General features: G+C 35.4%; 2 protein-coding genes and 1 pseudogene across 3 annotated transcripts; 2 read left to right on the forward strand and 1 right to left on the reverse strand.

Annotated features, from left to right (window-relative positions):
- The first annotated feature begins 914 nt into the window (after positions 1-914).
- Positions 915-1,748, forward strand: LOC105162219 (uncharacterized). Its single transcript, XM_011080211.1, has one exon. The coding sequence runs from the start codon at positions 915-917 to the stop codon at positions 1,746-1,748; it is 834 nt and encodes a 277-aa protein (XP_011078513.1).
- A 15,367-nt stretch (positions 1,749-17,115) lies between these two features.
- Positions 17,116-23,592, forward strand: LOC148787479 (transcription factor bHLH93-like; annotated as a pseudogene). Its single transcript, XR_016066335.1, has 5 exons — positions 17,116-17,275; positions 17,376-19,928; positions 20,501-20,668; positions 22,599-22,766; positions 23,363-23,592. The product of XR_016066335.1 is annotated as a transcription factor bHLH93-like (transcript).
- A 31,272-nt stretch (positions 23,593-54,864) lies between these two features.
- On the reverse strand, positions 54,865-57,243 carry LOC105162216 (1-aminocyclopropane-1-carboxylate synthase 3-like). Its single transcript, XM_011080209.2, has 4 exons — positions 57,103-57,243; positions 56,653-56,784; positions 56,403-56,563; positions 54,865-55,804 (listed from the first exon to the last, which is right to left on the reverse strand). Exons 1-4 carry the CDS (start codon positions 57,241-57,243, stop codon positions 54,934-54,936), a joined length of 1,305 nt encoding a protein of 434 aa, XP_011078511.1. The 3' UTR covers positions 54,865-54,933.
- Between the last annotated feature and the right edge of the window lie 14,846 nt (positions 57,244-72,089).

Genomic DNA, 72,089 nt, shown 5'->3' on the forward strand with positions numbered 1-72,089 from the left:
CGAGAGCATGCACGAGACTGGATTTCGCTCGTGTATGCGTGATGCTTGATATCAGCTCCAAATTGCCGAAACACATTATTATCATGGCTCCTGATGAGGATGGTGGGGAGTCGCCCAGCAGAGTTGATGTGGAGTATGAATGGTTACCACTTAAATGTACTGGGTGCAGGACATTGGGCCATAGTGTTAAGGATTGTACGGTGAATAAAAGTGCCAAGTCGGCTAAGCCTCCTGTATCGGTTTACGTACCAAAGGTGGGACCATCCCAAACGGTCGACCCAGGGGTGATGGCGAGTACTTCAGGCTGTAGGGATAGCCAAACAGAGGATCATGCCATTGTCGCTAATGTGGCGGGGCCAAGCCGTAAGGATAGGGGTAAGGCCATCATTACTTATAATGCTTTTGATGCCTTACAATTGATTGATGATGCAGATAAAGCTCCAGGGGGTCCTAAAGAATGCAGCCCCACGTATCCACACTCATGATGAATGTGGGCATATGGAATGTCCGTGGCCTGAATAAGACGGGCGACCAGCTAGCTGTCAAAGATCTAGTTACGGAATTCAGGTTACAATTTCTTGATTTCCTAGAAATGCGTGTTCAATTGAATAATGTTCCCCGAATCCAATCCTTTCTTTTGCCCCATTGGAATTGGTTTGTTGACTATACTACTGTTGAAAATCGTATATGGATAGCGTGGGATGAGAATTTTATTGATGTGAAGGTACTTGATCTGGGTCCTCAATTTATTCATGCTCGTGTTACCACTAGACCATCACATGAACCTATTCTCATGACTATCATCTATGGTGCTAATGAGTTGGCTGAAAGGAGGAATCTATGGGGTTCCTTGGAATCACTTGCCCCCCTTTGTGTGGACACTTCATGGATCGTGTGGGGGTTTCAATGCGGTCATGGATCTCAGTGAAGTATGCGGCACATCGGGAGATATAAGAATGGCGATGGAAGAGTATAATACATGTATACAGAACACTGGCTTATTACCATTGCCTATGCAAGGTGAATGGTACACGTGGCACAACTATAACACTAGTCCTCGTAACCTTTGGAAGAGGTTGGATCGAATTCTTACTAATGATACGTGGGTGTTGAGATTCCCTACCTTATTTTACTCGTGCCTCACCCCTCGCACGTCTGACCACTCGCCCATGGTGATTGCGGGAGATTCGTATAGACAATGTGGAGGTATGTTTTGGTTTGACAATTATCTTACTCTCTCACCCGCCTTTATTCCTAGTGTGCAGAGAATTTGGCAGCACAAAATTGTTGTTACTCGAAAATTAAAAGCATTGAAGTCGGTATTCAGTGAACAAAGGCGAATGAAGGGAAACCTTTCTCATAACGTTCAGCTTGCGAAGGGCTTCCTCGAGATGGCGCAACTTATGGTTAGCGTGAATAGGAAGGATGAGCTGCTACTATTCTTGGAGCACTATTGTCGGCTAGTGTATGCAAAGGCTGCAAAATTGGAACAAAATATGCTGAAACAAAGGGCTAAATTGCAATGGATGAAGGGAGGGGACCAATGTACACGTGTCTTCTTTCGAAGGATTGCTCAAAGAAGGACTGCGAAGAGGATTCTGCAAATTAATGATGCCCACGGTACTACCCACATGGAACCGGATGCGGTGATAAATGAGTTTGTCACGTTCTTTCAGTCCCTATTAGGTGGTGACCGACGCCGGGAGTTTCTTGACCTTCAGTATTTACAGCCGTGGGCAAGGCAATAGTGGATGATGAGGAGGCGATGCAGCTTATTAGGCCATTCACTGCTGAGGATGTGAAACTCGCCATGTTTGATATTAATGAGGATAAAGCTCCGGGGCCAGACGATTATTCGTCTGGTTTCTTTAAAGCGGCATGGTCAGTGGTGGGTCCTGAGATCACGAGAGCCGTTCTGGACTTCTTTGCCATAGGGCGACTGCTGAAGCAAGTTAATAGCACTATCTTGGCTCCTACCCCCAACGTACATACCCCTATTACTGTCGTTGATTTCCGTCCTATCTCTTGTTGCAATGTACTTTACAAAGTTATTGCTAAACTCCTTGTCCAACGACTGAGTTAGGTACTGGATAAGATGATTAGTCCCTGCCAGGCGGCTTTCATTCATGGTAAAAGTATTGGAAATAACATCATGATGGCACAAGAATTATTTACTGGATACAAACAACGACGTTTACCTCCACGATGCGCGTTAAAAATAGACATTTGCAAGGCATATGACACAGTGGAGTGGGATTTTCTCCTTGCCACCTTGCAGCTTTATGGGTTTCCGGTGACTTTCAGGCGATGGATTGAGGAATGTGTTACCACCTCATCCTTCTTAGTAGGTATTAATGGGAAACCTCATGGTTTCTTTGTGGGTTCCAGAGGACTACGACAAGGTGATCCTCTTTCACCTTATATGTTTGTATTTGTGATGGAAGTGCTGCACTTGGTGTATTTACAAATGATCGACCAGGATGGACGCTTTACGTTCCATTGGAAGTGTGAAGCTTCGCATATATTCCAGCTGGGTTTTGCTGATGATGTTATACTATTTTGTCGAGCTGATGCCCAGTCCATACGTGTGTTCAAGGAAGGGCTGGACCGTTTTGGAGATTGGTTGGGTCTTCGACGGAACGGTCAGAAGAGTCACCTCATTCTCTCCAAATCGGCACAAGACATCAAAGAGGAACTATTGATGATCCTTGGGTTCCAAGAAGGGCAACTCCCGATGAGGTATTTAGGTCTCCCTCTGATTTCTTCAAGACTTACTATATCTGATTGTCGGCCTTTGCTTCAAAAGATTGAGAAACGTATTGCGGGTTGGGAGGGGATATCTTTTTCGTAAGCGGGTGCAAATTATCAAGTCTGTGCTCACCTCACTTAGTGTCTATTGGGCTTCGGCTTTCATCCTTCCTAAATGTGTCATCAAGGAGATTGAGAAGCGACTACGAAGATTCCTATGGAAGGGCACGGGGAGTAGTGGGTATGCAAAGGTGGCATGGACGGAGGTGTGTAAACCAGTAATTGAAGGCGGACAGGGATTGAAGGACATAGGAGTATTAAACCGTGCGCTTATGTGTAAGAAATTGTGTGATGTTATTCATTGTGACAGAACGTCTATTTGGGTACAATGGCTTTACCATGGACGTTTACGCAACTCCTCTATCTGGACTGTTGCCGAAACCAGAGGCGCTTGGGGTTGGAACAAGCTCATACGACTCAGGGCTTGGTTAAGAATGTTGGTGGAATATCGTATAGAGATGGGCGTGATTTTTATTTGTGGAGGGACCCATGGCATCACCTTGGCCCTCTTATTGAGAGATTTCCACGGGGGCCTAATATCACCGGATTACAAGAACACATCTTGCTACATTCGGTCATTCGTGAGGGGCAGTGGCACTGGCCTCATAGCACTGATATGGAATGTTTAGAAATCGTGCACACACTACCCATGATCTATGGGGGTAGCGATCAGATCATTTGGAGATGCTCGGGTGGAACCCCTACGACTCAAGCCTTATATAAACTGCTTGATCCTCCTGGTCCAAAGGTAGGCTGGTCTTCACTACTTTCAAGACCACTCAAAATCGCTCGACACATGTTTATCCTATGGCTTGCTATCTTGAAAAAACTGCCCACGACAGACAAACATTGGTTATCACATCTTGGGGGATGTGTCCTATGCTGTCAGGACAACATGGAGACACACTCACACTTATTTTTTCGTTGCCAATATAGTCGTTGATGCTTAACAGCTATACGGCGTGTTGTACGTTTTCTTTGGCCTAACAGAGAGTGGCACACCGATATTGAATGCCACCAGGAGATGGAGGGGAAAACACGTCATTAATGTGGTTTATCGTACATTACTTGGAGCTTGTGTTTATCATATTTGGAGGGAGCGCAACTTGAGACGATTCGAGAACATTGAGAGATCTCCGACTATAGTCGCAAGTGTTATTATAGAGGATGTCAGACTACGTATTCTTAGTACTAACTTGTCGAACTCTGTTAGTACAAGTGCACTTCATAGATTGTGGCGTATCCCTTGGCATGTAGAGGGAGATGCTAGCACCTGAGCGCTGTTGTATTATACCTCTATTCTCTTTTATGAAATTTACCTTTTTCAAAAAAAAAAAAAAAGACAACAAAAAGCCCCAATAACTCGGTTGAATTCCTTAGCTAAGCCGAAATCAACAAGGGGTTGATTATATACACTTATCGTACTTAAAGAATATCACCTGGCGCAGCACCTCCTTGTTGGCAAATTATAAGAAGGTGCACATCAAATAGTTTGATGTGACATTGAAATACATTATAAGAAAATAGTTTAATAGCGACAACAATTTTTATGATCGCAAACTGTCGTAGTTATTGATGGATTTTTTTGATTGATACGGGTGAATTTTCGGTGGACATCAATTGCTAAACCAACATCCTTGACAAGTCCATCGAAAATTAAAAATTTGACTGAAAATTCCATCGAATTTGACACAAAATTTTATCCATTGAAATTCGCCAAATTTTAATGTGTCCAAAATTTTTGACACCATATTGGACGATTGTGCTTTGTTGGAAATTTCTAACGGCATTTTCAACAGTTGTACTTGCTTTTGTGATGGGTAGTCCTAGCACCATTGACTATTAGGAATGTGTCATAAAATCAGTCGAATTGTGATGATTTTTAACTTTATTTTCTTGGTCATCAGTTCGTAAGGTTTTGGGTTGTTTTTCCTATGGTATCAGTCATTAGAACCTTCAACAACTATATTTTTTTTCATCCAAAATCCATCGATAATTGCATCAGAAATTCCAATATATTATGTTCCAAATTCATAGGTAACTCCGAATTTTGAATGTATTCCCTTATTTGTGTTCCCACTCTCTTGCATTCTAACTACTGAAAAATAATGGATAGCAATAATATCGCATAAACAAATAAATTTGTGTTTGCAAAAAATTAATTAATCATATTGACACATAAATATGCAGTGATTGAACCTGTGGCAACTAAGTATGTCCACTTACATAGATCAAGCCCATCGACAAGCCATTGGCTTGATTAAGTCATGTGAGTGTCTTTCTCATTATCTTGAAGATCACCACAAGAATATTTTCAAGATCATCCATGTTAAATCTTGCTCTAACTGTTGTGAAAACCTAAAATATGCTTTGCTCGTCTTGGTGAATTACTACAAGAGCAACCCACTCTTTTACACACCTCAAATTCATGGAATATTTAGTGATGCTCCAAAAAAAAACCTAGAGAGAAGTATCTTGATAGGATGTTTGGAGAAAGCATTTGGAGGGTAATCGTGTTATGATCACCTCACTTTGCTTGTACTTGTGTTATTTAATTACAGCCATGTACTCTATTTATAGGTGTACTCAATAACCATAAGAGGAGTCATTATTCCGACATGCATTTTGGAGACTACAAACTCTATCAGATATAATTTATCGAAGAAGAGTCATATCCCAACATTAAGTTGGGGACTTCAAACTCTATATGAAAATGAATGCATATTGTGTCATGGGTCCACAAACCGAGCCCAATGTCCAACACTCCGTTCATAAATATTTGACTCAATCTCCATGGTATCCATCATCTTGATTTATGAATCTCACGTTCTAACTTCCTATGGGAAATGGGGCACGCGACCAAGCGAAAAAGAAATGCTGATGAGAGCTATATTAGTTCATCATCGAACTAACTTAACCGTACATCTTAATAGTTTGTTGTGTACCCCAAACTATGTAGTTGCACTTAATCAAACTGAAGGGAGTGGATCGGCGTGAAAACACAGCTACAACATGAAAAGCATGAAAATTAAAATAATAAATTCGGATCAAGAGGTGTATCTTTGATATTCCCAGGCGTTTGGTGTATTAAAATGCAGAGATAACAATAAGAAAGATTATGCATAAGGCTTATGGAATACAAAACGGAAAGGGAGCACGGAAACATTAATAAAAAAACCATGACCTCTTTCACTTTTTTAATTGGCTACTGCGTTGCTCCACTCTCGGATCTCGTTCACTGAAATCCAAGTATAGAATCACTCTAACGAGGTACACCCCATACCAAGAAAAGATCTACGTCCTCTTGCTAGAAAGTACGAGATCTGGGAAGAAGAAATAAAAGAAAAAAAAAAACACTACTGATTAGTGTATTTTGATTCATTCTTGTTCTTGACTTGATTCAAAATCAAGAAAAACCAAGAGTAAGAGAACGGATTTTCAGCTAACTTAAGAGAGAGGGAGAAAGCTGAGTGTGTGAGGGTGAGAGGCGTGTGTTATGCATTGTTGGGAGAAAAACAACTTAGTCAATCAACACCTAGAAACTATTCTAGGTAAACCCCAACAATCTTGTAACCTTCCATCAAGAATGAAGGCAATCATACCATAATGCCAACTTACCATTATAGTCGAGCGAGACTTCCAAAAGCCCGACTCAACCACCTCACTTTCCTTTCAAGGAGGAGTCCAACTCCTCTTACCATGTAGGAGGTTAATTCGGTCTGGTCCCCTATTTTAGGGGACTGGACTTGTTTAGATAAACTAAAGCAAGAACAAGATTCAATGGACTCTAATTTAAATCTAATATTATTAAAGCCCAACTAAAATGTCTAACGTTTTATTATACAATTAAAAGACACAAGTTTAATCTACTTCAATTAATAAATCCAATTCCTTAATCAAACCTAGCCCTTTAAAATTAGTCCAATTAATTTAAAATGCTAAGCCCAAATTTAATTAATTCAATTAATTAAATTTTGGTCTATCCATCCAATGGATTATCCCACATATTAATAATCTAATTATATATATATATATATATTCTTTGGAAATGAATTTAATCTAATTACAAGAATTCACTTTTTTCAAAATGAATTAAAAGTTAATTTCATCACTTCCACAGTGATTTGTGTGTGATGCACATGTAGTAGATTGTCTAGTGGAGCGCAAGTCAGGTACTCGGAGAGCGATTGGACTTAGGTTAATATGGTGTTAAGACCAGTGATATGCCTAAGTGGAAACTCCATCATAATACCCTTATTATCTTGACATATTTGGCGGTCATTCTCAATCATCAAGTCTATCAAATGATAGGTCAATAAAATCGATAGTATCACTGGAACAATAATTCAAGTAGTAAATGGAGCTTTCCAACAACAAATTTGTGCTTGCCTACTGCTTGAATTCACTAGAAGATCCATATTTATCTCCATGTTTCTTCTCATTTAGATACATTATTTATCATCAACACAACACACCTAAACGAAAACGGCTATAGTGGCTATGGCGAATACTAATAAATCTCACCATTTATGAAGAATGTCTCAAAACTACATCCTTCAAGCAGGCGTAAATATTTCATCCTCAATTCACCTTTACACATATAAAACAAATTATCTACTTTTGCACTTGACCTCTAGAAATCACATGATTCTAGTGATCTTGCATGATATAAGATCAACTTGGTCTGTTAGGATGGATGACTAGAAAAGGTGTAATCTATTCCGACAATACTCAATATTATGTAATATTATTCAGTTAATAAAATGAGTATTCACTATTAGTCTTATCTTCGTTGTGCTCATTCTATATGTTCACATTTGCTTAAACGTCACAACAAAGCCCATAGACCATTTAGATAACTGTGAAGTTGGACCGCGTATTAAATGGTGGTTACGAAATCAAATGCTAAGGGTTTAGGTTTGAAAAGTTCCAAATAGAGGACCTCGAGATTGGGCATCGAGTGTCCTATAGAGACTTGCACTAAGAGTCACATTCATTGACGAGTGCCACATTTCATCAGGACAAACGTGGGACGTTTCTGGAATCTTAATGGTTGATTGACTAGGTGTGGAATCGCCTAAACTAATATGTGAGGATCGTCATACGGAGCCTTGGAAGTTTTATTGGAATGACTTGAGTCCCAACTCCGATAATACGGAAACAGTCCTCAAACTTGAAGAACCACGACAGTCATGTGAATACGATGACTGTATCTTGAATCTAGCGAGAAGTGATTGTGTCACAAACATGATCATTATAAGTCTTGTCCAGTGTAGTCAGCGTATGAAGCAAGGATGGTGAGTTTCAAGAAGAGGATCCATCCCCTGTCAATATATGACAGAGGTATCTCCTATGCACTTGGAGATGCGTTTACGCCTTATGAACCTGTGGTTGTAGTAGTTGATCGAATAGATCCCTAGTCCAAGATGAGAACTGATACCAAGGAGGTTCTTATCTCGAGCATCTTAACGTAACGCAGTCTCAAATATTAAAGCATAGATGCCTAGTTCAGGATGAGAAATGACACCATATTCTATGTCCTAGAGTAAGGCTAGGAGACAGTAGATTGAAGGACTGTACCCATATGGAATCGGAAGCCTAAATGTTCACACATGTATTCACTTAGTCTCTAGTACTATGGATCATTGCTAGACGGTAACCCATAGTAGCAGGCTTTTTTGATCAATGGTTGATCAAGGATGATTTATTAAATTGAATTTAATTAATCATTTGTATTAGATATTAGCCAAGTCTAGTTGAAGGTGATCTAAAGAGACAAAAATTCATCGGGAAAGAAAAAGGAATTAATTTAGAATTAATTTTGTGAGGTATAAATAATTGTATTACTTGCACGTGGGGTTATCCATTGTATGAGTAGTCCAAGATTAAATTAATTATATTAATTTAAATTGAGGTTGGCTTAATTAATTAATAAATTTAATTTTATTAATTAAAAGACATTTTGGGCTTATTAAATTGGATTTAATTAAATATTTATTGGGCCTTAAATTTATTTTATAAATTCGATCCACTAATTGAGGCACGCTAGCTAATTGATGCAAGGAGGGTTGACCAAAAATTGCACTTCTAAAAAGTGCAAGTTTGGATATAATTCGAACCCTCTCTATGTGGCATGATTGGATCATACCATACAGGTGGAGGGTCTATATTATACATAAGTGGATTGTATCTGGACACATTTCCACCTTTCCATATAAGTTATATATATGTATTTTGTATAACATTTAAGAAAATAATTACACAATATACACAACACAAAACTCTCTCCCACTCTCCTCTCAATTCGACCGCCCCCTTGCTCTCTTAGTGAGAGTTTGGCTCTGATCTTTTCTAGCCAATTGATCAAAGCTCTCTTCGTTGTGTGGTGCGAATAATCTTTGAGGATTCCTAAGTTGGGATCTTGGGTGAACGAGTAGCCAATTGAAAAATAAATTGAAAGAGGTATTCTCATTTTTAAGTTTATGCATCTCGTTCGTTCTGTAAACATAGCCTCGTATGAATGATTTAATTTTTTTTTATTTCATACTACATTGAACGTCCGGGAACACCCCTTGGAATGACCGTTTAATTTTTATGCTACTTTTCTCTCTCGCTTCCGCTAGCACGTTCCCGGGTCGATCCGCTTGCCTTCAAGTGGTATTAGAGCCCGATTCGAAGTAAAGGTTATTTTAAAGTATGATTTAATTGCTTTAATTGTTGATTATATGTTTATTAACTTGTTTAATTTTGCAAATTATTTGGATGATTTGAATATTTAAGAAAATTGAAATTTCTATAAATACTTGTGTTTTATTTGGATGTTTTATTTTCAGTTTACTATAGAAGTGCACTGCCGACCAGCATTGCACAATGATTGGCTAACGCTCACTGGGGCGTTGCAGGCTGGCAGTGCGTGCACGTTGTGTAGGTCGCGTGTACGATGTGTAGGCGTAGGCGCGCAGGCGTGCATGCAGATAGCAGGGGCGCGCAACGGGGCAGCAACTTGTGTTTACCGCAGGTCGATGGCCGAACGGCTGCGCCGTTTTTCGCTGTTTTTATGAAAAATTGGATTTTCTGAATTTTGCATATTTTTTGAAAATTATTAATTTTAGTCATTTAATTTTTGGATTAAATTGATTTTTTTTCTAAAATCAAATTGCTCAACTAATTTCGTGTATTTTATGTAATCGATGCACATGTGTTGGTCATCCATTTAATTGCAATTTTATGTGTTGAGCATGATTATTTAAAAATTTGTTATATGTGTTGAGCATGATTATTTGAAAATGTGTTATATTTGTTGAGCATGATTATTTGAAAATATTGTACTTGGATGTTAGTTGAATGACATCTGATGGTCATGGTTTCTTTGACCATTTGTATGGATATTTTACTTCTTTTGCGGGGGCTTGTGTGCCCCTATGGTATTTTATCTCTCTTTCTTTCATTTTATACTTTGGAATAATAAGACTTGCTTTCCTCCCCCTTATTTACTCCTCCAATTTTTGATTGGGGTTTCTTTATAATGTATTGAGAGTATAATAGTATTTTGGTAAGGTTTTAATTTTATGTAATAAGGCAAACCCATGGAGAAGAAGGCCCACGGTGGAAGGAGATCCAAGTAGGAGTTACAAGGCTCATCAGAATGATAATGGGTCACCTTGTAATAGTGTAGGGGCACCTTAGATAGACCATAAACTCACTACAGGCTCAGTGGTCGCATAGGTTGGGCTCATGATCATCCAATAGGAGTGTGCTAGTATTATTTGCATACAATTCATTTATTTAAATATTTTAAATATTTTATATTTATGCATGCAAAATGATAACGTGATGAGGCCTTGGTCAATTCTCAAATTTAACTCTTACTTGATTGGACTAGGTTAAATATTAGGCCCATAATGGATTTCAATCAAAATTATTTTAATCTGTCTAAGCCTTCCATCCACAGTAATGTGGTGAGGAAGTTACCGCTACCTAAATGTGGTATCACGAGTCGTGGCACATTTGAATAGAAGGAAGTTGCACCATTGTTGTGAATAAAGGAACATGTTCATCGTTTTCCTGTCTCACGAGTTTTAGGGGTGATAGTTGAAGTTTGATTTGGTTGATGGGTTGGGCCTAATACTGAGTAGCATGATTCGCTTGGAGTCCTCGGGATCATGTGAAGAGGTGAGGCAAAATATCTTGAGAATCTCATTGGATGAGAATGATATTAGATATCTCCCATAATATCTTTTTCATGTGAATCGTAAAAGCGGGGCGTGGTAAATCGTGCTTGTGGATTGTAAGCCCACTAGAAAATTATTTTTGAAAATTCCATTTGAGAGTGGTGGGCTTTCGTACAAATAGTGGGAGGGTTAAAGACTAAAAACTATGTCTTCAACTTGATTATAATATTACGATCATTTGCTGAGTTCTGTTTTATTTTCTATTATGTAGAAATGTCTAAGATTCCTTTAACCATGGTTATGGAGATCAATAGATTCAATGCGACAAACTATAACGACTGGGTATGGAATCTAAGAATTTTCCTAAATTTCGATAACCAGGGCTATTGTTGTGGATGGAAGGCTTGGATTTAATCAAACCATTTGAATTTCAATCCATTATGGGCCTATATTTAACTTGGACCATCCAAGTGAGAGTTAAATTTTGTTGTAACCCAGACCTTATCATCATAAGATTTTGCATGCATCAATTTTAATCATTGAGTATTAACATTCTAAACACATCATACTTTAAATATTAAAACATACACCACATTCAAAAACAAGTCTAGCACACCCTTGTTGGATGATCACAAGACCAATCCTAGGTGACCCACTGAGCCCACAATGAGTCTGGTCAATCTAGGGTGTGGCCTAACTATTGCAAAAATAGTAACTCATTATCATTCTAATGGGTCTTCCTCTTTGTTTTTCTTCCATCGTGAGCTCTGTCCAACAGGCCTAGGTCTTCATCTCCTGGGAAGCTTGCATTTATTCAAAATAAATAAAACCACACAATCCTAACTACACTTATTACAACTGAAATTGAAAACCCCAATCAAAAGTTGGGGGGAGTACAAAAGGAGGGAGAAAGCACGCCTTATTATTTCAAGGCTAAAAACAAAAGAAGAATTAAAACAAAGAGGCATGCAGGCCTCACCCAACATAAAATTAAACCATGCATTCGGTCAATTGGCTTTGTAATCATCCCATTTGTTCATCCAATAAAAAAAAAAATTAACACATTTATATCAAATATAAACATTCTAAAACAAATAAATACAATCCATGTACTTAACAATAGATATCCAATATCAAATACCAAAAACCTAATTAAATGCAGAAAATAACACACTAATAATGCAATTAAAAAAAATAAATATCAAGCATACATCCAATTTATAATTTTTTTATTTATTTAGAAATCATTTTAAATTAATTTAAAGCACAATTTAATTTTAGAAAAATTCAATTTAACTAAAATTAAAATTAGCCAAAATTAACAATTTCAGAAATTAGAAAATTTTAATTTTCTTGAAAAAGCGGCACAAAATGGCCCAGCTATTTGGAACATCAGATGACTGTCTACTGCCGGCCCCAAGTGCGCTCGGGCACGAGCCCCGCACGCCAGCAGGCGCGCCAGCTCTGCATGCCCAGTGATCGGTCGGCAGGAGCAACGGTCGTACTACTCCGTATTTCAATTTTTTTTGAATTTTTTCAATCAAAAACTAAAATAAAATCATGCATTTACAGAAAATCTATTTTTTAAATAATGCATAGATATCTACAATTTAAAAGTAAAATTAATACATATTTTCTAAACATATAACCATGCTTCAAAGCCGTAAAACATGCTTTCCAAAAGTAAATTAAATACATTGTTCATGCTCAACACATAATAACATGTTAATCCTAAAGCTACAGCATCGAATCGGGCTCTGATACCACTAAAGAATAGGTATGGCCGAGAACGCGGAGGAACCGTGAAATAAAATAAATAACGGTTCAAAGGGGTCTTTCCTTTGAAATTTTCGAGCGTTCGGTACTTATCAAAAGCATAACAGCAAACATATAAACATGCTAGACACGTGGCTAGAGGATGAAATAAAAAGGCATAGAAATATAGTAGGAAACTTTACCTTTTGTTTCTTTGGTTGAGTTGCAACGTGCGTTGTTTTTCTTTTCGTTTCACTTTCGTTCACTTTAGAATCTAAATTAGAACCCCGTTAATTTGTCCACATCACACTGTGAAATAGATATAGTTCTTTTTCTATTGCTAGATAGAATAAAGAACAAGAAGAAAAGCTACTCCAAACAAACACTATTAATAAGTGTTTTTGGATTATGTTATGTTCTAACTTGAATCAAATTCAATATAGAACAAAATGAGAATATTTTGAGGACAAAAGAGAGCCAAAAAAATTCGTGGCTTGTGTTATTGTTACGTGGGATATGTTTGTAGTTTTTTATATTACATACAATTGAATTTAAAATTCAATAACTACCAAGTTTGCCTCCAACGCAACCTATGCACACATATGCATATAACCTCCAGCCATGATGAAATAACACACCATCAGTTCATCATATTGAGGAGTTTCCACTTCTCCATAACTTGCTCCTACCCTCAAATAAGCTTGAACTTCAAGTATGCGTTGGGCTTGATATAAGCAAATTAAATCAAGCCCAATAAAAATTCACTGGACAATAATTAATTAAATTAATTTTAGCTCAACAAAGTCCAAAGATTCATTTAATCCAATTAAATTAATTTAAGCCCAAACACTTTTTAATTGATCCAATTAATTAATTAAGCCAAACCTGATAAATTAATTTAATTAATTTAAAGGTACTCAGTCCAAAATTAATTAATCCAATTAATTAATTCTTGAGCCATCCATCAAATGAATTATTAAATAAATGATCCAATCATTTATATATTTTCTCCTTGAATTAATTTAATCCAATTAAATTAATTTATTTCTTCTCGAATTAATTCTAATTTAATTTCACCAATTTTATAGTAATTTGTGTGTGACTGTTTAAGTTTACCATCAACTAGACTTGGACACTGTGTCCAATACAAATAATTAATTAAATTAAATTATATTCATTATTTTCAATTAACGATCAATAAAAAACGCTTGTCATCATGGGTGGTCATCTAGCAACGGTCCATGGCACTAGAGACTAGGTGAATGTTGGTGTAACCATTTCGGCGCTCGAGTTTCATACAGGTACAATCCTTCCATTGACCATCTCCCGACTTTAGTCTAGAGCATGGAATTAGACGTCGGTTCCCATCCTGGACCAAACAACTATGCTAAGTACTTGAGATGTGTTTACTCTATTGATCGACAAAGGAAACCATTTTCAATTTGATTAATCGCTATGGCCATAGACGTAGAGAGTCTAAACCATCTCAAAGCGCATAGAAGATTTATCCATCGTATACTGATAGGGAACGAGTTCATCTTGAAATCCACCATCCTCACTACATATTCCGACTATACTGGACAAGGCTTATAACGGCCACATCGGCAACAGAGCCAGCTCTTGCCAGATTTAAGATATAGCCATCATATGCATGCTATTGTCATGATTCCTCAAGTCAAAGGACTAATCCTGTACTATTGAAGCCGGGAATTCAAGTCATACTGACCAAGCCTCCAAAGCTTCTATATAACAATTCCCACGAGTTAACAACCTTGTCAAACTAATCCACTAAAATTGCATTGACATCCCATGTCTGTCGTCGATGAAACGCGACACTCATCTAATGAATGCGATACTTAGTGCAAGTCTCAATAGGACCCTTGATGTCCAGTCTCGAGGTCGTCGACTTGGAACGTTTCAGACCAACCCTCCGAAGTTGGTTTCATAGCTGACATCCAATGCGTAGCCCAACTACATGGGTTATTCAATTGGTCTGTGGGCATTTGTTGCAACATTAAAATAATATTCAATGTAAATAGTAAGCACAACAAACACATGGTGTCATAGATGAATGCTCTTACTACATTCATCACGATAATATCACATCATGAAGATTGCTAAATAGTTCCTAAAACTGCCAATCTATTTCCCTTTCTGGTCACCAATTCTAACATAACTCCAATTGATTCGCGTGGTTTTTATTGATTTCGACTTCAATTTTTTTTATTTTTTTGGTACCACTAAAAAAATATATATTTTGACCAACTTTGGCCACAAAAATGAAAATGTTAGAAAAAATTTATTTTAATAAATATAATAAATAGTTCTAAAATTATAATATAATTTTATTTCAGTTAATTTCTAAGATCTATTTTACAATCCTATTTTATAATTTTTTAATTTAAATTATTATTTAGTCTAAAAATATATTAATATTTGATCACAATCTATAAAAAGTAAAAAAAGTTTTTCGAAAGAAGATAATTTTTTTATTGAATAATAAATTAATTTTTAGATAATAATTATTTACATTCGAGATAAATGTAGAAATAAAATTGAAATTTATTTCTTACTTCTTTTAGTGAAAGTTTATTAAAATATTTTTAGAATAAATAATAGTTTAATTTTAAAAATAACTAAAATATGCTAGAATTTATCTAAAATAAATATAAATAAATTATAACCTATTTTTTATTTCTAATAAAATATAATTTCTTTAATATTTAAAATTTTAAGAAATAAAATTTTATGTCTTATAGTTTATGGTCAAAGTTTATTTAAATAATCTCAAACAAAATTAAAATTCAATTTTAAAAAAATAATAATAATGCTACAATTTATCTCAAATGTAAATAGTTTTAATTTAAAAATTAATTTATTATTTAATAAAAGTATTTATCTAATATGTTTACTCAAAAAATAAATTTTTACTTTTTATAGTTTGTGCTCAAATATTAACATATTTTTAGACCAAATAATAATTTAATTTTAAAATAGCAAAATAGATCCTAGAAATTAATTATCTGAAAAAAAAAATTATAGTTCTAGAACTATATATTATATATATTAAAATAAAATTTTTCTAACATTTTTATTTTTGTAAAAGGAAAAATGTTCTTGTGGTTTGTGGCCAAAGTGGTAATTTTTTTTTATTTTAATGTTACCAAAAAAATTCATTTCTTTTATTATTTTAGTACTATTAAAAAGGGCCTTTAAAATTAAAATCAGTCAAAGTTATGTGAGTCAATAGGAGTTAACAGTCGTTGACGACCATGTGCACATGGCTATGCTGTTAACTTTGGACAAAAAAGCGTATTTTTGTATTTTATGGTACCAAAAGCAACACTTACCACAATTATTGTACCAAAAATAAAAATGACCTTTTTTAATTGGACCAAACAAGAATTTTTCAGAAAACTGTTAAATTCTAGTTTGTTTAGGATCCTTTTATATACTAGTTATTAAGTAATTTTATTGTAACATTAATTATGTGATTTCCTTAACAAAATTATAAATTTTGGGCAATATAATGGCATCAATTATTCTGCATCAATTAATATACTCCTGCAAAAAAAAATATGTGAAACTAGGAAAGAGCCAAAATGAAAACCAAAAAAATAACTATCTTTAACATTAATTCCCAAAAACTGTTAATAGATTACCCCATATACGTTTATGGATAAAACAACGATCCACAATAATTCCAAAAAACAGCCAAAATGCTAAAGTTTGACATAACACTTTGTCCAACAAAATGCCAAAACACGAAACATACTATAGTCCTCAATAGTACTACTTTTTTTATATGATCTTTAGATGGTTGACTCCTTTGATAATTTGAGAGATCAAGAAACTTTTGTCCATTCTTCTTGATGATAGTCTGGAAAATTGGTTGAGCTGGTCTGTTTGAGAAATATGGCATGAATCCACACCAATTATTGGAGGAGGTGTCTTGATGTTCAGTGTTGGTTGCAATGTCACTTGTGATTGAACAAACATATTTTTGTGGGCCATCTATAATTGCTCGTACATTGATGGCCCCTGCACAGATGATTGAGTAAATGAAGGTCTCGGTTGAATCAGAATTGAAGGCCCATGTTCCTTCATTATTTGTGGTGCAACATCAACCTGGATGGCCTCATTTCGTTGAAGCACTGGAGGAAGAATTGGTTGTTGGACCTTTACTCCAGATTCTGAAACCGTCAAATTAGCCTGCAAAAGCAACAATAAGAAATTACTTTCTCATTAAAAGCAATAGGACAAAACTGGCAAGAAACAGATAAACTTACCCTAGTTGGATCTTCATAGATGCAATGTTTTCTTTTTCTAAAATTTCTTAATGATTTGAGTACATATATTATCATAAATCAAGAACAGTCAATAGTGTATAAAGTGTATATATAGATAGAGGTACTGACCTATGAATTTTTGGAAGAAAAGCGAGCGTCCGGTTGTATCTGGTCAAGCCTAGGTTCTCGATAGTCTTTCCATAGAGTATACCATTTTGCATTATGCCCTGCCTCACCTCAGATTCTACAGTGGTGCTTGATGTGTTGTCTTTAATCTTGATTTACTTCTTGCCTCCTTTGTTCCTTGTCTTCACATTTGGCTCATCTGGCTCTCTATTCCTTGCTCTTCCAGGTCTACTAGGTCCTCTTCCAAAAGGAGGGATGAAGCTTGTCTTACTCCACAACATTTCACCACTAATTGGAAGTATAGCAGGTTCATACACAAGCTTGTATGTCTCCACATTGTAATATGAATGCACCATGTCCTTACGCATTAGACCCTAGTTAAAAATGGCACTGCATGCATGCTTGCAAGCTATCCCTGACAGTTACCATATCCTACAAGTGCATGACTCCTTTTGTTTTTCTGCACATTATCCACTGTTTCAACACATTCCATAGCAACCTCTTCAGGTGCTGGAGGATTATACTCAACATATATTTTAAGTTTCCTACAGTGCATATGCCCTAAAGTCTGATCTACTATATCTTCACCAATAAACAGTAACTTAAAGCCACCATTCATAATGATGTAGTACCTTACTTCCTCCCTAGATATTCCACATTTTTCAGAAATTAGGTCCAAGTTATGCTTATGTCAGTTGCATTAACATAATCAATTTTTTTTAACTTTTCCACCAATGTATTTGGCGATAGGCAAATTTCTAGCCACACCACCGTAGTACACTGATACAGTAATGCTCTAACTTTTAGGGTCTGTAAAGAAATGAAACAATAAATAAAAAAAATATTTATTTAGTCCTTTAAGTTTAGCTATTATTAATTTTAGTCCTTTAAATTTACCATTTTAGTTTTAGTTTGGCATTTCAAAATTTACTTAATTTTAGACCTTTTTTACCCAATTTCGGATAATTTTACCCCTACACAACTTTCAAGAGCAATTTAAGTCCATATGTATCCATTTATTTTGCATCTTGTAGCTAATCTTCGCCTAGAATGGTCAACGAGTTTAGGTTTATTGAAAAAATATTTGTTTATATTATACTTAGCGTATTAGGATGGACTATTAATCTTTATCATCAAATGGGCAAAAGATAAATTAGGCTAAATGATCAAATCTATATAAAATTGATAGATAGAAGACTAAATCTAATATTTCTAAAGATAAAGGATCGAAACAAATGACTTTAGACTACATACATACAACAATAAAATACTCAATAAATATATTCTACTACCCCAAATATAGGGTTCATAAATAGTGCAACAACACGGCCAAAAAGGTAAAATTCTCACATGGGGGGACCAACAAAGCATTAAACAAAATATAAAACAACATGCTTCATTCTCCATTAATATAAAATGAAATAAAAGACAAAATTAACACATAATTAAAAGAAATTTTTCGCGTCATAAATAACAAAACAGATAAAGTTGATTTCAAAAGCAAAAAAGAGAATTTTGGGTTAGGAAACCTTGCTTAGTATATGCGGGTGGGGGCATGTTCATATGCCTATCTCTATGAATCATCACCATCTTCAGCTAATGCAACTCCCTTCAAGTGCTGATTTCAAGTTCGTGACCTAAAATTTCTCTTTTTCAAATCCTTACAGCAGCAGTCCTAGATTAGAAATTTTGTTTTTTAGGGATTTTGTTTTAGGAATTTTTGAAGAAGTCTGAAGAGAAGAGACGCTTAGATGCAATTTTCCCCTGAAATACTGCTGACTTGGCCTGCTAGATGAAGTGGCAAGGTGACGTGTTTAATTTTTTTACACGTTACCTTGACACTTCACCCTTGTCTGAAAATTAGTTGCCATGTAGGCTCATTGGCCGGAAAAATTAAAAACCCCCAATTCTTTGTAGTCACGTGTTGGGGGTGTGGGGGATTTCGGTAAAATTAGGCAATTTGAATGTTAATTACCATTTGTTGCAAATTAATGTCCTTAATTGTTATTTTAGAATGAATCGGGACTAAAAATTCCACCACGCTTAAATTAGTGGACCAAAATTACAATTTTTTTTCGTTTCTCAATTAACTACAACCCCCGTAGTACCACCTCTCGTTATTTAGCTTGTTCAACCCAAATGTGTGCTTGTATTTGAGAGAGCATTTTGTCCTTGTCTCTGTGAGTGCGTGCAGTGAGAGAGAGAGAGATGGAGTTTTACACAAATGAACAAGGTTTCATAGAAGAGTTACTAGGTCTAAGAAAGGTGGAGTACTGCACAAATCAAGATTTCATCTGCACTAATATTGGCTGGAGCCCAACTCCGCATTTCCTTCAAATTCTTGCTTCGGAGACTACTCTCTGCCCATCGCTCCGACCTCAGACTCCTCACTCTACGGCGTCCCGTTTGGAGACGAGCTGTCGCCTCCTGACTTCACTTCAGATTCATCAAACGCAAGGCTCGCCCGCCAACCCTCCCTTATGATAACTCCCAAGAAGACTACTATTCCATACCCATTTTCGGTGATGAAGATGGTGGCACTGCTGCCCTCTCCCCAACTAGGGTTTCGGATATGGGCATCGGTGCTCCATGTAAAGTCGAACCCGTACCCGAACCGCCCACTTTCAACACGGGTTTTAGTCCTGAAAGTCAAATGAAGAACAAAGGGAAGAAGCTGAATGGCCAACCTTCAAAGAACCTAATGGCTGAGAGGAGGCGGAGGAAGCGATTAAACGACCGCCTTTCGATGCTCAGATCAGTTGTTCCCAAGATCAGCAAGGTATTAATGGGGAAAAATAGAATTTATAGGATATGTGTGATGACAAAAAAAATAGCAAATTATCTCCTTGATGTAGGTCGCTCAAAATCAGGATTTCCGGATCGGGGTCGCTAGGTCGGATCGCTGGGTCGTGATCGTTGAATCCTTCTTTTTAGCTATCTGGAGTGGATCATGAGAACACAGCAAACATCAGACTAGCCGAGATGCCCTCGGCGATGGCCCTCTGATACTTAAGTTAGAAAAAGGTGGGGTCGAAAATGAGATCGAAGTAGAGCTCAAATATGGCGGTAAAAGTAAGTGATGAAAGCGTATTTGAAATATTATTAATAGGATATTTATACTTGTACGGTACCCTACGTATGTGCGACACGTAGCCCCAATGAAAGCCTGCCACGTCACCCACTTCCAGACCTGCTACTGCCGCTGCTGCACCTGCGCCAGGGGGGGTCCACCTGCACAGTCTTAGGATGCAGTCATAGGATGTCAGTAATTTGCTAAAAGTCGGCGGTATTTTTGTAAATATGCAATTCTCCTCATCACTCCTAAAATGAAAAATGTGGATAATTTGGCAGATGGACAGAACATCTATACTCGGAGATACTATAGATTACATGAAGGAGCTGCTAGATAGGGTCAGTAACTTGCAAGAAGAAATGAATTTGGGGACAAAGGAGTTGGGCTTATTCAGCGTGTTTAAGGATGTCAAGCCTAGTGAAATTCTAGTCAGAAACTCACCCAAGGTACTCTCTTTTTCTTTTATTTTAGGGTAAATTACATACCCTGTAGCCGAGGTTAGGCCCTACCCTTCATACAATTATAGGTGAAATATGTTTGAAGGAGTATTTTTTTTGAAAAATTTCATCATTTGAACATCGAGTGTACTTGTTATTATAATTACAATTTAAATAATTTATTTGTAAATTCTGTAAGAAATATAAAGGAAAAATTACAATTTAGTCTCCGACGATATTTTAAATGTGCAAATTATCCCCCTATAAAAAATAAGTAATTATCCCCCTGTGTTTTTATGAATTAAGCAAGTTACCTCTCTAGATAGAGGGGTTAAATTGCTTCATTTTAAAAAATACAAGGAGATAAATTAATTTGCTCATTTGCAATATCATATGGGATAAATTACCATTAAACCCAAATATAAAGTGTTTGTAAATTAGATCAAACTTTTCAAAATATTTATATAATTTTAGTTTATTTTTTTAGATAATGATTGGACCTAAGGTATTTCCTTTCCGGGTTAAATGAAATATGTGCTCTTGTAAATTGAATGATCTCGTATTAAAACAAATAAATTGGCAACGAGACCGATTAAAATTTTAATTTAAGACCAGCACAGGTTCCTGATTTGGGAGACATTAATGACCTTATTCTAAAAGTTCAGGGTTGCAAAACTTCTTTGTAGGGGATGTTTGATTACACCATGAAAAGTAGTACACAGCAACAATACAAATTTCTTGCAAAATAATAAAATTTCGTTGCTAACTCATGTTTGTAATAAATTTAATAAAAATTATATTTACTTGGTAATTGATTTGTTGTTAATTTTAGTATTGTTAGAAATTTTACGGGTGAATAGTAATTTATCCCCATGTGATATTGAAAATGAGCACATTACCCCCTTGTGAAAATAATATAGCAAGTTATCCCCTGTACTTTTTAAAATAAAACAATTTACCTCCTTATACAGGGAGGTAAATTGCCTTATTTTAAAAATCATAGGGGCTACATCTTTGTATTTTAAAAAATACAGGGAGGTAAATCCGTATTTATTTTTCTATAAGGGGGTAATTTACTCCTTTGCAATATTACAAAAGAGTTGTTTGCATTTTTCCTGAAATTTTACTAACGAAAATATTCATTAGTAAGATTTAAGAGGAAACTTTTCGATTTTTTAGTCAAGTCCAGCTATGAAGTTTTACAACATTAAACTCCTTTCTAATTATTCTAATAAAATATTACCTTTCTAATAATGTTGATTTCGGAATCACAAAAACTTGAAAATTTTCTCCCTTACTAAATGCGTCGCGAATTAATAACAAATTTACTATTATTTTTAATATTTTTAGCTAGTGGCATAATTTCGTGTTATTAGTGTTTTCAGGTGTGGTAAAATGCAGCTAATCCCTTTTTCTTATGTTTATTTGTCAATCCCTAATCAGAAAGAGGGAAAAACTTTCATTATGTTTGGATTTGTGTTTTAGTTGTTTTGTTTTGTGTTTTGGAAATAGAGAGAGAAAAAATAAAGATAAGTGAGTGTGTGTTGAAAATAGATGATATGTTTGGATTTGTATTTCGAGAAAATTTAAAATATTTTAAAATAAGTAGTGTAGGTTTGATGTTGGGATTTGGAAAACAAAAATCACTGTTCATTGTCGAATCATATATTTTATATATAAATATATATATAAATATTTTATATTTAATGTTGTACTTTAGGGAGACAAAAATTACTGTTTATTATCAAATCATGTCTGTTTTACATTATTTATATATGTAAATGTATATATATATTATATATAGAAAGTTGAAAAATAGAAAAACACACAGATAAGGTGTAAAAATACAAAAACAAGCTTTGAGTGTGTTTTATTTTATCTTGAGAAATGCGAAGTAAGAAATCCAAACAAAGCTTTATTCCTTGATTTGTGTTTGCAGGTTGATGTGGAAAGGAGAGGTTCAGACACAAAAATAGAGATATGCTGTGCAGGGAAGCCCGGTCTGTTACTATCGACAGTGACCACTCTAGAGGCATCAGGTCTGGAGATTCAACACTGTGTTATCAGCTGCTTTAACGACTTTGCAGTGCGAGCTTCTTGCTCTGAGGTGAGACTAATAACGATTTTATACACAAAGTCTTTTACGATAAAACGCAATTTACCAATATGATACGTAAAATGAATAAATACTTTCTGAAAAAAAAATTTAGCAAATTACCCTATTTCAATTATTTCTATAGGTAGGTAATTTGATTTATTTTCTAAGACGCAATGGGTAATTTGCTATTTTATTTTTTATAGGGAATTTTTTTGGGTGAATAACAATTTACTCCCTTGTGATATTGAAAACGAACACATTACCCCCTTATGAAAAAAATATAACAATTTACCACCCTATACTTTTTAAAATGAAGCAATTTACCTCCTTATACAGGAAGGTAAATTTGCTTCGTTCTAAAAATTATAGAGGGTAAATTATTGGATTTTAAAAAATATAGGGAGATAAATCGCTATTTATTTTTTCATAAGGGGGTAATTTGTTCATTTACGATATCAAAAGGGGTTGCTTCTATTTTTCCCGAATTTCTTTTATTATTTCTCACGTGGCAAGGCGGTCAATTGCATTTTTGTCAATTTCTTTTTCTTATGAATGAATGCTGAGGTTTCTTTTGTCTAATATCGAAACTCTCATGATGTTGACAGGAAATGAAAGACAGTGCGATTCTGGACTCAGAGGATATAAAGCAGGCACTTTGTAGAAATGCAGGATACGGAGAAGGGTGTTTTTAGTAAATAAGCAGCAAATTAGAATGGGAAGTGTAATTTTGCTACGGAAATGTGTGGAGACATTCTGAATTTACGTATTGATTTCTTAAGGGGCTATTGAATGAAGCGTTGTAGTAATGTTGAATGTTTTCTTGTTATAAGTTTCAAGATGGAGAAGATATTTGGAATTCTTACTTTGTTATATTTTCTTTCTTTTTTTTTTTGTTCTTTCAACACAAAAAAATTAGACCATCCTTTATTTTTTCTTGTAAAACATTCTTAAAGACAATCCGACAACTTAAACTCAAATTTTTTCTTTCAAATTGAAATTTAAGGTGAATTAATAAGACAAATACTGTATAAATTTAACCAAAATTTTTCAGGGAACTAGAGTAAATATGGGGTGCCCATATGGGAATTGCTTGCTCAAGCTTGGTTTTGGATCCAGCTCCAAAGCAAATGTCTTAATTTTAGACTATCCTTTATTACTTTATTCAAAGTTGCAGGACAAACATATATAAGTACTATAACACTAATAACCTATTGGTGGTGATGTCGACAGAAAGCAAAATCGTTTAAATTTGTATTAATGGGATGGGAGTCAACACGTTTATGCTAGAGTTCAGTACAAGTTATTTATTTATCGTTTTAATGAGAAAATGGAGTGGGGTGTTTTATATTAATATGAATTTATGCTATTTACATTAGGTAAAGGTATAATACTACTTTATCTTCACCTACCTCCATTGGCCAGGTTATTCTAATAATTTGCCCGTATCACGTTGATTTGTTAAGTTTGACCTTGAACATTCTTTTCCTGGAATATTCAGTTACCTTGATGAAGTAGTACTATACCTTTACCATGACTCTGGGCTTCTTCGCAGGCTTGGGCCAGTCATGGGTGTTGCCAAGACTATGACTTTCTTCTATATATTGATACATTCTCGATATTTTCCTCAAGATCCAAATAATAAGGTAGTGAGCTCTCATTAAAGCAGTCGAGCAGGTGAAGACCTGTTAGGCCACGAGTAAGTTAACAAAGCTCATAACTTGCATTGGCCATTAAGTTAATGTAATTGGGCTTGGGTCGGGTAAGATACCCGCTCCTACCCGTATTTACCCAAACCCAATCTTTCCCAATTCCATGCCTTCACGGCTTCACGATCGCAGAGTGCAAGCTCGAGCTCCTCTCTCAAATCCCAAAGACTCAATCTCTGTCAACCTCAATCCCTCTCTACACCCACTGCCACCTCCATCATCGCTTGTACTGCTCCTACTGCCTCAGTCACCCATGTCAAGAAAGAAGTAAGTGTGTTCGATTGTGTGTAGGTTAATGTTTAGGTTAATGTCTCAAGAAAAATTCCATTTCATTACACCTTAAGATTTCTTGGTGTTTTTTCTTTCTTTTTTCTTGTTGTTGCATCTTAGTTGAACTTTGTTGTGTGGATTCTTAATTCTTGATTAAAACGAGAAAGTTTATTAATCTGTATATTCATTTTCTTTCCTTTTTTCCTTTGTGTGAACCTCACTCTGTTCTAGAATTGGGAGAATATCGTCCATGTTCAGTAAGTAGATTGGTCCAGGGCCTCTCGCTTCTTCTGTTGCTTCAGGTTCACTCCCACAACTGTAGTGTCAAATAGTCTAAACTAATTTAAGTTATTTGGATAACTGTAAATATTTCAAGTAATACTATTCTATGTGTTCCAGAAGATTATTAAATTGATTAATCAATAATGAATAATGTTTCAAAGACTTGAATTAAGTTTTGTAGTCGTATTTTGTCGACAGGAAACGTAGATCCTTTGTTCAATATTTAGTGGGTTGGTTGGCAAGGTAATTGACTGTTTGAGCTGACTCGCGTGAATCATCATATGAAAGTCTCTTAAGGCTTGGTCGGTATGACTAGGATTCCCAACTTTGATAGTATAAGATTAGTACTCGAACTTGAAGAACCATGATAGTTACATGGATATAATTGTTGTAGCTTAATCTGGAGAGCAATGACTGTGTCAAAAGATATAATCGTTTTAAGATTTATCTAATGCGCTAGAATGTGTAATGAGGACAATATGTTCCAGAAAAGAATCCATCTCCTGTCAGTATTATGACAGTAGCATTTTTTATACGCTCTAAGACCCGTTTCCCTTAGAATCTGTGGCCACAGTAACTGAATCAATATGATAGGTTTCTTCGAGACAATTCAGTGGGGTAAACGAGTTATCTTGAGTTATTAGATATAAATGCGTAATCCTAATTTGTATTCGGGTGCCCAAATGTTCAGCATTATTCGCTAGTTTATAGGGCCATGGATTGTTGTTAGACAACCACTCATGGTAACCGGCTATTTCTGGTTATGAGATAATCTAAAATAATTAATTAAATTTAATTTAATTAATTGTGTTGATATCATGCCCAAGTCTAGTGGAGGGTGAACTTAGATAGTCACACTCTAATACCTAGAATATGATGAATTAATTTGAAATTAATTTCGGTGAGGTGGAGATTAACTTAATTTGATTAAATTAATTCTTGGAGAAAATAAATTATTGGATCATTTATATAAAAATTCATGGGTTGGATATGAAAGTAAAAAAGAAGGTGAGTGGATCGGCTAGGGAACATGCAAGCAGAAGCGCTTAAAAATTCATAAATTAAAAATCGAATAGAATAAAATCATGATTCTGAGGGGTTTACCCTTGCAGTTCCAGGGAGAAATGATAAAAACGAGAAGTACAAGAAACGTAAATAAAAAATTACCCTTTTGTTTGATTTACTTCGAGCTTCCTTTTTGTTGATTCATTTAAGCAAGACTCCAATGTATAAGTCCTCTAAAGACACGTCCATACCACACCAAAATATTGGAATTCCTTAATTCTCTTTGCTACAAGAGAATAAGGGAGAAAAATGCACCAAGTGTGTTTAGAAAGAGGGGCCGGCCGATTTGGGGGGTTCTAGGTTAGGAATAATTTTTGTGTTGTGTAATGTTATTAGTTATTTCAAATAACTAATATATATACCTTGTATGGATCTACTAGAATGTGTCTAGGTTCATTCCATAATCCATAAGGCAATATATTCTTTGTTCCAAATAAAGTAACCAGTATAGTACTTTTCAAAAGTGAGAATTACTAGTCAGTTATTTCCTTTCCTAGAATTATTCAATATATTTAATTAGGGGTGTATGGCCGATTTTATTGAGATAAAATACAAAGCCCATCTAATTTTAATTAAATCCAATTTAATTAAAATCCACCAAATAAAGCACATTATATATTTAATCTAATTAAATACATGAGTCCAATAAATCTTTATTAATTAAAAAGTTGAACTTATTAAATAATAAGAGCAAACCCAATATAAGTTAATCCTATTAATTTATCTTTGGGCTCCTCTGTCCAATGGGTCTCTCTCATTTCTAACTAATCCAATTACTTATAGAATTAATTCTCAATTAATTTCTTGTCCCTTCTCGGTGATTTGTGTGTGACTCTTTAAGTTCATCTTTCCGCTAGAATTGGGCAGTGTCAAACACTATTATTAATTAAATCTAATTTAATTAATAAGTCTCGGTCAACCCTTGATCAAGAAAGCTCGTCACCATAGGTGGTCGTTTAGCAACTGTCCATGGCACTACAGACTAGGCAAATATAAATGTGAACTTTTAAGCTCTTGAGTCCATATGGGTACAGTCCTTCCATCACATCTCCCGGCCTTGTCTAGAGCATGAAATTGGGTGTCAACTCCCATCTCAGACTAGGCTTCTATGCTTAATACTTAAGATCGCCTTACACCAAATTGCTCGACATAGGAACCTCTTTTCCTATTCGACCAATGACTGTGGCCATAGGTTTATAGGGCGTGAACGGATCTCAAAGTGCATAGGAGATACCTCTGTCACGTATTGACAGGGGATTGATCTTCTTCTTGAAACTACCATCCTTGCCACATGCTTTGACTACACTAGACAAGACTTATGATGACCATATATGAGACATGATCATCTCTCGTATGAATTCAAGATGCAGTCATTGTACGCACGTGACTGCATGATTCCTACTCCCGTACTATCGAAGTTGGGGATTCGAGTCATACCGATCAAGCCTCCAAAGCTTCCATTTGACGATTTCAGTGAGTCAGTTCAGTAGATTCGACACCTACCCAATCAACCCATTAAGATCGCATAGACGTCCCACGTTTGTCGCCGATAAAATACGATATTCATCAAATGAATGCGACTCTTAATGTAAGTCCACATAGGACATTCGATGCTCATTCTCGAGGTCCTCGACTTGGAATATTTCCGACCCAACCATTGGTAGTTGATTTGATGACCGCCATCTAATGCGCAGTCCAAATGTTGAATGGTTGTCAAAGTGGTCTGTGGGCTTTGTTGTGATGCTTAAAAGAAATGCAAATACATATAATGAGCATAACAAAGAAAATGCCAATAGCGAATACTCATTTTATTCACTAAATAATATTACATGAAATCGAGTTATTGTCAGAATGGATTACACGTATGCCAATCTAATTGGCTTCCAGGTCATCTATTCTAACAATCTCCCACTTGACCTAAAGCCAATCACCCATCGACCTCAAACCCATCTTATCCAGATGTCGAGTATGTGAAATTTGCAATATCGACTCGGTAAGTGGATTCAAAGTGTTTTCTACTGAGCTGACTCGGTCCATCCTGACATCACCTCTGCTTACCATCTCTCTAAGTAGATGGTAGCGTGTACGAATGTGTTTAGAATAGTGATGAGAATTCGGTTCTTTTGCTTGCGCTATTGCCCGTTGTTATTGTATAAGATAACTACTGGCTCAGCAATGCTAGACACCACACCCAACTCTCAGGTGCAGTTTTTCATCCAAACCACTTCCTTAACTGCTTCTGAAGCTGCTATTTATTCAGCTTCCGTGGTGGAATCCGATGAGTATCCTACTTGAAACATTTTGGAGCAACCACACCACCATTTAGCTTGAATATAAAACCTGATTAAGACTTGGCATCATCATCGTCCGGATGGAAGCTAGCGTCGCTATAGCCTTTCAGTATCAATTCTCCACCACCGTAAATCAAGGACATATCTTTAGTCATCTTCAAGTACTTAAGTATGGTCTTGACTACGCTCCAATGCGCATCCTCGATGCATGCCTGATATCTGCTTGTCACGCTCAAAGCGTACGCAATATCGGGCCTAGCGCACTGGACAACATACTGAATGGTTCCTACGGCTGAAGCATAGGGGATGTCCGACATCCTTTTAAGTTCCTCATCAGTCTTGGGAGACTGCTTTTTGGACATCTTAATCCCATGCCCCATTGGAAGGAATCCTCATTTTAAATTTTTCATCTTGAATCTCTTCAAGACTTTCTCAATATACAAGGATTGGGTCAATCCCAACATCCTTCTAAATCTATCCCTATAGATGTGATGGGTGTCGAATTCACCAAAAATAATTCATACGAACAGGTTTTATAGAAGTGTGAGTAGGGTCGAATCCACAGGGATTGATTTTAAATTAATTCCTTCAAAAAATAAAAATAATTGGGCGGTGGTTTATGATTGTGAAGAAGAATAAAGATAAAAACTAAATTAAACTAAAAAGCTAATAAAATTAGAAGAGATAAATATAAGAGAAGAATATTCCAGTTAAAGACAGGATTATGCTTAATTCCACGGTCGATCTCAGATGCAAAGATAACAATCATTCATGATAGATAAATTGGTTATGGCCATTGGTATGACGTAACGACCTCACCTTTCCTTACCTTGTGGATAGTCAAGGAACGTCCATTGACTAAATCTCTAATCAGTAAACAACCTTGGGAACGTTCTCAAGATTTAATTTACTGACAGCATTAAGAACTAGAAAAGCCCATTCTAACCAATAAATTCCTACGAGGATTTATTTAAGTTAGATTGTGCATTCCCCACAATATAATCAAAAACTTCTACATAATCAATTATGCTATGTTGCCACTAGTTATCAAACTAAACAAGCAATTACGAATTTGCAAGTTCAACTGGCTTGGCAAATATTCTTGAAAATAAATCAGATTATTTGTAATAAAAACATAGAGAACAACACAAGTACCAATATGAATAAAAGTAGAAAGCATAAATTAGATCTCACAACTCGTTGGATTTAAGCATTCACCAAGTCTTCAACCGAAATGAGAGAACTAGTTAGATATTCTCATGGAAGAACGCATGAAAACCAAAGTAAGAAAATATCATAAAAATGTAGAGAAATAGAAAAGTTCAAAAGTTGTCTTCTAAAGTAAATTACATCACCTATATATAATAACTAGATACCTAATTCTACTAGGACTAAAAGTAGATTTCTAATTGAACTAAAAGACTTATGAAAATAAAATTATAATCCTAGTTAAACTCCTCATTCATCAAAAGGTAGTGCAAGCAGCTCCAAATTCTTGCCAAAAATTGAGTTTGAGTCTTGTCCGAATTTCTATTTTGGTGTTTTTCTTTATTTTTCATTTCATTTGTCCTAATACTGCAAAATAATATTTAATTAGGAACATTTGGTCACAAAATATGTCAAAATATTACATGAAATAAGCACAAAATGTGATCCTATCAAGATCTTGATGCCAAGGATGTACGAAGCCTCATCCATATCCTTCATCGAAAATTATGTGGACAACAATGCTTTAACATCACCCAACTTCTTGACATCATTCCCTATAAGCAAGATGTCGTGTACATAAAGCACAAGGTACGCAACCGTGCTCCCACTGATCTTTTTGTATAGACAAGGATCAAATTCATTTTTTATAAAATCATAACCCCGTACAACTTCATCAAAACGCATGTTTCAGCTTCGGGAAGCTTGTTTGAGGTCATAGACGGACCTTGGGGGACGACAGACCTTCTGTTCTTCTTCAACGGAAGTGAAACCCTTCGACTGATCCATGTAGATCTATTCCTCAACGAAACCGTTGAGAAAGGCCGTTTCACGTCCATTTGTCATATCTCATAGTCATACCATGCTGTTATGGCAAGCAGAATCCCAATGGACTTGACCATGACTACGGGCGAATAGGTTTCTCAAAATCAACCACGGGTCGTTGAGTGTATCCTTTTTCATGAGCCTAGCCTTAAAGGCTGTAACCTGCCGTTAGCTTCAAGCTTATGTTTGTAGACTTATTTGCACCCAACAAATTTAACACCTTTGGGTGGATCTACGAGGGTCCAAACTTGATTTGAACACATTGAGTCTATTTCAGATCTCATGGCCTCAAGCCACTTGTCTGAATCGATGTCTAACATCGCTTGTCCGTATGTTTTTTTATCATTTTTAATTGACTAGTTAGTCCCAAGATCCATAACTATTAGGCGATCGTGATTTCCTAGTCGACCTACGGAGGACTGGAACACTATCAGTGAAAACTATAGGCTCAAATGATGTTCCTTCATTCTACTGTGGTGTCTCACTTGTTTTCTCAAGTAGCACTTCATCGCATCGGCTATCCACAGGAAAACCTTTTTCCAAGAATACTGTGTTTCTTAAGACAAAAACTTTTTGCCCAGATGGATCACAGAAGTAGTATCCCACAGTTTCTTTTAGAGATCCAATAAATATACACACACTAGACCTTGAATCTAGTTTGTCTCCCAATAGTTTTTTGACGTATGCGGGACTACCCCACACTCTCAAGTACTTGTAGAATGCAGGCTTATCATACCATATCTCGTATGGCATCTGGGGCACTGTCTTCAGCAGCATCATGTTAAGCAATTTGGCCTTCGTCTCAAGAGCGTGACCCTAGAAGGAGGGGGACAATTATGTGAAACTCATCATATATCGAACCATGTCCAACAAGGTTCGATTCCTCCTATAGGCCACGCCATTAAGTTGTGGCAATCCAGGGAGTGTCCTCTGAGAGAGAATTCCATTCTATTTTAAGTAATCAATGAGTTCACCACTCACCACTCAAATACTCTCCGCCTTGGTTTATAACCATCATTGTCTAAAACAGGAATGGAAATCATATTTTTGATCATGCTCGGTACATAATAACAGTCTTTTAGTTATATCCGAATATGATCACTAATAACTAAGTTCAGAGATGCCCCGGCTTCCGCAGCTACGGCCTTCCCATCGCCTAGCCTTAGAATTATCTCATCCTTACTTAATCTTCTACTTCTTTCCAGCACCTGCAAGTTATTGTAGATGTGAGCTCCACAGTCTATATCTAATACCCAAGAAGCAGAATTAGTTATCAAATTCACTTCAATCACAAATATGCCTTGGTTGGAGAGGAGTTGTGGGCACTCTCTCTTCCAATGCCCCTTTTCTTGGCAATGCATGCCGACATTATTTGCCTTCAATTGCTGAGAAATGCCAACCTTCCTTTTCCCTTTACCCATTCCCATGGGAGAAGTAGGGGCGCTCGGATCGCTAGCAATGGTTGCGACAACTTTTTTCTTGTCCTTCTTCCTCTTCCAGCTACCGACCCTCTTGTCTTTCACTTTGGAGGTTAAACCCTCTCTTACCAATACCACTGCAGTAGACTTGTGGTTCATCGCCTCATATTGGACTAGCATACTAATTAACTCATGAATAGGCTTCTCAAGTCTGTTCATATTGTAGGTAATAATAAATGGGTCGTAGGACGAAGAAGTGATTGAAGGATCCCGTGACTTTGTATAGACGATCCTTCGGCTACCTTGATCCCGAAGAATAATTTTGTGGCGGCATATCTAATACGCCTATTAGAAATCGCATGAATTTCCTTCATGCGGAGCATTATCGAGGGAATATCATCCAGCCTATCATATTACTTTTGATGTCATTGGATATTGAAGCCAATATGATACTGCAGATCTTGTGATTGTCCTCAAGCCACTTCTCGAACATGACACGCTCTTCGAGCGAGGACCCTTCCGGCAAGGCTGTTGGGAGCGGCTTGTCCAAAACATAATCCTGGTTTTCGAAATTTAGGACAATCCCCAAATTTCGCAGCTAGTCGTTATAGTTCGTGACACTGAATTTGTTAGTCTCCATAATCATGGTTAAAGGATTCTTAGACATTTTCTAGAAAATAGAAAATAAACAGAAATCAACAAATGATTGCAATATTATGAATTAAGCTTAAAGACTTGATTTTTGGTCTTTAACTCTCCCACTATTTATACGAAAGCCCACCACTCTCAAGTGGGGTTTTGGGAATAATGTTTCCTAGTGGGCTTGGGATCCACAAGCCAATTTTTCATGCCCCACTTTTACAATTCACATGGCAAAAGCCTCATGGGAGGTATCCACTATCATTCTCATTCCATGAGATTCCCAAGATCTTTTACCTCACCATTTCACATGATTCCTAGATTCTAAGCGAATCATGTACTCGGTGTTAGGCCAGACCCATCAACCAAATCAAATTTCATTCGCCGCCCCCCACGACTCTTGAGATAGGGAAAAGGTGAGTATGTTCCTTTATTCACAACAATGGTGCAAACTTTCCTCCATTCTGGATGTGCCATGACTCGTGAGACCATACTCGGGTCTTAGTAGCTTCCTCACCATATTGCTGTGGATGGAAGGCTTGGGCGGATCAAAATCATCTCGATCCTAGTCCATTGTGGGCTTAATATTTAACTTGGTCCAACAAGTGAGAGTTAATATAAAGTTTTAGACTGAGACCTCATCACACAATACCATTGCATGCATAAATATCAAATATTTAAACTATTAATCAAACGCATTGCATGCAATGTAACCTAGCACACCCCTGTTGGATGATCACGAACCCAACCTACGTGACCCACTGAGACTGTAGTGAGTCTAAGGATTGTCTAAGGTGGCCTTGTGCTATTATAATAGTGATTTACCCATCAACATATACATGGGCATTGAAACTCCTTCCTTCTTCACGAGCCTTCATCTCCATGGCCTCACTTTTACATAGAGATTGTAAAACCTCACCGAAAAACCTATGCTACTCTCATTACAATTGAAATCAGAAACCTGGATCAGAAGTTGGGCAGACATAGTGGGGAGGAGAGCAAGCGTTATTATTCAAAGGCATAAAACGAGAGAGAGAGGAAAAAAATAAATCACAAGTGCACACGGGCCCACCTAACAAAATTGAAAAACATACATGCAGTCTAGGGCTCCGTGATCATCTATCCATATTCAACTACCACATAATATCAATTAATTATGCTAGAAAAGAAAATGAACATCCCAAGAAAAATAAAGTGATATCCAATATCACGACATATAATTATATGTGGAAAACTACTAGCTTAAAATTTTTAAGTGATATCCAATTAAATTAGTAAAAATGGTTGGATTAACCGTCGGCCGTCAATCACAGCAGCAGCCCAGCGGCGCAGTAGGCCGCAATGCACACTGCTTTCCAGCATGAGCACAGCGCGCGCGCAGGCTCTTGCCCACGCGCGCACGTTGTGCAGTGCCGATCGGCAATGCACTACTACAGTACCAATTTTTTTTTTATTTCTACAAATTAAACTAAAAGTAAAAACAAGTTAATTTTCTCATTTAATGATTCAAGAATAAGCAAAATAAACAACATGCTTCAAAATCAATAAAAATCGCGTTATCATGCTTATTCACATAAAACTATAGCCCCACATTAAATCGGGTTCTGATACCACTTGAAAGTAAAAAAGAAGGTGAGTTGATCGGCATGGAACGCGCAAGCGGAAGCAGTAATTAAAAATTCAGAAATTAAAAACTGAATACAATAAAATCATGATTCCAAGGGGTGTACTCTTGAAGTTACTGGGTGATGTAGTTAATAAAATAAGTAATAAAAATGAAAACGAAGCTAATGGTGAAATGAAAAAACAAGAAGTACAAGAAATGTAAACAAAAAATTACCCTTTTATTTGATTTATTTCGATCTTCCTTTTTTTGATACATACACGCAAGACTCTAACGTAGAAGTCCTCTAAAGACACGTCCACACCACACCGGAATATTGGGATTCCTTAGTTCTCTTTGCTACAAGACAATAAGGGAGAAAAATACACCAAGTGTGTTTAGAGAGAGGGGGAGGCCAATTTGGGGGTTCTAGGTTAGGAATAATTTTTGTGTTGTGTAATGTTATTAATTATTCAAAATAACTTATACATATATCTTGTATGGATGTAGTAGAACGTGTCTAGGTTCATTCCATAATTTATAAGGCTATATATTCTTTATTCCAAATAAAGAATAACCAACATAGCACTTTCCAAAAGTGAAAATTGCTAGTCAATTATTTCTTTTTCTAAAATTATCCAATGTATTTAATTAGGGGTGCATGGCCGATTTTATTAAGATAAAATATAAAGCCCAACTAATTTTAATTAAATTCAATTTAATTAAAATCCACCAAATTAAGCCCATCGTATATTAAATCCAATTAAATACATGAGCCCAATAAATCGTTACTAATTAATAAGTCCAACTTATTAAATAGTAAGGGGAAGCCCAATATAAATTAATCCTACTAATTTATCATTGGCTCCTCATCCAATAGATCTTTCTCATTTGTAAGTAATCCAATTACTTATGGAATTAATTCTCGTCTTTTTTCGGTGATTTGTGTGTGACTCTTTAGGTTCACTTTTCACCCGACTTGGGCCAGTGTCAAACACTATTATTAATTAAATCTAATTTAATTAATAATTCTCAATCAATCTTTGATCGAGAAAACCCGTCACCATGGGTGGCCGTCTAGCAAAGGTGCATGGCACTAAAGACTAGGCGAATATCCATGTGAACTTTTAAGCTCGCGAGTCCATATGGGTACGGTCTTGCCGTCTACCATCTCCCGGCCTTAGTCTAAAGCGTGAAATTGGGTGTCGGCTCCCATCCTGGACTAGGCTTTCATACTTAATACTTGAGATCGCATTACGCCAAATTTCTCGACATAGGAACCTCTTTTCCTGTTCGACCAATTACTAGGTTTATAGAGCGTGAACGCATCTCAAATGGCATAGGAGATACCTGTATCACGTATTGACATGGGACAGATCCACTTCTTGAAACTACCATCCTTGCCACATGCTTTGACTGCACTATACAGGGCTTATGATGACCATGTATGAGACACGATCACCTCTCGCACAAATCCAAGATGCAGTCATCGTACGCACGTGACTGCCTTATTCCTTAAGTCTGAGCACTACTCCCGTACTATCGCAGTCGGTTGAGACATACCAACCAAGCCTTCAAGGCTTCCATATGACGATCCCCTCGAGTCAATTCAGTCGATTCGACACCTAGCCTATCGACCCACTAAGAACACATAGATGTCCTCACGTCCGTTGTCGATGAAACATGACACTCATAAAATGATGCGACTTTTAATGCAAGTTTCCGTAGGACACTTGATGCCCATTCTCAAGGTTCTCGACTTGGAACATTCCAGATCCAACCCTTGGTAGTTGATTTAATGACTGCCATCCAATAGCGCAGTCCAACTGCTGCACGGTTGTTAAAGTGGTCAGTGGGCTTCGTTATGATGTTTATAAGAAATGCAAACTTATATAATGAGAACAAGAAAGGAAATGCCGGTAGCGAATACTCATTTTATTCACTAAATTATATTACATGGAATCGAGTTATTTTCAGAATGGATTACAAGTATGCCAATCTAATTAGCTCCCATGTCATCTATTGTAATAGGATATTCCGACGATTAACTAATAGGATTAATTAGTTTTGGATTTAAAGTCTTTTGGATTAATTGAATTAATTTAGTTGGACTTGATTTAATTTATAGATTGGACATATAAATTAAATGAGAGACTGTGTTTGGGTCCTTTAAGTGGATTAAAGGACTTAAAGTGATGGATTTAAAATTAATATTGAATTTAATTTAGGTCCATTAGATATGGGCTTGATCCATTAGAGCTTAATCCACTTTAGCAAGTCCATGACCTAGTTTGCCCTCATTTAGAGCAAATAAAAGGTTGGCTTATGTTACAAGGTGTTGTGGTTGAATTTTGGCTTTTGGAAGGCTGAAAATGGACTAGGGTTTTGTGCAGGGAGAGTTTGGATAAGTTTGGTCTTATCAAGTGGTTTTTGGCTAGGTCAAAAATATTAATATACACCCTACGAGAGAGAGAGTGTAAATGTTGGTCGTGTGCTTTGATAATAGTTTGGTGAAAACCAAATCAAGTGGCTCATGGTTTTCATGCCAAATATCATAGGAGTTGACTTTTTTCTTTGGTTACTGTTTCATTAACTCTATTGCTTTTCAATTAAACATCTTATTAGGATTTTCATGATTTTGTTTAAGTTCATTATCCTTTGATGATTCTTTTCCCTTGCAAAAACTCAGAAACTTTACTTATGTAGTTTCTATTTGCATGATTAGAAGAGATATGTATGTAGCAGATAAAAGAGGAAAGAAAGTGCGGAACTGATTATGACTGATCCACTTGATTTGGAATTCACCAACCCCACATGCATTTCTTAAGTTTGTCTAATCAGGATTTTGGAGTTGATATGTTATTGTATAGAATATTATGTTTGAATCTCTTCTATTTATTGATAAAATTTTTGAATTCTATGGAAAACATGAAATGTGGTTCTTTTTTATTGTATCAAATTGAGGTGGTTTGTTTTTGTTTTTCTTAAAAAAGGGGTTTTGGGTCGAACTAAACCCGAGAAATCGGATTTAACTCGGTCTAGGGACCTATGGGTCTTAAAACTCATCTTGAGTTGGGTTTAATGAATTGGGCAAGGCCTGGGTATAAATTATTTTGTTTGAACTTCCTTCGGACTTGGGCCTGACCCTGAATAGCGTAAGACCCTACCTATTTAGAAGCCTAGTTGAAGGCGCGAAATCATGTATTTAACCCTCATTTCTTTTTATTTTTTTTAGGGTAAAACCAAATATATTATAAGGCTTCAACGTAGATAGTTTTAAAAACAAACGAAGGAGGGTAAACACCCTCACCAAAATCATAAGCAACTAGTGCAAGAGTATGACCAGTGACATTAGATGATCTGTGCGCATAAGAAAAGGTGATTGTTTTATCACTAGGGATAAATTGAAGAGTATCACTAATAATGGGGCCAACAAAAGAGAGGTCCACAGGGTGTTAGTGTCGTTTTTGAATCACAGAAAGGAAATCGCCTTCAATAATGCATTCGGACCATGCTTGTTTGCAGCAAAGTTCCATAGTTGTTCACGCCGTATGTGCCTTGACATGCTTCGGGTCCCTAACATCTGAATAGAAGTTAGAGCACCGGCCAATACACTATCCTTTCCAATCCCTCATGATAACACCTATACCACAACCCTTGTTCAAAATCGTTCTGTCAAAATTAATCTTGATTGCTCCTTCTTTAAGGGCCTGCCACCGGACTTCTTTTGGAAGAGAGGGTGGCTTAGTGGCCACCACATTATGCTGTAGAAGTAAATATGTTGCTCGTACACATTCCAGAAGTGAAAAAAGTGTTTTTTCCATAACAAATCTGTTTCTGTCCTCACAATTGCCAGCAAATGACTGCAAAGAAATTGAACTGGTCGTCGCAAATAGAATTTCTCATCTCAGCTATCCATTCAAGCGCTCCCTGCTACCACGAGCAAATCACCTTCCATGGAGGTGAGAAAGAGCTCATGCTTGTCGGGTAAAATTGCATTCAAGGATAACATGGTTCATAGTTTTCGATACCTAGCCCCAGGTTGAGCAATGGGACTCAACACGACACTATCGTCGATTGAGGTCAGATGTAGTGGGTAATGCCTCCTTACTAGCCTCCAGACGAACACTTTAATCTTATTGGGCAGTTTAGTACTCCAAATGAAACTCAAATTGGCGACCCTCGAGCCTCCATGTCTAGATTGCATACTGTTTTTCCAAATGGAGAGATCAACAATAATATCAGATGCAGACTTAACTAAAAATTCACCATTCTAATTGAAGTGTCATACCAAGAAATTTGGTATTGTGAGATTGCTCACTGGTATAGATCTAATAAGATTACTATCCTCCAAGGAAAAAAGTCCCTCAATGAGATCCGAATTCCAGCACTGCTTGTCCTTGTCCAAAAGATCAAACACCCATAGATCTGGAAAAAACAAGCTCTGTGGTGTTGCCACTATGAAAGTAGTCGGTCGTGCCAGCCAAGGGTCTTTCCAAACTCGAATATTTAGTCCATCCTAAACCCGCCACCGTGATACCGCTTTAATAATGAAGTGAGCACAAGTAAACTGCGCCAAGACTAGGATGGGTTGTAGCCTGATTTAGCACTAAGAAAATCACCCTACGGGAGGTAACAACTCTCCAAAAGATGGGAAATGAGAAGATCCGGGTTCATGATGATATGCCATCCTTGCTTCGCAAGCAATGCGTGATTAAATAGTTATGATTTCTGGAAACCCATACCACCATCACGTTTACTACTACGCATCCTCTCCCAAGGCACCCAATGGATTTTTTCCTGTCAGCATCGTTCCAAAAAAACTTGTTGTCGACCCGTTTATTTCTTTTAGGATAACATCCTGGAGTTTGAAACAGTTCATACAATAAGATAGAATTGACTAAATGAATAGACTTGATAAGTATTTCCTTACCTACCTGCGATGGAAATTTTTGCTTCCATCCGCCAATGTGTTGCACAATCTATCGCGAACAAAACGAAAGAGGTTTCATTTGTTCCTTCCAGTGAAGTATGGTAGACCTAAATATTTGTCTGGTATCGAATCGACCCGAACACCAAGTGTAGGAGCCAGCTCTCTACACATGTTGAGCGGTGTGTTGGAACTAAATGATATGGATGATTTATCCAAATTAACTAGTTGTCTAGAAGCGCGCTCATACATCCCCCAACACTGAACGAATGCATCTCATTACCTCATTAGTCGCCTGGCAGAATATGAGTGTGTCATCAGTAAAAAGTAAATGGGAAACTTTAGATGCATTACGTGCCACTCAAACCCCACATATCTCCCCCTAGAAGAGACAACTAAATGCCTTTGCACACAATATACGTAGATAAGGGAAAAGGGGGTCACCTTGACGGATACCCTTTTTCGGTTGGAGGAAACCAAACTATGCGCCATTGAGCATAATCATGTAGGTGACCAAGGAAACACAGAGCATGATTTAAGCCACAACGTCACAGTGAAAACCTAACTTAATAAGCATATTCTAGAAAAAAACACCACTCCATCATGTCGTATGCTTTACTCATATCGTGCTTGATAGCTACCTAACCTTCCTCCCTACCCTCTTTTCTTCAGAAAATGGTAAACCTCAAATACAACTAATACAATATAGGTGATTATTCTTCCCTAAATAACTGAGGATTGAGAGGATGATATAATATGAGTCAGGCATGGTTTCAACCGGTTAGCTATAGCCTTGGAAGTAAGCTTAAAGAAAATATTACACAACCTAATCGGTCGATATTGGGTGACAAATTTAGGATTTTTTCACTTAGGGATAAGCACAATATGAGTTAATTTCATGGAGGTGTTAAATTTGCGATGATTAAGCAAATTCAGCAGATAACAAGTAGTAGCATCACCTATCATACGCCATAAACATTGATAAGATATAGGTGGCATACCATCCGGGCTAAGGGATTTAGAAGGAAACATTTGACGGAAGACAAGTTTTACCTCTTTAGCAACAAATTCCTCAAGTAGCTGTCAATTCGTTTCTTATGAGACTCGGCTTAGCACTACATTTGATCAACTCCTCCAACTCCTCCTTGGTAGGTTTAGCTGATGAGAAAACAGAGTGGAAAAAACACTGAATACCCCCTGAAGAAAGATCAAGTCCTCGCACCATTGGCCTGGTTCATCTCAAATACGTTCAATCTAGTTAATTTTTTTACGATGTGAGGTTTTTATGTGAATGAACATCGTGTTTCGATCCCCATCTGTCAGCCAAGTTGCTTTACCCTATTGTTTCCATTTAATCTCCTTGGTTTAAAGTAATTTTGCTAGATCAGCTTTAGGAGTGTTAAGAAAAGTTCTAGATTGCTTAGTGAAGCCAGCTGATCCAATGGAAGACATTTCATGTGCTAGCATTTCACTCCTTCTCCTTCTATCTCTAAACTCCTTTTTCATCCATTTGATCAAGCCAAGCTTACACCCCTCTAGTCGTTGCCCAGGGTTCGTCGTCGACTCCAAATTCCCGATAGATTCATTTCATGCGTCTTTCATCGCCTGTTCATTATATTAGACTTAATCTACATAGTGAAATGTCGTGGCTTGAAGGTTGCGGTTGGTGTTCTTAGTTGTGGATGATTTTTCCGAATGGATATCAGAGCCTAGTCAGAATAAATATGGTCAAAATGCTTTACTCTAGTTCCTAGCCATCGTGTGTTCCAACAGATATTGTTGCATGCCCTGTCAAGGCACTTCCGAACTATATGAGGTCTTTCCTATTGTTTGCTCATCTAAACAGATAATCTAAAATTGGTATGTGTGACCACCACAACCCTCCAATGTCTGCCTGAATGCGCGAATCTACCATTGTGGTGTGTGGAAGCGTATTTCCTATTCATTGTCAAAGAGAATCTTGTTGGAATCCCCTACACAAAGCCAAGGGAGACTAGATACTGTAGAAGTCCGCCTCAATAAATTCCAAGAGTGGGATCTTTTACCCGAGTCAAGCTCCCGTTAAAAGCCCATGAAGTGGTAGTAATCGTAATCCTCTCCATCCTATAGAAGAACCTGGGCATCAATGTGGTTGTGCCAAAATCTCGTTATTAAGTATAGCTAGGCCACTACTCTTGCCTCTTGACTCAACGCCAAACATGTTTTTCAACTTATCAATCTTCTAACTGCCAAATTTCATCTCCATGAGGAAGAATAGTGGGGGGCTTAAGCTTACGATTGAGCTCGCAGATATGATGAATTTTCCAAGCACCCCCCTCCCTCCCAAGGCTTAGTAATTCCAACTCAAGCATATCATAATGCCCGTAAAGGCCACAAAGCAGCCTCCGCCAATATGGGTGTTGGAAGGGGTGACCAAAACCCAATTAGAGTCGTTTGCCATTCGCCAACAATGAATTCATAAAGCTGGTAGTATCTTTTTTTGTGGATACCACTGATATTGAACGGGATTTCAATGTCACAACGAAATGCCCACAAATCGAAAGGTTAAACCTATGAAATTGGGTTGCGCATAGGTTTGCTAATTATGAAACCAACTCCTGGTTGATCTAAAACGTTCTATGTTGAGGACCTCGAGACAGCGCATCAAAGAGACATAGGTCGTCTGTGTAGTTTTAGCGGGTTAGTTGGCAAGGTAGTCTATTGACTGAACTAACTTGTGGGAATCATCATATGGAGCCTTTTAAAATTTGGTCGGTATGAGTGAAATTTCTGATTCCAATAATACAAAATTAGACCTTGGACTTGAGGAATCATGGAAATTACGTGCATAGGAAGACTTAATCTTGGATATGGCGAGCGGTGATTGTGTCGTGAGGCATGGTCATCATAAGCCTTAACTAGTGCAGTCAGAAAATGTGGCGTGGATGTTGGATTCCAAGAAAGGATCTGTCTTCTTTCAATATATGACAGTGAGTTCTCCTATGCTTTGAGATGGTTTAGACTCTAAAAGTCTGTGGCGAAAGCGATTGCTCGATCAAGGATAGGTTTCCTATCGGATCAATAAAGTAAATACATCGAGTATCAAACATAGTTTCCTAGTCAAAGATGGGAACCGACGCCCAATTTCATGCATTAAACTAAGGTCTGGAGATGGTTGAAAGTAGGACGGTACTCGTACGAATTCGAAGCATGAATGTTCACACTGCTATTCACCTAGTCTCTAAAACCATGGACCGTTGCTAGACGGCCATCCATGGTAAAAGGCTACTTTTGATCATGGAATAATCGCGAATAATTTATTATACTGGATTTAATTAATTTTGTTGGTCACACACGTCTGACTCTAGCTGAGGATGAACCTAAAGAATCACACCCTACCACTATAATCAGATGTAGATGATTTGGAATTAATCCAGAAGAGTTGGATTAAATTAATTTGTGACAAGAATAAATGATTGGATCATTTATTTAGACCAACCCATTGGATGGATGACTTGAAGTTTAATAAATTGGATTAATTAGAATTTCAAGTTAGCCATTAAAATTAATTGGATTAATTCTATTGGCTTGGTCCGATTTATAAATTTGATTTACAAATTGAAAGAGAGATCATAAAAGGTTTGGATCCTTTAATCGGATTAAAAGATATTTTAATGTTGGGCTTATAATCAAGCTAGGTTTGGTTTGAAGTTCATTAGACATGGGCTTTATTTAATTCTAAACAACCAAAGCCCGATCCATAAAATGCAAACCCAAGACCTTGGCTAGGTTAACGAGGAGCCAAAACTCCTCCTTGAGTGTGGTGTGGAAAAATTGGTGCCCCGGGGTGCACCAAAATCGGCGACAAGGTAGCTTAATTGGTTAGGGTTGGTTGAAGGAGCCTTGCTAGGCCAAGACTCCTTGGTATCTTGTGACTAGGTAACATATATAACTCTAAAATCTACGCTAGCCGAATAGCAATAGTATACACACACTTCCACATGTTTTGCTCCCTTGTTTCTCAACAAGAAACTCTCTCAAGATGGAAAGAGATCGAAAGATAACTAAAGAATCAAACATTAATTAATAACGTTGGCGATTCTTTGCACTTCTGTGGAGGTTTTGTTAGCACGGAATTTTCACATCCTTTAGTAGTGGTGTGTTAGTCTTTCTATGGTCTCCGGATCGAGATCTAACGAGGAATCAACGCTTGTAGCCGAATGTGAAAAACAATAATGGTAAAAATCTATTTTAGTAGTTTCATCCCTCTCATTTGTTTTTCTTGTAATTCTTAGCCTTGTTTAGTTTAGTTTTAGTCTGAATGCCCGAAAAAAGATCAAGGTACACCTCTTGATCGGGATTTAATTGTATGTTTATCAATTTTTCACGCTTTTGCCGCACTTCTTTCTGGCTGATCCACTCCCTTCAAGTGGTATCAGAGCCTGATTCGTTGTCTAGGCCTAGAATTTAACATGTATTATGTGGATCTGCATTTTAACGTGTTTTAATCGGCTTTAGTATCATGATTCGTATGCTTAATTGCATATCTAGATTTAAGGTTTATGTATTTTAATTTTTCATTTAATTTTGGACATGAGGAATTTTTTTAAGGGATAATTACATTTACCTCTTGATCTATGGTCTATTTACACAAACTACTTTTATCTTTTAAATAATTACATATACTCCCACCAAGATATCAACATCACTTACATAAGCCACCCCTTACTTTTTCGAAAAATTACAAACACACCCCTTTAAAATGTTAGTATCATCATACAAACTACCTCTATTTTTTGGCTATCAACGGTATTTTCTATTTTCTATAGTTACTTAAAAGACAGGGGTAGTTTGTGCAAATAGACCATAGGTCAGGGGGTGTAAAAGTAATTATCCCTTTTTTAAAATTTTGAATTTCTGGATATAATTATTTTCTTGTTACTTCAAAAATTGCATCAAAAAGTTTCAGAAAAATAAAAAAATGGCAACAGATCTGCCATTCCCTGCCGGCTAGTCACTAGCGGGCAAGCACGCGATTGGGCGCACCCGTGCTTTCGAGAGCTCTGCGAGTGTAGCTTGCCCAGAGCGTCAACCAGCGTGCGTGTTGGCAGGCGCGCATAAGTGTGATCTGCACGCGCGGGCGATGGTCAATATGCTACTTCAAATAGGGATAGTGAGCACAGATGGCGCCCAGGTGTGCGGATTATGTGCTGCTGTGGGCAGGGATGTGCTTGCGGTAGGTAGGGATGCCTGTGCGCGCGCGCCAGGCTCGTGGCCTGTTGAAATAATTTTTTCTATTTTTTTTCAGAATTTTTTAATTTTTTAAATTTTCTGCATATTTTACTTAAATAGTTTATTTTTGTGAATTTTAATTTTGGCTGAGATTTGGTAATTTTCAAAATTAAATTACTAAAATTATTTTGAATGATTTTCAAATATAAATTAATTTTTGCATGGGTTGCACTTGTGTTTATAATTAAGTTGCATTATCTTTTCTAGGCGTGGAAAATGGGTGCTGAGATCAGTTTTAGGTTGGGCCCAAATGGGTTGGGTCCAAAATGAGTTGGATCTCAAATGGGTATAAATATAGGAGTCCAAAATGGGTTGGGTTGCAAATGTGTTGGGTTGGATTAGTATAAACTATTTTATTAAATTTGGATCTAAAGATTTCAAAATTTCACACAACCAAAAAATAAAAAAAAAATATTTAAAACTATTGACAAAGGTAATTACTACTTGTAATGTAATACGACTAAACTTGTATCATACATAATTTCTGTCTAATTCATTTGCTAAATGATAAAATAAAAAAAAATCTACTAAATATCTAACAAAATTCTATTTTATGAAAATAATTCATAACATTTTGCATGCTTATCTTAAATGAACATCAATCCGTGCAACGAAATTCTCTCTATTTGTTGAGACACAATTTTCATCATCTTCATCATCATCAACCAAATTCTCTATGTTGTGTGTGTGTGTTGGAAAAGAGGGTTGTGTTTAAGAAAGAGATGTGAGAGTGTGTGTATATATGTAGAAAGAGGTGGTGAGCGTGTTTGTGTTTGTGTCTGGGTGTGTGTGTGAGAGAGAGAGAGAGAGAGAGAAAGCGATGTATGTGAAAGAGAGATGTGAGAGTGTGTTAGGGTGTTCAATTCGATTAATTGAACCAAACTAAAACTTTGTTGAACTGAAATGTTGGCATGCCAAAATGGTGTACCGAATGCATAACCGAGATATTTAGTCTGATTCGATAATAACCGAACTAATTTTGGTTCTGTTTTTTTTTAATAAATTAACCGACTTTTTCCAAAAAAAATGTAATGTTAATTTATTTGTTATAAATGATTAATAATTATAATAATTAAGTATGTATTAATCATAAATTTATTATTTTTTATTATAAATACATATATTAAGATATTTTAATACTTCTATTTACTTTTTATTATATTTATATATTCATAATATAATATATATATACATATATATTTTAAAATTTGGTATTCCGTTCGGCTCGGCTAATCGGTATAAAAACCAAAATCAAATCAAATAGTTGAATTTTTTTAAAAAAATAATAAAAAACCAAACTCAATTTCTGATTTGATCGATTAATCGAAAATTGCATACCCCTAGTGTGTGTGTATATGAAGAAAGAAAGTTGTAACTTGTGAGCGTGTTTGTCTGTATAAAAGAGAGATGTGTGGGAGTGTGTGTATATGAAGAAAGAGAAAATGGTATGTTGCTTTAGCTTTTTCTATTTAAGTTCATGTGTTGGACCCATTGAAACCCATATTAAACCCAATATCCAACCCATATCTAACCCATACAAAATATAATTTTATTTAACTTCAACCCATATAAACCTATTCTAAAATATAACCAAATTTAACTCAATCCAAAAATAGTTGAGTTGGATTGAGCCCATGGGTCTTAACCCATCTTGACACCCCTATTTTTTTCATATTATTCCTTAAATTGGGTGCGCGCACATGTAGTCTATGCACGCGTGCTCCTGCATGCTGGAAAGGGAGCCAGCGCACGCACGCACAGCTGGCTGTGCGGCCACTGCACTGCTGCTGCTGCTGCTGACGACCGACGGCTGAGCGTTTTTTGTTGTTTTTCTGAAAAATTGAATTTTTCAATTTCTGCACATTTTTTGAAAAATATTAATTGTTGTTGATTTAATTTTGTAGAAAGTTGGATTTTTTCTAAAATTAAATTGCTTTAATTAATTTGGTTTAACTGCGTGCATTAGATGCACGAGGCTTAATCATCCATTTGAGTTGTAAATTTTAAGCATATTGTTTTCTGCATATAATTATTTGTCGTGATACTGGATATCGTGATATTTTTGGATGTTTATTTTCTTGTCTAGCATCATTAATTATTATTATGTGCTAGAATGAATGTGAATGGATGATCACATAGTCCTAGACCATATGTATGACTTTTAATTTTTGTTGGGTGGGCCCGTGTACCCTTGTGATTTTATTTTCTCCTCCCTCGTCATTTCTAGCCTTGGAATAATAAGACTTGCTATCTCCCTCTGGATGTACTCCCCCCCGACTTCTGATCAAGGTTTCTTATTCAATTGTAATGAGAGTAGTATAGGACATTTTTGGTGCGATACTTATGCATCCAATGTTAATTTGTGATGAGGTCCCGATCTAAAACTTAAAATAACTCTCACTTGGTTGGGCCAAGGTGAATATTAGGCCCATAATGCACTTGGATGAAAATAGTTTTGATCTATCCAAGTTTTTCATCCGCAATGTGGTGAGGAAGCTACCGATACCCAAGTGTGATCTCACTAGTCGTGGCACATTTGGGATAGAGGAAAGCTACACCATTGTTATGAATAAAGGAACATGTTCACCGTTTTCCTATCTCACGAGTTGTGAGGGGCGACGAATGAAATGTGATTTGGTTGATGGGTCAGGCCTAACACCGAGTAACATGATTCACTTGGAGTCCTCGGAATCATGTGAAGAGGTGAGGCAAAAGATCTTGGGAATCTCATTATAAGAATGACATTAGATGCCTCCCACGAGGCTTTTGCCATGTGAATTGTAAAACTGGGGCATGGCAAATTCTCTCGTGGATCCCAAGCCCATTAGAAAATGTTGTTCCCGAAACCCCACTTCATAATGGTGGGCTTTTGTATAAATAGTGGGAGAGTTACAAACTGAAGATCAAGTCTTTAAGCTTAATCATAATATTACAATCATTCGCTGATTTCCGTTTTATTTTCTATCATCTAGAAAATGTCTAAGAATCATTTAACCATGATAATAGAGACTAATAAATTCAATGGCACGAACTATAATAACTAGCTGCAAAATCTAAGGATTGTCCTAAATTTCAAAAACCAGGGCTATGTCTTGGACAAGTCACTCTCAACGGTCTTGCCGAAAGGGTCCTCGCCTGAAGAACGAATCACATTTGATAAGTGGCTTGAGGACAACCGTAAGGTCCATAGTATCATATTGGCTTCGATGTCCAATAACATCCATAAGCAATATGATAGGTTGGATGATGTTCCTTCAATAATGCTCCGTATGAAGGAAGTTTATGCGGTTCCCGATAGGTATATTAGATATGCCGCCACAAAAGTATTCTTCGTGACAAAAAGATGGCCGAAGGGTCGTCTGTACAAAGTCACGGGGTTTAGATGCTATACCTAGTGGAGAAGCTCGAGGAACTTAAAGTTGGGCTTGACAATGACACGTACATTGACGTGATCCTTCAGTCACTTCCTCTATCCTACAACACGTCTATTATTAACTACAACATGAATGAACTTGAAAAATCTATTTATGAGTTAATAATATGCTGGTCCAATACGAGGCAACGATCCACAAGTCTACGCCGGCAGTATTAGTAGGAGAGATTTCAACCTCCAAAAAAGGCAAGAGGCCAGACGCTGGAAGAGGAAGAAGGGCAAGGGAAAGCCATTGCAGCTGCTGCTACCGCTTTGAGCGCCCCTATTGCTCCTATGGGAATGGGCAAAAGGAAAGTGAAGGTTGGCGGTTCTCAGCGATCAAAGGCAAATTATGTCTGCAATCATTGCCAAAGAAAGGGGCATTGGAAGAGGGAGTGCCCACAACTCCACATATTAGTACGGTCCTTTTCTTGAAACTCACCGTCCTCACTACATGCTTTGACTACACTGGACAAGGCTTATTACGATCATATCTGTGACACGATCACCTCTCACACAAATCCAAGATACAGTCATCGTATGCACGCGACTGCAATGATTCCTCAAGTCTAAGGACTACTCCTGTACTATCGGACCGGGGATTCCAATCACACTGACCAAGCCTCCAAAGCTTCCATATGACGATACCCATAAGTCAGTTCAGTCGATTTGACACCTAGCCAATCAACCCACTAAGATCGCATAGACATCCCACGTCTGTCGCTGAACGCGGCACTCATCAAATATTGCGACTCTTAATGCAAGACGATGCCCATTCTCGAGGTCCTCGACTTAGAATATTTTAGACCCCACCCTTGACAGTTAATTTCATGACCGCCATCCAATACGCAGTCCAATTATTACACAATTGTCAAAGTGGTCTATAGGCTTTGTTGTGATATCTAAAAGAAATGTAAACATATACAATGAGCACAATAAAGGAATGACAATAGTGAATACTCATTTTATTCACTAAATAATATTACATAGAATCGAGTTATTTTCAGAACAGATTACAAGTATGCCGATCTAATTGGCTTTTAGGTCACCTATTCTATCAGAATAGTGAGGATGAGTTGGTTGAGAAAGACCTTATATCACCATCTTGTAAGTATACTAGAAAAGGAAGAGTTTGATTGATTGTTTTGTTGTGAGATGTTTGCATCATTAATCAAATGAGATGTGATGGAATCTAATTGGTGACATGTGTTATCAATTGCTTATTATTATCCAGTTGAACTAAAGATAAAATTACATGTATAGTTGGGGTTGGTTGTTTACTTACTGAGTTGCAGGCTCACGCCTCTGCAACATTTTTTAGGTGTAAACATTAGGTTCTGTTCACTCTCAAGGATTAGGTCCACCGTGTTCATTTCAAGTCAGGTCGGGCCAGTGTACGGTGTTCCACACCAAGTCAGATAAAGTAGAAGTCTTAAATTTGAGAATATCAATAACACACTAGAGAGAAGATGACTTGTGAACATGTTATAATAATTTGGTCTTATTTTATGTGAGTAAGATATGTATAAAGATTATGAAAGAGGTGACACTCCTATTAGTTGCATTGATTGAGTATGTGATGTAACTGACTATGTAATAGCTTATGTTATTTATAAAAATAATTTTAATTAAACGTGGAAATTTACTTAGCATAAAATAGTATTATCGTCGGGGAGCGTCATATCAGGTCTATCCCGAGTTGAACTACACGGACAATGAGCTGCAGTGCTAAGGTGATGACGTTCCTTTGCTACTTTGGGAAAGGTTACAATTTTCATACAGATAGTCACAACGTCGGCAAGTCAACCATGAATTGTAGGGGGTGTAAAAAGTTCATCGTATATAGACAAGGAAAACGACTTCTATGGGATAATTGAAGAGATCATTCAATTGACATACCCACTTATTCCAAACCTGCACATCATTCTGTTCAAGTGTCATTGGGTCGATCCAGTAAGAGGCATGAAGGTACACCCACGCTATTATCTCGTTGATGTAAACTTCAAAAAGGTATACCAAAAGGATGAACCAAACATATTGTCACAACAAGCAGTACAAGTGTACTGCACTGAGTACCCAAGTATGAAGAGAGACAAAGTAGATTGGATGGTTGTTTGCAAAAGCAAAGCTCAGAGAGTTGTTGATGAGTCTCGGTGGACTGATATCGCATATCAACCAAAGGAAGTCGTACTAGTCCTTGAAGTTGCTACAGACAATCAGACGTACGATCTCCATGATCCCGATGATATACAAATCGTTGTTGATCTTTCATTGCACACCAACAAGGTGCAGGTACATCATGGACGCAACATGTTCAAACTGATAATGAAGAAGCAAGGATGATAAAGATAGCTTTGAGGACTACGAGACTAATAAATATGCTGCTACATAATCTAGAGTTTTATAATGAAATATTTCGATTTTTTTACAATATTGTATTAAAAAAATTATTACTTTGTAACTGCCAAAAATTAAAAAGACAGTTACAAGGGCCATTACAATATACTACAGCAAACTTTGGGCGCCAACAGGGAAACCGGAGGGAAATGAAATTCTGTAACAGCTACATTTTAACAACCATTATAAAAGCCAATCCATTTGAAATTAACGGAGGAAAAATGAAAAAGCTTGGGAGGGGGGATTTTTCATTTAATTAGTCGTTGCAAAAGCTGTACCAACTGCCAGGTCAAAATTAAAATATTTAAACCGTTTAAAAAGCTGTTACAATTCTTGAACTATTTCAAAAATTCATGTTCGGAATTACAATGTCTTAAAATCCGGGCACCTGATACATACCAAATTTAAATATATACAAGAATGTGTCCATTAGATTATATTGGATGGTACAATTTAAAATCACATAGCCTGATTCAACGATAGACAGTCTTGAATAATTACACTTATGTTTCGAGTACGATATTTCAACATTCGTGTACCCAATAAGGCTAAAACTTTATCAAATGTATTCTTTTATAAGTATGATCATATCTAATGGTTTGATCTGAATTTTGACGGCCCGATTGACCCATGATGTTCAACAATGTAAAAAATTATAGTTACATCAATGTAATACTAATATTTCTGAACATATAAATTTATTGCATACTGAGAAAATGTATTAATGTCAACTATAATTTTTTCTTATGTATTTCAGTTCTATTGTTCCACATAAAGGATACGTTTCTACAATATTAAATTGTCCAATACGAATTTTTTTTTAATATTTTAATAAAAATAATTAATTATTTGGAATACCATTTGTAACGGTATTCATAACGGCTTGTCAAACTTGGAGGAGCCAAACGGCATCATTTTGTTATTTTGGAATCCAATTTTGTAGCGGCCTCTTACACGGCCTTCAATACGATGTCGTTTATGGTAACACAAATATCATATGTTGTAACTATATTTGTAACATTATAAACGGCTATGTTATTGTAATTCGTTTAGGCGTGGCCACTCATTTATTCTAATACGCTTTGTACCGATATTTGGAACGGCCATGATATATAATCGATACTTAGTAGATTTTTCACATTCCTCCCTCACTCTCTCTCCCTCTCCCCCACGTTTGGGCAGCCCCCACCCCCACTACTGGCCCCATTCTCTATTTCTCTGTGTGTGTGTGTGTGTGTGTTTTATGTATTTGCCTGTCTGTCATCCCACCACCACCACCACCACCACCACCACCACCACCACCACCACCACCACCAGTCCCATGGCAGCACCACCCCTCCGATTGCCACCGTCATCAGCCCCACCCACCATTGTCGTCTGGCCCACCACCACTCTGCCCAGTTTAACTGAATTTATTTTTTCATTAGATTTTATTTATGTAATTAATTTTTTTTTTGATAAAATTAAAATATTTCATGATTCTTAAAAAATTTCTGTAACTTTCATAAATTTATGTAAAAATTCAAATATATTTCTTTAATTTTAAAATTATTTTATCATTTTCTGTAATTTTTAATTTTTTCACTATTTTCTATTTTTTTAAATTTTCTGTAAATTTTCTTAATGTAATTTTAGGTAAAATTTGAACCTTAATGCAATTTTTAGAAAAATTATGCGTTTTAGAAAAAAATTAGACCTTAATATAATTTTAGGCAATATTTGGACCTTAATGCAATTTTTAGGAAAAAAATTGGAACTTAATGTATTTTCGGCAATACTCGGACCTTTATGCCATTTTTAGAAAAACAAATGGACCGTAATATAATTATTGGCAAAATTTGAATGTTAATGCAGGTTTTAGAAAAATTATGCATTTTTAGGAAAAAAATTAGACCTTAATATAATTTTATGCAATATTTGGACCTTTATGCCATTTTTACGGAAAAAAAAAAGTTGGACCTTAACGTAATTTTAGGTAAAATTTGGACCTAAATGTAATTTTTAGGAAAATAATGCATTTTAGAAAATAATTGAACCTTAATATAATTTTAGGCAATATTTAGACTTTTATGCCATTTTAAAATTTGGAACTTAATGTAATTTTTAGCAAAATGATGCATTTTGGAAACAATTTGACCTTAATGTACTTTTAAGAAATATTTGGACCTTTATTATGCCATTTTTAGGGAAAAAAAAAGTGCATTAATGTAATTTTAGGCAATATTTGGACCTTTATGCCAATTTGTTTAAAAAAAAATTGGACCTTAATGTAATTTTTAGGCGGGTAAGTCGAAGCGATTCGCGGACCGCTGTGTCTGGCCGAGGAGATCTAGCGCCAGCTTCTGGAGTATTGCGCGAGCCCAAAATTCCAGACATAATCAGCGAAAAATAAGATACCAGATGCAGCTGCTACCCTACTGCAAGGGGTTATCCTCCAGTTAGACCCACAAGCATAAGATGGTAAATATTTTAACGTATACTATTAATTTAATTTATTTTGTAAAATTTCTAATCATTTCATTAAATACTTTTTTAACAGGAAGCACAACTCGGACACCCCATCAAACAGATGGAGGTGTTCGAGAAATGCTACAAAAAGAAAGAGGACGGCCAATAGAGCAGCCCGAGGGCAACGGAAGTCGCGGTAAGTATAAAAAATAATTTAATTTTGAAATTTAAAATTATTTTTTAAATCTAATCATTTAATCTATTTGCAGGAACTGTTCTTAAGATCATCGAGGAACGTCAAAGCCTAAAGCACAAGAATAATCAAGACCCTCCATTGTCCTCTTGAGGGTCAGTGGCCCCGAACAAGCAACACATGTGGTTGTCAGAGCTAGCGGCCAGAGTAGAGGCCAAGTCTTCGATTTTGGCTCCAAGACCCACCACACTATTGATGGACCATCTGGCGCCAGCGAGTCCACTGCTCCATCGTTGTCACCACCACAATCGCCACACTCCGACTTTGATGATTGGGTAGCGAGGCTCGAGAAGTGGATGCGGCGGATAGATCCCACCTGACCCGGTTCTCTAGTGCACCATCCTCCAGCTAATCTCCCGTTACCCGACGGCGACATCGAAGAACCACGGTCGAAGGAGGTGTTGATTTAGATCAGGCTTTTTTTTTATTTATATAAATACAATTTTTAAACAATACTTATTTTGGTAATTAAATTATTTTTATTCTCTTGTTATATTATATATTTTTTTATATAATATTTCACATTGAACAAATTCAATAATTTGTTTTTACAAAAACAAATATTAAAATAGATTAAATACAACTAACTATTATAAAAAACATGTCATTGCTTTTGTAACGGCTTTTGAAATAAGTATAACTATCATAAAATCACGCGGCTGTTACAATGACCGTGTAAAAGATATTTATTAATTTCGAAAATGGTCGTCCAAACGCCGTTAGAAAAGCAGTGTAAAAAGAAATAACAAAAGCAGTGGCAAAAATAAAAACAACATACGCATAAGGAGTTAGAAAAGTCGTTACAACGACAGTTGAAAAAAGAAATACAAAGATCGATACAACAACCCTTACAACATAACTAACGGCCATTACAAATAGTATTCCAACTACCACTCCTATATTGAAGCACATCCATATCTATACGTGTTACAAAAATTGCTACAATAATAATAAAATCAAATTTGATTACGCCATTCCAAAAACAGGCCCAAATGCATGTTTTGCATTTGGATTACCTTTGTAACAATCTCTGTAGATTGTTAATATGGTCGTTACAAATATTTTATAATGCTAAAAAATATCATAATAGAGCATTCTGTTACAACGACCGTGACAAATTAATAACTTTGGTTTCTATAAAATGATTTTTAGGGAAAAATATTTTTTTAGTTCTTTAAGTATGTCCAATTTTAGTTTTAATCCTATAAGTATGCCCATTTTTTATTAACTCCAGTAACTTGCAAAATTGATTAGATTTAATCGGTTTGAGGGTTTTCTACTTTTTTTTTGGTCAAAATTTTAAATTTACCTGGAACTTGCCAAAGTGTAAATTAGTTGGTCCAATTTCCGGCCAATTAACCACGTGTCATGCCACATGGGAGAGTACATGGCTTGCATACGTGGCTTGTATACTGACTGAGCAGACCCTTCTCTCTACAAAACTAAATTCATTTAAAAAATTCAAAAAAAATAAAAAAAAAATTGATTAGGAAAAAAAGTGAGCTTATTACCTTGTAAGCTTGACAGGAATAGAACCTCCTTCTTGGATTTTGATTAGTCCCAAAAGTCTGAACCATTGCTTCTTTTCGCAGTAACAAAAAAGTGATCCTTCCATGGAAGAAGACATTGGAACGGAGGAGATAAAGGAGAAAAATGGGTTTGTGCAAGTATGGTGAGAAGAAAATATATTTTGTTGGTTATGAAAAGTGTTTTGGAGGGAAAAATCACTTTTCTTCCCTCCAAAAGATGGCTAACTTGTCTTCCACCTCATGATTTTAGCCACATAGGATTATAAATCAATAACAACACATCTAGGTGTCCAGCCATATTACTTTTTTCGGCGCAAATTATAAATCCAATCCATTTGAGAACTAAATGTAATCAATTTTGCTAGTTACTGGAGTTAATAAAAAATTGACATACTTATAGAATTAAAATTAAAATCGAACATACTTAACGGACTAAAAAAAAATTTTTTTCGATTTTTTATAGTGTAAGAATTTTCCGAATTTGGTCAGCACCATTACTACAAGTTTCACATTTTATTGCATCCACAAATTCTAGACTACAACATAGTGCACCAAATAGTAATTTGATTAATTGTCATTATTATAAATTAGATTTTTAGGAAAAGTACATAAATATAATTGACCTATACAGCTAGCAAGCATTTGGAGAACTGGAATCCATCAATGCCTTGATCCGTCGCACTGCGAGATCCAGGGTTTCCTCTGACATGTTTGAAAAACATATACGAAACCAACCTGGTTCAGGGCAATGAAATGAAGATCCTGGAGAAATATTCAACCCGTATTCGAAAATGATCCTCCTCCACAACTCCATTTCCGCTTCAAATGTATAGGAAGTTAACAGGCAACGCATGTCAATCCAGCAGAACAATCCAGCATTGTTGTCCAAACATCGGATTCCATATTTTTGAAGGCCTGAGACGAGCGTTTTCCGCCTGTTTTTCAGCCTATTTCGGTTTTCCATGATGTAGTTTCTTGTGAACTTCTTGTCGCCAAGAATTTTCGACAGTAGGAACTGGGATTGAGAAGAGACCAGCCCAAAACTCGACATTTTTGTTGCAGCAGCAATCAGGGTTTTACTGTTGAAATAGATCATGCCGATCCTGAATCCTGGAAGACCAAAATCCTTTGAGAGGCTGGAAACAATGTGAACCCGGCTCCAAATTGCTGTGTTTTCCAGGTGTTTCTTCTTTATAGCTTCCATGATGCTTATGAACCTTGGTGAATCGAAAACAGTACCTGAATAAATCTCATCGCTCACAATATGGATGTTTTTGTCTATGGCGAAGTTGATGAGATGGTCTAGCTCATGTATGCTCAATGTTGTCCCTAATGGATTTGAAGGATTTGTTATGAAAAGCCCTTTAACTTTCAGATGGAGCTTTTGGGCATGTTGATAGGCTTCTTCCAGGGCAGAAGGAATGATTCTGAAGTTATTCACACTTGAGGATTGTATTGGAACAATTTCCACCCCCGTTCTCCATTTGAGATCTCTGTCAAACCTGCCAAAATGTTAATTTTCTTAGTTTTACACAAAAATGTTTTCATTTAATATAATATACCGGCCTTTTTTTTATTTTCATCTGAAAGTTGGTGTGTATTTTAATGTATATATATATATATATATGTACATTTTACTTCTACAAAGATTGTGTCATCTATTCTATTTAAGAAAAATATTTGTACATTTTGACGTGTATATTAAATGAAATAAAAAATAAAAATTAGTAGTCGTAAAATCCAATCAGTACGAAAATCTTAAAGTTGGGATAATGCATTACTATCACTAGAAAAAATTACTATTGACTACAATGCTGATGGCTATGATTAAAAAACATGATAATCAGTGTAAAAGATTAATTTTTTTCACTATGAAAAAATTATTTGTAGCCACCTTAGTAAAAACTACGGTCAAGATCCATTGTGTGGCCCTGATTAATAACTATTTGCTATGACTATTTATTACTAATTTTCGCAATTAGTTCTATAGTATATTAATTAAGTACTATATGCTACTGCAACCGATGTAAAATGAAAATTTCCTTGTAGGAGAACCAAATTCAAATGTATTATGCACTAGAAGAATGATTTAAATTTTACCCGGGATAGTATGGTGTTGGTACTAAAAAAGCTTCACCAGCTTCAGCTAGGCAAAACATGAGAGCTTCATTCGCGGATGTCGCCCCGGCTGTTAGCACAATGTTGTTTGGATCGAATCTTACCCTGTCTTGTCTGATTGCAGCCATGTACTCAGCTAGTTCCTGAACACAAATGGTAATAGTAATTAATGTTTTTTACTCGTCCTTTCTGTATATAACAAACGAATGCATGTCCAATTATCATCACTCACTTTCTTAAACACGGGCATGCCACGATAATCCTGGAAAAGAGCCAGTTCTCTAAATATTGATCCTCCTTTCTTCATAAACCCCGTGGGCTCCTGATTTCTGGCAATCCATGATTCCAGAAGATCGAAGGAAAGCTGCAATCGAAAGAATCAGTAACTGCAACAAGAATAACATAAGCCAAAGACACAGGACTTATCACGGGAGCCCTGTCGTAGTAAGAGCGAACATGAAATAAGCCGTAACCCTGCACGACAACTATTTTCATACCACAATAATTACTTCCCGCCAGTTGCAGTTATATACCCATCAGGCATTTTCAATGGAGAAATTGCACAATGCCTTACAGAGGATACTTCTAAACATGCATGATCTACATGAATTTCTATTCTTGGTCGGGCTTCCACCAAACGAAAACGGACCATATGGACAAAGTTTTTCTTCAGTCTACGGACCTGATTTTCAGCGAGGCCGAGCTGAATAATCCCAGATGGATTTCGGACTGGATCATGTGGATTCTTCTCGTACTCTTGCCATCCTAGGAAGTAAGAAGAGTCCTCCCCGTGGGACTTGCATGTAGCCTTCCTAGACAACATTTGCAGTGTGGTTGGAGTTAGAATTTGACGCAGCATATATACGTTTTTATACAATTTATGGATGGGAGTGAGACAACCAAACCCACAATGTGCGTTACCCTGTGGTCGGTGCTTTGCTCATTATTACAACTTTGACCATAAGACAATGGTCCTGTGTGATGTATTTATCGATCAAAAGCTGGTGCATCGACACTTCTCAATCTGCAGCTCTCCGGATTCCAAACGAAAAGGACAAGAATTACCAAGAAAAAAGGAAAGAAAACAAGGAGGAGGAGAAGAAGAAAAATGAGATGGGCATGAGTTGTTTGTAAGTAGAAAATCTCTACAAAGTTGAGATTTTCTTCAGACAAATATAACGAAGCATGTAAAGATAAGATCACTGTTCTAACTAGATAGAGTTGCACACTAATGATTGTAGGTAAAGATATTTATGTTTTGTTACGTAGGTTTAATTCTTTATTTTTCAGTATCTATTTTTTTTTTTTTTCAATCATTTCTTCATTCAATTGTTATTTTTATCCGATTGGTTGAAAAATTCGCCAAACATTTCAAAATTTGATGACCATTTTTTTAATAAATTGCAAACCAGAAAAAAACAATATAAAATTACGTGTTATTTTCCTTGATTACAAAATGAAAACGGTAGCTATAATTTCCATTGTCCATAGCAAATGCGTCCAAGTATTTAATGGTACTTTCCTTTTCCTCATATCAAATAATTAATTTAATTCAAAATTAGTGTTCTTTCATCTCTTCCTTCTCTTATTATCAGATTTAACTTAAGTGATGTATGGTTTATATTATTTTGTTCTAATTGTGGGATCCAAATTTAATGAAAAGTTATACAAATACATATTTTTTTAGAAAATATATTTTATTAATAATTTTATATGTAAACTCTACACTGCAAAAAAATTATTTTATAGCAACGGTCAAGTTAATAATTTGAAATAGTTTTTTAAAATTATAACGGCCGTTGTAACGGTACGCTTACCTCGGCTTTTTAAGGCATTACAAAATCTTTGCTTAGAAGTTGTTATAATTTGTAACGGCCATGAGAGACCGTTACAATAGTAGTTCAATTGCAAAAACTGTATTTAAATTTGATTTTATTATTATTGAAACGGCCTTTATACTACATATAGGTATGGTTGTGATCGAATATATGAGCAGTATTTGGAATGTTTTTTGTAACGGCCATCGTTATGTTGTAATGGTTGTTGAAACTGCTTTTGTTACTGTGTTTTACACTGCTTTGGTAATGACTTTTTAGACGGCTCTTTTCAAATTTGATAATTATCTTTTACAATGATAAAAAATATTTCTATATAATATTTAATTGTATTTAATCGATTTTAATATTTCTTTTTGTCAAAATAAATTATTGGATTTTTATTATATCTAGGAAGTTTTAATTTCTTAAATATACAATATTATATAAAAAAAATATATAATATAACAAGCAAATAAAAATAATTTAATTATAAAAATAAAAATATTATTTTTACATTGTATCTTTACAAATAAAAAAATCCTAATCTAAATCAGCATCCCCTTCGGTTGCGTGTTCATCGTTGTAGTTGTTGCTGTCAGGTACTGGGGGGTCAGTTGGACGCTAAGGCGTTGGAAGATCTGGCCAGGTGGGGTCCATCTGCCGCATCACTCCTCAAGCCTCGCTACCCGATCAACAAGGTCGGGACCTGAGAAAATAAATAAATATTAATAAATGCATTATATTATATATAAAATTAGATTTTTTCTAATATATTAAAAATATTATTATAAATTAACACAAATTACATATAATTACACAAATTAATGAAAAGAATTACAAAAATTACACATATTTTCTTAAATTAACACAAATTACATAAAATTACACATATTCATAAATTGACACAAATTACATAAAATTAAATAAATATTTTCAAAAATTACATAAAATTAAATTCCAACTTTTTTTTTCATATTTATAAGATTACATAAAAATTGAAATAAATTTCAGAAAATACATAAATATATATTTTCAGAAATTACTGAAAACATTACAGAAATATTTCATAAAAAAATTCAAAAATTTCAGAAAAATAAATTTATAAAATTTTCAGAATTTTTAGAAATTACAATATTTTCTTAAATTAACAAAAATTACATAAAATAACACAACTTACACATATTCATAAAATTAACACAACTTTTCAAAAAAACTTAGAAATTAAAAATTTTCCAAAATTTGAGAAATATTGAAATAAGTTTCAAAAATTTCAGAAATTACCGAAAAATTTCAAAAAAATAAATTTTAAAAAATTTCTGAAATTCTTTTAAACAAATTTTCATAAAATATAAACTTTTAGAATTATTTTCAAAAAAATTAAAATTTTTCATAAAATAGATATTTTAAGAAATTATTATTTTTAAAATTTTCATTAAATTCTGTAATTTTCCTAAAATTTTCATTAGAGTCCCATCGATCCATAGTATTTTTAAAATTGTACATTAAATTCGATAATTTTTCTAAGATTTGCCTAAAATATGTATTACTACAAAATTGCATAAAGATATCAAAAAATTGCATATATACAAATACATACTTTCAGAAAAAGTACAACATACATACAAATAATTTCATAAATATATTTCTAATAATCAACAATCATCTCGATACAGCATACATACAATACAATTTCAGAGATACAACAAAGTATACCAAACAATTAAAAAAATGCAACAAAATATTTTTAGCAATTAACAATTGCATAAATATACCCAACAAAAATATATTTAAATAAAATAGAAAAAAAATAGAAAATTGAAAATAAGAAACAAAAAAATATTTCAAAAATAGTTTTTGAAATATTTTTGAAAAATTTTAGAAAAATACTGATAATTTCATAAGAACATGACGAAATTTCAGAAATTTCAGAAAAAACCTGATAATTTTAGAAAAATATGTAGTAGTTCAGAAAATAAATTAATTTTTAGAAAATATTTTAAAATTTCAAAAAAATTCTGAATATTCAAGAAAAAATATTTCATAAAATAATTAATATTTATGTAAATTTCAGAATTTTTTTTAAGAAAAATAAAATAAAATAAATTGCATTTTGAAAATGATCGCGGCAGAGGGGTGCCTACCTGATTTAATGACCGAGGAGGGATGGGATAGGTTGAAGAGCTCCAGTGGCAACGCTGTGGCGGACGACAAGCTTGAGAGTGAGAGAGGTGGTGCATGGTGACGGTGCTTGGGGGAGAAGGTGATGGCGATGTTGGTGGTGGCAACGACGGGGACTTTTATATCAAAGTAGGCCGTTCCAAAAGTCGGTACAAAACATGCTCTAAAAATTGGTACAAAAAGAGTTCCGACATTTAAATTTTTTTTTCATAAACCAAAATGACTTCATATCAATTAATCCATTCATAAAACCATTCCAAAAGAAATTCCAAATAAAATAATTTTTTTTCATAAAATGTTTAAAAATAAAAAAAAAATCAATACTGGTTAATTTGTTAAAGTATCCATCGTGAGGAGCAATACAAATTTATTAAAAAAAATTGAAATTGAGATCTATATATGTCTGAAACATGAAATAAATTTGTACTTCATAATTGTTAGTATTACACTAATGTAACTATTATCTTACAATATTGTACGATACAATTTAACCGAACCGTTAAAATTTAGATCAAACCGTTAGATATAATCAAATCGATAAAAGAATACATATTATTAAGTTTTGAACTAGTTAGGTATATGGTTGTCGAGATATTATATTCGGAGTATAAGAGTAGTCTTTCAACTCGGTGCACCATTGAATCATGTCATGTGATTTTAAATTAGATCGACAGATGTGACTGCATGTACACAGTCTTATATGTATTTAAATTTGACATAAATTCGGTGTATGAATTTTAAGATATTGTACTTTGGAACCATAAGTTTTGAAATTTAAACACATATTATAATGGCTTTTTGCACGATTTTTTATATTAATAAATTGAAACGACTTTTGGTACTAACCTTGGAACAACCATTTGAAAATTGAATTTTTTCCAAAAAAATTTAGAATTTCAGCCAAACCGATAAATTGTACCGGTTTTTGGAACGCCTTACAATAATGATCATTCCAAAATTTTAATTTTTCTACACATTTTTTATTCGGTGCCAAAATAAATTCACCAAATATTGTAAATTTTGGACGATATTTGTAACATATATTTTAAATTTTTTGCGATTTCAAATATTAATTTTTATTTTTTTGAAAAAATAAAAATTTATTTTTTAAAATATTATAAACTTAAATATTTCAAAGTTTGGAACGGCTTGTAGACCGTTCAATTGTATTACGTTTTGTAACGGATTTATATTCGATTTTCGAAACGAATGTTCTTTTTTTTTTTTGTTTCAGTAGCCGTTACAACGTCAATATAGCCGTTCCAAAAATCATAGTAAATTTGTAGCTGTAAAATTTTGTATAGGTTTTTATAACGGTCACGACAAATAAGTCGTTCTAAAGTTTTATAGCAATTCTAAAAGTCGTTCCAAATTCTTTTAGCAAAAAATGTGACGTCAGCAATTGTTTTTCATTTTAAAGTTGCTACAAAAATCATTTAAAAGAAGTCGTTATAAATCCCATATTTTTTTGTAGTGATATATTATATATATATTTATATAGTGTAAATTACAACGAACTCTCCTGAGCTTTGATATAATTATGAATACCCTATGTTGTTTACAAAATTATCAATATCCCCTGATTTTAACAGTCGTCCTACCTGCCCCCTTGAGACCAGCAAGACAATGTACTCTTCCGACAGTTGTAAACTAAAACTGACTGTAGGAAAGGGATAGTATTATTAATATGAATCTATATATCTTGATGGTTCTCGTGGCGGACCAAAAGACATAAAAAAGGCAGAACGTGAATTGCAATTATCTTTCTTGTTTTTTGGACGAGTTTCAGGAAGAATGGAGGGATTTCCTGCCCGATTGTGGTCCGCCATGTTGATGAGCCTGAAGAAAACAAGCGAGTATGTGAAGGCCATCTTTTGTAGTTCTCCCTGGACATTTTTGGTATGACAGAGGAACTCATTCCGTTAATCTTCATTAGGGTTTTCATTTATTTTTTGTAATGAACTTACAAAAATGCCATTGCAGATTAAGAATTATATTTTTATTTATTTTTTAAATTTTTTATTGACTAAGTGGATAATTTTTTTATTTTTTCAAAATTTTTCATTCCGTAAGGTTTTTTAATAAATTTTTATTTTTTTTAAAAAAGAAAAACATATTATAGGATAGTTGATAATTTTATACTTCCATCCAAATACAATCATAGGGTATTCATAATTATACTAAATCTGTATATATGCATGTATATGTGGATGGAGCAGGTTCTTAGGGGTAGAGAAAATGGCGGCGACGGAGAGATGAGGCGGGAAGGCGTGAGGAGGTGGGCAGAGGCCGACGTTGTTAGGGCGACAAGTAGAGGAGTGAAACGGGGGCGAAGGAGGTGGGGAGAAACGCGGGGGGAAGGGGCGAAGGAGGTGGGTGGAGAGCGGCGTTGTCGGGGCGAGAAGGAGAGGGGCGGAACAGGAGTGAAAGAGGTGGGGGAGGGACTAGGCAAGAGGTGGTATTGGCAGTAGCCAGCAGGTGACGGGGGACTAACGAGGGAGATGGGTGGGGGGCAGGGGGAGGAGGGTGTGGTGGGTGGGTTTTTCTAGAAAGAAATCTAATTATATTTTTTTACAATTAGCCTTATAGCACACCCTTCTATATGTATATAGTGAATATATTTGTAGAAGCACACCCTTCTACAAAAAATTGGTGCAGTGGTGTTATTAACCACCGTCTCTGTGTGTCAAAATCTTTTTTATATACAATATAGATAATTTAATTTTGTAATGTAAATTTATTTTTAATATTACTTATTTCATATATAAAATATAGTGTTATAATATTTTTAGATATATATGTATTTAATTAAAATTGAATCAAAATTAAATAGATTAAAAATGATTATTTTATAATTTATAAAATCTTGATCGTTGATTTTAATCAATTAAGATCGGACAGTTTACGACAAAGGATATAAGGGCAACTATCTAACCTAAAAAATTACAAAAACTGAGATTGGGCGTGCAGTACACACATACTATGAGGGGGTGTTTTGCTTATTCTTTAATCATGAGGGAGTTTTTAGTAAAATGCATTTAACCCTATAATTAACCCTTATAAATTTTCACCAGACATACTCGACCTTTACTTTGGGTGATTAGTCATGATATCACCCTTAATCAACCATTATTCTTTTTTTACCTACTTCTTGGTCGGTCTGTTATTGTGTCTTCCAGTCCGGTACAAATTGTGATTGTGCCTTGATCTGAATCAAGAATTGAGGACCTATATTAATTTGTCTTCATAGCCACCACACGGTGATAAAAATTGAGGTTCCGAAATTGTCCTCATTCTTTCGTTCAATTTTTCAGTTTCGTCCTTACTTTTCAATTAATTTTCTCACCAGAGGCATTCAAGTATACTGACACAATGGCGACGCTTTGACTTTTTGATCAAGTGTAAAAATATTTTCACGATGGTTATCATTTTGACGATGTATCAAAGGAAACACGACATATATCAATAAATACATAATTCATATTTGTAACAACATGCAGTAAACATCCGACAACTCAATCAACCAACTGATTATCAAAACTTTAATCACAACTTAATACATCCCTTCCTAATCGTGTCATCCAAAGTAAAAATGCCGTAATTCTACCTATCACTAAACAATGATTGGTTGCAACCAAGTTATTAGTTTCACCCCCCCCCCCCTCTCCCCCCGGTAATATATATCTAAAAAATTTCTTGGCACAACAACGGAACATACTGACAGACACACACACACTACAAAGGCAAGTTGAGAAAGTCTTTTTGGTCTAACGGGGAGGCAGCATCAGTGATTAGGCCTGCTCCCATAAATGGTGAATCATCAGCAATAACTTTCTTCACCTGGTTTGCTTCTGTCGTCTCCAAAGTGATCATCATCCCTATCCACAACTTCATCCCAAGTAATGGATGAGCAACACCCCTAGCTAGCTATAGTGCTACTACTCAATTATCATCACTTTATGCACTCATTCTTCCCAAACCATGTGGCTTTTCTCAAGGGTAAATTGTATCCGTAATTTTTTATATTAGATCTAATTATATAAATACTGTATGTTTTTTTTGTAAATTTATAGGTATTTTTTGACGGGGGTTGATGTAATTTACCTTACGGGTAATACTTACGACATTCTGTCCCTAAATATGGGATGTACTTGTGAGCACAATTAGAACATCAGGGGTGTGAATATATTTTTATAAAGAACAAGGACTGTTTATGTAAATAGACCTAATTTTAAGGATGTAAATGTAATTTATTTTCATTATTTGATCATTCTTCGTCGTTCTTCCCCTACATCATTCCTTCTCCTACAATCTTGGCCTTGTTTCTTCTTTTTTCTGGCAAGAGTTACATCAATGAGGATATATATGTCTGTAGAGACAGTGGACCATATACATGTGGACTTCAATTGAATTAAGTTGATCAGCGTCACTACAAAAAAGGACAAGATGCAATAACGAAAAGGTCAAAGAGATGTTACTGATAATTTCACTAATATTATATGTATATATACATACGTATCAAATGACAAGAATATATATATATATATATATTCTTTATGGGTCTCACAATAATGAGCTTTATACTTTTAAAAGTGATAATTAAAATTATGTTAAAAATTGTAGTAAGAAAGGGTACATATAAGTTGTAACTAAAATCAATTAGTGAAACATGTACGTGCATTGACGATCACTTGTTGTCAATATATTTATGTTTGATGGGTATATACACACCACACCGGCAGAAAGACCAAACTAACCTTCATTAAGGGTATTTTAGTTATTATGCGATCAGGATCCGCGTGTTTTTATAGCGGGCGGGTCGCGGGGGATCCGACCCGGATCGCATAGACTGGCCGAAGATCCGGACAATGACAACCGTTCGATCAGACCGCACACCGATAGGATAAGGCCACGTGGCCCAGTATTCGACGTACAACTGTGTCCTATAAATAGACCCTGATACGCCATAAATGAGGTAACTGTTGTGCATTAATTAAGCTCGAACTTTGAGATCGCATACATTTCTCTCGATCAACCTAACTTGAGCGTCGGAGGGTCATTGTCGGGGACGTGCCCGACGAGCTCACGGTTCGTGTTTTATTCTCAGGGAACCCAAAATCTGGTTCGGAAGAGTTAGTTCATCTGCAGTGAGATCGTCTCAGGAGATCGAATAATTCGACCCGAATCAATGTTAATAATTTGTCACTATAAGTATGTAATTTATTGTTTATGATGATTATTTTATGTACAAGTATTGTACGTACGTAATATTCACATGTTTGATTGAATTCAGATATACGACATCAAATTTATTCATGAGATACTAGTCTTTACTACTCAACTGCTACGTCACTGGTATACATTTTTTGTACTTGGCCTATATATCTTATAATATACATTTCCACTGCAAATAAAATAAATATATTCCAAAGAGCCTAACATTGTAAAAAAGCATTATGATGTTGTCAACTTTTTGGCACATGAAGGGAACAAGAATGGAGTCATTATTGACAGCTTTTTCCTGTGGAATCAAAGCATTGACAGCCAAAAGATAGAACAAAACAACCATGACACCAAACCAACCACTCAACATTTCGGAAACATAATTTAGCTAATTTTACGACCCTTGGGCTCTTCTTTTCCAGAAACGGTGCGTACGTGCTTGTAGTGCACAGTCATGCATGCATGCACTGCATTTCTATCAAATTTTTGCGTAAATCGTTCCCAGTTTTTTCAAACTCTGTTGCTGCACAGTGTTACAAGAGTCTCTAAACCGTACGTTCGCTTTCCAAAAACTTCGTTTTAATTTATACGTACTTGAGGGTGGGCAGGGACCGGCTTTCCGGTTAGGGAAGAGTGAGTTCCAGGATGCCACATGTAATAACATGTGGATGATTTCTGTGAGACTCCATTGCCTCTTGTCTGAACAATTTTGGCAAGCTTTGAATCCATGCATGGTATCCCAAAATGGAAAATAGTCTGTCGAAAATTTGAATTATTTTCTCCCATAGTTGAAAAACCATGTGGTTCTTGATCTTTGTGCGGGTATTGTCACCTCATATAACCAGAGAGAAAAGCTTTCCACTTGGCTTGATTAATTTTGGTGAGAAATTAATGTGGGTTAGATGGAGAAATATAATTATATGTGTATGATTTCATTCATGTGTTTAATGTAGTGGCTAGAAAGGATCACGCATGATACACGCGTACAAATATTGACGCTTATCAAACTTTCAGCACTAAGAATTTGTGGTAAGGAACAGGATATCGTGCGTAAAAATGAATGGAGCAGCACCGGCAGAACAGGATTAACTGCTAATTTTCATTTCAGTAAAAGAATTAGATTGAATAGCAAAATGATTATGTAAGAAATAATATTTGTGAATTGTGTACATTTTCTTTACCATTACTAAAATCTTTCCTAATTTATTAATATATTTAATAATTTTTAATATATAATTTAAAATAATTTAATAAATTTTAAATTATTTATATTTATGTCACTACAAAAAATTATTTTATTGGAATGGTTTTTGAAATGGTTCTTTTTTTTTTTTTTCAAATTCGTGACGTTTTTTCTTTTTGTAATGGCTAGGCTTAACGTAGTTAAACGAGGTGTTACAAAGTATTTTTAACGGCTTGCACAAAAGTAGTTGCAAATCGTAATGGCTTTTTGTGATGATTTGTAAAAAAAAAAAATAATTTAGAATGACTTTTATAACTGCTAGGTTTGAATTTGAAATAAATGTTATTGTAATGGCCTTTCTAATACATTTCGGTATGATTTTGACAGATATTTGGAACGATTTTTGTAATACTCTTTCTAACTGTTTTGTGTTATATTTGTATTTATTTTTGGCATTGCATTTGTAAATGTTGTTTTCACTTATTTTATAATAATTTTTGGAACAGCCTGATGTTTAATTTGTAACTATTTTTGGCTCATTCTTTGTAACGACATGACAATTATACATTTGATTGGTGTATTTCAAAAGCTGTTAAAAATGCAGTTATAAAAATTATCATTTGTAATATATTTTAATATTTATTTTATTTTATTTAAATTTGTTTTATATATTTTAAAATTTATTTTATTTAATATATTTTAAATTTTTTATAAAATTAAGTAAATAAATTTATATAAAACACACATAATATAAAAAATAATAATTCAATTACAAAAATTAAAATATTTTTACAAAATTGTATAAAAAATACCGAAAAAAATCCTAACTTAATTTATTATCCCCAGCCGCCACGTGTTCGCCTTCAGGTATTGGGGGATCAGCTGGAGGCTCAGGCGCTAGATAATCGGGTTAGTTGGGATCGATGCTTCTGATGTAGCGCTTGAGTGCCAACACCCGATCATCTATGTAGGGGCGCTGCAGCTGTGGTGGCGAGGGTGAGGGAGCAGTCGACTGTGTCGTCTGGGATGGTCCAGCAATCAAATGGTGGGCCTCGAAGCCGAGACCGAATACTCGGCCCCTCTTCCGGCCACCCACTGCTAATATCCAGACGTGTTGCTCGTTTGGGGAAACAGATCCTTAAGAGGACAATGGAGGCTCTACATTGTTGTTCTGCTGTCTTTGGCATTCCTCCATCATTCTCAAAAATATTTCCTGCGAACATGTTAACTAATTAGATTAAAAAAAAGTAATATAAAATTAAAAGAATAAATTACGTAAATTTTTTTAATTACTTATCGCGACCTCCTCCACCCTTTGGCCTCTCCACTGGCCGTCCTCCTTTTTGTAGACCTTCTCGAATACCTCTATCTGAGTGACGGAGTGTCCAAATTGTGTCTCCTATTCAAAAATTATTTTTAAAAATAATTAGAAAAAAATAAAATTAATAATATGATTTAAAATACTTATCATCTTCCGCTTGGCATGTCCTCGTCCTGAGGAAGGCGGAGCACCAATCGCCATTACCTAATTGCCAAATTTTTAAAATTTAATTAATGATAAAATTTTAAAATTTTTTATTACAATGTTAATATTTCAAAAAAATTTAACATTAAAAACACATAAATCCATAATTTTGTAATAATTTTATTAAAATTCTTATTTTTAAAAGATTACATTAAGGTCTTCTAATTTTTTAAAAAATATATTGTAGTCCATAATTTTTTAATAATTTTATTAAAATTTTTATTTCCTATAAACTATATTAAGGTCCTCTAACTTCCTAAAAATTTCATTTTGGTGCATATTTCTCCTAAAATGGGACTAAAACCCAACAATTTGCTAAATGCCTATCATTTTTTCTAAAATGAGACTAAAACCCAATAATTATCCTAATTCCTTGTCATTTTTTTTTTTGAATTATTCTATTTTTTTCTGAATTATACTAGATTTATATTATGTTATATTTTTTCCTAAAATGCATAATTGTCCTAAAATTGCATTCAGGTCCATATTTTTACTAAAATTACCGAAATTACATAAATGAACAATATAATTTTAGAAAATTAACAACATGTTTTTAGAATAATTTATAGCATAATTTCAGAAAATTTAACAACATAATTTTAAAAAATTATAGAAATCAACAACATAATTTCTGAATTTTTTAAAAGTACGGGTTACCAAAAAATTTCAGAAATTTTTTTCAAAATTCAATTGATTTTGGCATCCCTGCAAAAATTCTCTTGTCAAATAGTCAGGAATAGGATTGTGAGTCCCCTTTATGTATTTATTATAAAAAAAATAGATAGTAAAGCTTACCATCTAGCAAATATTTATTTTGAAATTAATTTTTTTACAACTTTTATAAGTACGTCGTTTGTAGCTCTACAATCAACTTAAGGAAAAAAAAATTCAAAAAAATTTGGGAAAAGTTTCTGAAAGTTTTTTGAAAACACAGAAAATAAAATTATTTTAGAAAATTGCCCAAAAATTTCAGATCTTTTTTCTAAAAGTACATAAAATAAAAAAATTACAAAAAAATCAAGAAAAAAATTATGTAAAATTTAAATAAAAAAAACGTACTGGGTGGTGGCTGGTGGTGGGGGGGGGAAGGGGAGGTGGGGACAGTGATCGGGGTGGGGGCGGGTGGAAGGGAGAAGAGAAAGAATGAGAGAGAGAGAGAGAGAGAGGAGGAGGAGGAGGAGGTAGGGCAAGGGGTTGGCTGGCGACCACAGTGGTGGGGATAGAGAGAGAGAGAGAGAGAGAGAGAGAGAGAGAGAGAGAGAGAATAGGAAAAGAGGAAGAGGGAAGATGAAAAATCAGGCAAGTGTTGTATATATATACAATTTTGGAACGGCCATGGTCGTTTCAAAAGTTGGGCCAAGAGAGTTACAATATTTGAAAAGCCGTTAAAAGAACCGTTACAAAATATGCAGTCTTATGTAAATATTTCAAAAATGTCGTTCCAAAAATCGTTACACAATAAGGATACGACGTTGTTTGGGTTACTTCCGTTACAACCGCTGTTACAAAATTCGTTACAAATAATTAATTAATCTAATTGAAAATATTTTAAAAAATAGATGCCGTTTTTAATGATTTAATGCTGTGGAAACGTATCATTGTAATGAAACAATATAATTGAAATACATTAAAATAATAAAAAACTTTATTTGACGTTGATACATGTATGCAGTATAAAATAAATTTGTATATTCATAAATATTAGTATTTACATTGATGTAACTGTCGTCTTACAATATTAAATTGCATGTGTTAATTGGGCTGTCAAAATTAAGATTAAACCATAAGATTGAAAGGCACCGCGAGGTGCGAGTGGATCGGCCCGGGAACGCGCAAGAGGAAGCAAAGATAACAAAATGCATAAATGAAAACGGAAACACAATAAAACAATAATTTCAAGGGGTGTACCCTTGGAGTTCCCGGGCGTTCGATGTAGTTAATAATAATAAATGACAATAATAATATTAATGGGCTAATGGTTGAACGAAATACGAGAGTTACTAGAACGTAAATAAAGAATTATCTCTTTCTTTGATTTACTTCGAACCACCTTCATTTGATCCGTTCATGCAAGGCTTTAATGTAGAAGCCCTCTAAAGTTGCATCCACACCACATCGGACTTGGGATCCCTCAATTCTCTTTGCTAGAAGAAGAGAAAAATAGACACCAAGTGTGGATGCAAGAGAGGTGTTCGGCCGTGTGGTGGAGAGTCTGTAGAAAATTATTTTTTTGTGTATTCATTTATTAGTTATTCCAAATAACTAATACACATATATATACCTTGAATTGATGCATTAAAATATATCTAGGTTCATTTAACCATTCATAAGGTAATAAATTCCATTATTCCAAATAAAGGATGACTAATATGACACTTTTCAAAAGTGAATTTGTTAGTCAATAATTTCCACCAACTTAGTTAATGGGCTTGGGTCGATTTTGATTAATTAAAATACAAGACCCAATTAATTAAAGCTCACTTAATTAAATCAATCATATATTTAATTCAATTAAATATATGAGCCCAATAACCCTTTTTAAATAATAAGTCCAACTTATTAAATAACAAGGACAAGCACAATATAAATTAATTCAATCAATTTATCCTTGGGCTTATCCATCTAATGGATCCATCTCATATATAAGTAATTTAATTACTTACGGAATTAGTTCCCAATTAATTCCTCGTCCCTTCTCGGTGATTTGTGTGTGACTCTTTAGATTCACCTTTCAGCTAGACTTGGGCTAGTGTCCAACACTATTATTAATTAAACTCAATTTAATTAATAATTCTCGATCAACCCTTAATCAAGAAAGCTCGCTACCATGGGTAGTCGTCTAGCAATAGTCTATGGCACTAAAGACTAGGCGAATCTCCATTTGAATTTTTAGGCTCTTGAGTCCATACGGGTAAGGTCCTTTTGCCTACTGTCTCCCAGCCATAGTTTAGAACATGAAATTGTGCGTCGGTTCCCATCATGGACTAGGCATCTATGCTTAATACTTGAGATTGCGTTATGCCGAATTGATTGACATAGGAACCTCTTCTTCCTATTCGACCAATGCCTGTGGCCACAACTTTATAGAGCGTAGACGCATCTCTAAGTGCATAGGAGATACCTCTTTCACATTTTGACAGGGGACAGATCCTTTTCTTGAAACTCACTGTCCTCACTACATACTTTGACTACACTAGATGAGGTTTACGATGACCATGTCTGAGACACGATCTCCTCTAGCACACATTTAAGATACAGCCATCGCATGCACGTGACTGCCATGATTCTTCAAGTCTGAGGACTGCTCTTGTACTATCGGAGCCTGGGACTCAAGTTATACCAGCCAAGCCTCCAAGGCTTCTATATGACGATCCCCGCAAGTTAGTTTCGTCGATTCGACACCTAGCCAATTGACCCATTAAGATTGCATAGACATCCCACATTTGTCGCTGATGAAACGTGGCAGTTATTAAATGAATGCGACTCTTAATGCAAGTCTTAGTAGGACTCTCGATGCCTAGTCTCGACGTCCTCGACTTGGAATATTTCAGACCCAACCCTAAACAGTTGGTTTCATGATCACCATCCAATGCACAGTCCAACTGTTGCACGGTTGTTAAAGTGGTCTATGGGCATCTATTGTGACGTCCAAGCAGTGCTGGACGTAATTTGGTAAGCACAACAAATACGTGTGCCGACGACGAATTCTTACCACATTCATCAGGACAACATTGCTTAAATAA

The sequence above is a fragment of the Sesamum indicum genome, linkage group LG7 (assembly GCF_026168435.1).
Source record: "Sesamum indicum cultivar Baizhima isolate 11 linkage group LG7, ASM2616843v1, whole genome shotgun sequence".
NCBI lineage: Eukaryota > Viridiplantae > Streptophyta > Magnoliopsida > Lamiales > Pedaliaceae > Sesamum > Sesamum indicum.

Coding starts and splice junctions, on each gene's coding strand:
- LOC105162219 (XM_011080211.1), top strand. CDS start 915: ATGGATCTCAGTGAAGTATGCGGCACATCGGGAGATATAAGAATGGCG.
- LOC105162216 (XM_011080209.2), bottom strand. CDS start 57,243: ATGTTGTCTAGGAAGGCTACATGCAAGTCCCACGGGGAGGACTCTTCT. Junction 56,785..57,102: donor TCGGCCTCGCTGAAAATCAG/GTCCGTAGACTG, acceptor TTTCGATTGCAG/CTTTCCTTCGATCTTCTGGA. Junction 55,805..56,402: donor CCAACACCATACTATCCCGG/GTAAAATTTAAA, acceptor ACATTTTGGCAG/GTTTGACAGAGATCTCAAAT.